We start from the raw sequence: 72,089 nt of genomic DNA, 5'->3' as shown, positions 1-72,089 counted from the left end.
GACATTCGTAGCGCTAAGTGGGTAATAGTGGAAAAAAGAATATGTTCATATATAAACTACACAGAAGCATTGTATGAAACTTCTTTCTGTTCTGTGCATTCAACTAACAGAGTTGAACCTTACATTTGATTGAGCCGTTCTGAAACACTCTTTCTGTAGAAACTGCAATTGGACATTCTGAGCGCTAAGAGGCCTATATTGGGAAAAGGAATGTCTACAAATAAAAACTACACAAAAGAATTGTGTGAAACTTCTTTCTGTTCTGTTTGTTCAACTAAAAGAGTTGAACCTTAGTTTTGATTGAGCCGTTCTGAAACACTCTTTCTGTAGAAAATGCAAGTGGAGATTCGGAGCGCTAAGAGGGTAATAGTGGAAAAAGGAATGTCTCCAAATATAAACTACACAGAATCATTCTGTGAAACTTCTTTCTGATCTGTGCATTCAGCTAACAGAGTTAAACCATACTTTTGATTGAGCAGATCTGAACACTCTTTCTGTAGAAAATGCAACTGGACATTTGGAGCGCTAAGAGAGTAGTAGTGGAAAAAGGAATATATTCAAATATAAACTACACAGAAGCATTCTGTGAAACTTCTTTCTGATCTGAGCATTCAGCTAACAGAGTTAAACCATACTTTTGATTGAGCAGTTTTGAAACACTCTGTCTGTAGAAAATGCAACTGGACATTCGTAGCGCTAAGTGGCTAATAGTGGAAAAAAGAATATGTTCAAATATAAACTACACAGAAGCATTGTATGAAACTTCTTTATGTTCTGTGCATTCAACTAACAGAGTTGAAGCTTACTTTTGATTGAGCCTTTCTGAAACACACTTTCTGTAGAAACTGCAATTGGACATTCTGAGCGCTAAGAGGCCTATATTGGGAAAAATAATATCTTCAAATAAAAACTACACAGAAGATTTGTGTGAAACTTATTTCTGATATGTTCATTAAGCTAACAGAGTTAAACCATACTTTTGATTGCGCAGTTCTGAACACTCTTTCTGTAGAAAATGCAAGTGGACATTCGGAGCGCTAAGAGGGTAATAGTGGAAAAAGGAATATATTCAAATATAAACTACACAGTAGCATTCTGTGAAACTTCTTTCTGTTCTGTGCATTCAACTAACAGAGTTGAACCTTACTTTTTATTGAGCCGTTCTGAAACACTCTTTCTGTAGAAACTGCAATTGGACATGCTAAGCGCTAAGAGGCCTACATTGGGAAAAAGAATATCTTCAAATAAAAACTACACAGATGCATTCTGTGAAACTTATTTCTGATCTATAATTTCAGTTAACAGAGATAAAACATATTTTTGATTGAGCAGTTATGAAACACTCTTTTTGTAGAAAATGCAAGTGGAGATTCGGAGCGCTAAGAGGGTAATAGTGGAAAAAGGAATGTCTTCAAATATAAACTATACAGAATCATTCGGTGAAACTTCTTTCTGATCTGTGCATTCAGCTAACAGAGTTAAACCATACTTTTGATTGAGCAGATCTGAACACTCTTTCTGTAGAAAATGCAACTGGACATTTGGAGCGCTAAGAGCGTAGTAGTGGAAAAAGGAATATAGTCAAATATAAACTACAAAGAAGCATTCTGTGAAACTTCTTTCTGATCTGAGCATTCAGCTAACAGAGTTAAACCATACTTTTGATTGAGCAGTTTTGAAACACTCTGTCTGTAGAAAATGCAACTGGACATTCGTAGCGCAAAGTGGGTAATAGTGGAAAAAAGAATATGTTCAAATATAAACTACACAGAAGCATTGTATGAAACTTCTTTCTGTTCTGTGCATTCAACTAACAGAGGTGAACCTTATTTTGATTGACCGTTCTGAAACACTCTTTCTGTAGAAACTGCAATTGGACATTCTGAGCGCTAAGAGGCCTATATTGGGAAAAAGAATGTCTACAAATAAAAACTACACAGAAGAATTGTGTGAAAATTCTTTCTGTTCTGTTTGTTCAACTAAAAGAGTTCAACCTTAGTTTTGATTGAGCCGTTCTGTAACACTCTTTCTGTAGAAAATGCAAGTGGAGATTCGGAGCGCTAAGAGGGTAATAGTGGAAAAAGGAATGTCTCCAAATATAAACTACACAGAATCATTCTGTGAAACTTCTTTCTGATCTGTGCATTCAGCTAACAGAGTTAAACCATACTTTTGATTGAGCAGATCTGAACACTCTTTCTGTAGAAAATGCAACTGGACATTTGGAGCGCTAAGAGAGTAGTAGTGGAAAAAGGAATACATTCAAATATAAACTACACAGAAGCATTCTGTGAAACTTCTTTCTGATCTGAGCATTCAGCTAACAGAGTTAAACCATACTTTTGATTGAGCAGTTTTGAAACACTCTGTCTGTAGAAAATGCAACTGGACATTCGTAGCGCTAAGTGGGTAATAGTGGAAAAAAGAATATGTTCAAATATAAACTACACAGAAGCATTGTATGAAACTTCTTTCTGTTCTGTGCATTCAACTAACAGAGTTGAACCTTACTTTTGATTGAGCCTTTCTGAAACACTCTTTCTGTAGAAACTGCAATTGGACATTCTGAGCGCTAAGAGGCCTCTATTGGGAAAAATAATATCTTCAAATAAAAACTACACAGAAGCATTGTGTGAAACTAATTTCTGATATGTTCATTAAGCTAACAGAGTTAAACCATACTTTTGATTGCGCAGTTCTGAACACTCTTTCTGTAGAAAATGCAAGTGGACATTCGGAGCGCTAAGAGGGTAATAGTGGAAAAGGGAATATATTCAAATATAAACTACACAGTAGCATTCTGTGAAAATTCTTTCTGTTCTGTGCATTCAACTAACAGAGTTGAACCTTACTTTTGATTGAGCCGTTCTGAAACACTCTTTCTGTAGGAACTGCAATTGGACATGCTAAGCGCTAAGAGGCCTACATTGGGAAAAAGAATATCTTAAAATAAAAACTACACAGATGCATTCTGTGAAACTTATTTCTGATCTGTAAATTCAGTTAAAAGAGATAAAACATATTTTTGATTGAGCAGTTATGAAACACTCTTTTTGTAGAAAATGCAAGTGGAGATTCGGAGCGCTAAGAGGGTAATAGTGGAAAAAGGAATGTCTTCAAATATAAACTACACAGAATCATTCGGTGAAACTTCTTTCTGATCTGTGCATTCAGCTAACAGAGTTAAACCATACTTTTGATTGAGCAGATCCGAACACTCTTTCTGTAGAAAATGCAACCGGACATTTGGAGCGCTAAGAGCGTAGTAGTGGAAAAAGGAATATATTCAAATATAAACTACACAGAAGCATTCTGTGAAACTTCTTTCTGATCTGAGCATTCAGCTAACAGAGTTAAACCATACTTTTGATTGAGCAGTTTTGAAACACTCTGTCTGTAGAAAATGCAACTGGACATTCGTAGCGCTAAGTGGGTAATAGTGGAAAAAAGAATATGTTCAAATATAAACTACACAGAATCATTGTATGAAACTTCTTTCTGTTCTGTGCATTCAACTAACAGAGTTGAACCTTACTTTTGATTGAGCCTTTCTGAAACACTCTTTCTGTAGAAACTGCAATTTGACATTCTGAGCGCTAAGAGGACTCTATTGGGAAAAATAATATCTTCAAATAAAAACTACACAGAAGCATTGTGTGAAACTAATTTCTGATATGTTCATTAAGCTAACAGAGTTAAACCATACTTTTGATTGCGCAGTTCTGAACACTCTTTCTGTAGAAAATGCAAGTGGACATTCGGAGCGCTAAGAGGGTAATAGTGGAAAAAGGAATGTCTCCAAATATAAACTACACAGAATCATTCTGTGAAACTTCTTTCTGATCTGTGCATTCAGCTAACAGATTTAAACCATACTTTTTATTGAGCAGATCTGAACACTCTTTCTGTAGAAAATGCAACTGGACATTTGGAGCGCTAAGTGGGTAATAGTGGAAAAAAGAATATGTTCAAATATAAACTACACAGAAGCATTGTATGAAACTACTTTCTGTTCTGTGCATTCAATTAACAGAGTTGAACCTTAGTTTTGATTGATCCGTTCTGAAACACTCTTTCTGTAGAAACTGCAATTGGACATGCTAAGCGCTAGGAGGCCTACATTGGGAAAAGGAATATCTTCAAATAAAAACTATACAGATGCATTCTGTGAAACTTATTTCTGATCTATAATTTCAGTTAACAGAGATAAAACATATTTTTGATTGAGCAGTTATGAAACACTCTTTTTGTAGAAAATGCAAATGGAGATTCGGAGCGCTAAGAGGGTAATAGTGGAAAAAGGAATGTCTTCAAATATAAACTACACAGAATCATTCGGTGAAACTTCTTTCTGATCTGTGCATTCAGCTAACAGAGTTAAACCATACTTTTGATTGAGCAGATCTGAACACTCTTTCTGTAGAAAATGCAACTGGACATTTGGAGCGCTAAGAGCGTAGTAGTGGAAAAAGGAATATATTCAAATATAAACTACACAGAAGCATTCTGTGAAACTTCTTTCTGATCTGAGCATTCAGCTAACAGAGTTAAACCATACTTTTGATTGAGCAGTTTTGAAACACTCTGTCTGTAGAAAATGCAACTGGACATTCGTAGCGCTAAGTGGGTAATAGTGGAAAAAAGAATATGTTCAAATATAAACTACACAGAAGCATTGTATGAAACTTCTTTCTGTTCTGTGCATTCAACTAACAGAGTTGAACCTTACATTTGATTGAGCCGTTCTGAAACACTCTTTCTGTAGAAACTGCAATTGGACATTCTGAGCGCTAAGAGGCCTATATTGGGAAAAGGAATGTCTACAAATAAAAACTACACAGAAGAATTGTGTGAAACTTCTTTCTGTTCTGTTTGTTCAACTAAAAGAGTTGAACCTTAGTTTTGATTGAGCCGTTCTGAAACACTCTTTCTGTAGAAAATGCAAGTGGAGATTCGGAGCGCGAAGAGGGTAATAGTGGAAAAAGGAATGTCTCCAAATATAAACTACACAGAATCATTCTGTGAAACTTCTTTCTGATCTGTGCATTCAGCTAACAGAGTTAAACCATACTTTTGATTGAGCAGATCTGAACACTCTTTCTGTAGAAAATGCAACTGGACATTTGGAGCGCTAAGAGAGTAGTAGTGGAAAAAGGAACATATTCAAATATAAACTACACAGAAGCATTCTGTGAAACTTCTTTCTGATCTGAGCATTCAGCTAACAGAGTTAAACCATACTTTTGATTGAGCAGTTTTGAAACACTCTGTCTGTAGAAAATGCAAGTGGACATTCGTAGCGCTAAGTGGCTAATAGTGGAAAAAAGAATATGTTCAAATATAAACTACACAGAAGCATTGTATGAAACTTCTTTATGTTCTGTGCATTCAACTAACAGAGTTGAACCTTACTTTTGATTGAGCCTTTCTGAAACACACTTTCTGTAGAAACTGCAATTGGACATTCTGAGCGCTAAGAGGCCTATATTGGGAAAAATAATATCTTCAAATAAAAACTACACAGAAGCATTGTGTGAAACTAATTTCTGATATGTTCATTAAGCTAACAGAGTTAAACCATACTTTTGATTGCGCAGTTCTGAACACTCTTTCTGTAGAAAATGCAAGTGGACATTCGGAGCGCTAAGAGGGTAATAGTGGAAAAAGGAATATATTCAAATATAAACTACACAGTAGCATTCTGTGAAAATTCTTTCTGTTCTGTGCATTCAACTAACAGAGTTGAACCTTACTTTTTATTGAGCCGTTCTGAAACACTCTTTCTGTAGGAACTGCAATTGGACATGCTAAGCGCTAAGAGGCCTACATTGGGAAAAAGAATATCTTCAAATAAAAACTACTCAGATGCATTCTGTGAAACTTATTTCTGATCTGTAAATTCAGTTAACAGAGATAAAACATATTTTTGATTGAGCAGTTATGAAACACTCTTTTTGTAGAAAATGCAAGTGGAGATTCGGAGCGCTAAGAGGGTAATAGTGGAAAAAGGAATGTCTTCAAATATAAACTATACAGAATCATTCGGTGAAACTTCTTTCTGATCTGTGCATTCAGCTAACAGAGTTAAACCATACTTTTGATTGAGCAGATCCGAACACTCTTTCTGTAGAAAATGCAACCGGACATTTGGAGCGCTAAGAGCGTAGTAGTGGAAAAAGGAATATATTCAAATATAAACTACACAGAAGCATTCTGTGAAACTTCTTTCTGATCTGAGCATTCAGCTAACAGAGTTAAACCATACTTTTTATTGAGCAGTTTTGAAACACTCTGTCTGTAGAAAATGCAACTGGACATTCGTAGCGCTAAGTGGGTAATAGTGGAAAAAAGAATATGTTCAAATATAAACTACACAGAAGCATTGTATGAAACTTCTTTCTGTTCTGTGCATTCAACTAACAGAGTTGAACCTTACATTTGATTGAGCCGTTCTGAAACACTCTTTCTGTAGAAACTGCAATTGGACATTCTGAGCGCTAAGAGGCCAATATTGGGAAAAAGAATGTCTACAAATAAAAACTACACAGAAGAATTGTGTGAAACTTCTTTCTGTTCTGTTTGTTCAACTAAAAGAGTTCAACCTTAGTTTTGATTGAGCCGTTCTGAAACACTCTTTCTGTAGAAAATGCAAGTGGAGATTCGGAGCGCTAAGAGGGTAATAGTGGAAAAAGGAATGTCTCCAAATATAAACTACACAGAATCATTCTGTGAAACTTCTTTCTGATCTGTGCATTCAGCTAACAGAGTTAAACCATACTTTTGGTTGAGCAGATCTGAACACTCTTTCTGTAGAAAATGCAACTGGACATTTGGAGCGCTAAGAGATTAGTAGTGGAAAAAGAAATATATTCAAATATAAACTACACAGAAGCATTCTGTGAAACTTCTTTCTGATCTGAGCATTGAGCTAACAGAGTTAAGCCATACTTTTGATTGAGCAGTTTTGAAACACTCTCTCTGTAGAAAATGCAACCGGACATTCGTAGCGCTAAGTGGCTAATAGTGGAAAAAAGAATATGTTCAAATATAAACTACACAGAAGCATTGTATGAAACTTCTTTCTGTTCTGTGCATTCAACTAACAGAGTTGAACCTTACTTTTGATTGAGCCTTTCTGAAACACTCTTTCTGTAGAAACTGCAATTGGACATTCTGAGCGCTAAGAGGCCTCTATTGGGAAAAATAATATCTTCAAATAAAAACTACACAGAAGCATTGTGTGAAACTTATTTCTGATATGTTCATTAAGCTAACAGAGTTAAACCATACTTTTGATTGCGCAGTTCTGAACACTCTTTCTGTAGAAAATGCAAGTGGACATTCGGAGCGCTAAGAGGGTAATAGTGGAAAAAGGAATATATTCAAATATAAACTACACAGTAGCATTCTGTGAAAATTCTTTCTGTTCTGTGCATTCAACTAACAGAGTTGAACCTTACTTTTGATTGAGCCGTTCTGAAACACTCTTTCTGTAGAAACTGCAATTGGACATGCTAAGCGCTAAGAGGCCTACATTGGGAAAAAGAATATCTTCAAATAAAAACTACACAGATGCATTCTGTGAAACTTATTTCTGATCTGTAAATTCAGTTAAAAGAGATAAAACATATTTTTGATTGAGCAGTTATGAAACACTCTTTTTGTAGAAAATGCAAGTGGAGATTTGGAGCGCTAAGAGGGTAATAGTGGAAAAAGGAATGTCTTCAAATATAAACTACACAGAATCATTCGGTGAAACTTCTTTCTGATCTGAGCATTCAGCTAACAGAGTTAAACCATACTTTTGATTGAGCAGTTTTGAAACACTCTTTCTGTAGAAACTGCAATTGGACATGCTAAGCGCTAAGAGGCCTACATTGGGAAAAAGAATATCTTCAAATAAAAACTACACAGATGCATTCTGTGAAACTTATTTCTGATCTGTGCATTCAGCTAACAGAGTTAAACCATACTTTTGATTGAGCAGATCTGAACACTCTTTCTGTAGACAATGCAACTGGACATTTGGAGCGCTAAGAGCGTAGTAGTGGAAAAAGGAATATATTCAAATATAAACTACACAGAAGCATTCTGTGAAACTTCTTTCTGATCTGAGCATTCAGCTAACAGAGTTAAACCATACTTTTGATTGAGCAGTTTTGAAACACTCTGTCTGTAGAAAATGCAACTGGACATTCGTAGCGCTAAGTGGGTAATAGTGGAAAAAAGAATATGTTCAAATATAAACTACACAGAAGCATTGTATGAAACTTCTTTCTGTTCTGTGCATTCAACTAACAGAGTTGAACCTTACTTTTGATTGAGCCGTTCTGAAACACTCTTTCTGTAGAAACTGCAATTGGACATTCTGAGCGATAAGAGGCCTATATTGGGAAAAGGAATGTCTACAAATAAAAACTACACAGAAGAATTGTGTGAAACTTCTTTCTGTTCTGTTTGTTCAACTAAAAGGGTTGAACCTTACTTTTGATTGAGCCGTTCTGAAACACTCTTTCTGTAGATAACGCAAGTGGAGATTCGGAGCGCTAAGAGGGTAATAGTGGAAAAAGGAATGTCTCCAAATATAAACTACACAGAATCATTCTGTGAAACTTCTTTCTGATCTGTGCATTCAGCTAACAGAGTTAAACCATACTTTTGATTGAGCAGATCTGAACACTCTTTCTGTAGAAAATGCAACGGGACATTTTGAGCGCTAAGAGCGTAGTAGTGGAAAAAGGAATATATTCAAATATAAACTACACAGAAGCATTCTGTGAAACTTCTTTCTGATCTGAGCATTCAGCTAACAGAGTTAAACCATACTTTTGATTGAGCAGTTTTGAAACACTCTGTCTGTAGAAAATGCAACTGGACATTCGTAGCGCTAAGTGGGTAATAGTGGGAAAAAGAATATGTTCAAATATAAACTACACAGAAGCATTGTATGAAACTTCTTTCTGTTCTGTGCATTCAACTAACAGAGTTGAACCTTCCTTTTGATTGAGCCTTTCTGAAACACTCTTTCTGTAGAAACTGCAATTGGACGTTCTGAGTGCTAAGAGGCCTCTATTGGGAAAAATAATATCTTCAAATAAAAACTACACAGAAGCATTGTGTGAAACTTATTTCTGATATGCTCATTAAGCTAACAGAGTTAAACCATACTTTTGATTGCGCAGTTCTGAACACTCTTTCTGTAGAAAATGCAAGTGGACATTCGGAGCGCTAAGAGGGTAATAGTGGAAAAAGGAATATATTGAAATATAAACTACACAGTAGCATTCTGTGAAAATTCTTTCTTTTCTGTGCATTCAACTAACAGAGTTGAACCTTACTTTTGATTGAGCCGTTCTGAAACACTCTTTCTGTAGAAACTGCAATTGGACATGCTAAGCGCTAAGAGGCCTACATTGGGAAAATAATATCTTCAAATAAAAACTACACAGATGCATTCTGTGAAACTTATTTCTGATCTGTAAATTCAGTTAACAGAGATAAAACATATTTTTTATTGAGCAGTTATGAAACACTCTTTTTGTAGAAAATGCAAGTGGAGATTCGGAGCGCTAAGAGGGTAATAGTGGAAAAAGGAATGTCTTCAAATATAAACTACACAGAATCATTCGGTGAAACTTCTTTCTGATCTGTGCATTCAGCTAACAGAGTTAAACCATACTTTTGATTGAGCAGATCTGAACACTCTTTCTGTAGAAAATGCAACTGGACATTTGGAGCGCTAAGAGCGTAGTAGTGGAAAAAGGAATATATTCAAATATAAACTACACAGAAGCATTCTGTGAAACTACTTTCTGATCTGAGCATTCAGCTAACAGAGTTAAACCATACTTTTGATTGAGCAGTTTTGAAACACTCTGTCTGTAGAAAATGCAACTGGACATTCGTAGCGCTAAGTGGGTAATAGTGGAAAAAAGAATATGTTCAAATATAAACTACACAGAAGCATTGTATGAAACTTCTTTCTGTTCTGTGCATTCAACTAACAGAGTTGAACCTTACTTTTGATTGAGCCGTTCTGAAACACTCTTTCTGTAGAAACTGCAATTGGACATTCTGAGCGCTAAGAGGCCTATATTGGGAAAAAGAATGTCTACAAATAAAAACTACACAGAAGAATTGTGTGAAACTTCTTTCTGTTCTGTTTGTTCAACTGAAAGAGTTGAACCTTAGTTTTGATTGAGCCGTTCTGAAACACTCTTTCTGTAGAAAATGCAAGTGGAGATTCGGAGCGCTAAGGGGGTAATAGTGGAAAAAGGAATGTCTCCAAATATAAACTACACAGAATCATTCTGTGATACTTCTTTCTGATCTGTGCATTCAGCTAACAGAGTTAAACCATACTTTTGGTTGAGCAGATCTGAACACTATTTCTGTAGAAAATGCAACTGGACATTTGGAGCGCTAAGAGAGTAGTAGTGGAAAAAGGAATATATTCAAATATAAACTACACAGAAGCATTCTGTGAAACTTTTTTCTGATCTGAGCATTCAGCTAACAGAGTTAAACCATACTTTTGATTGAGCAGTTTTGAAACACTCTGTCTGTAGAAAATGCAACTGGACATTCGTAGCGCTAAGTGGGTAATAGTGGAAAAAAGAATATGTTCAAATATAAACTACACAGAAACATTGTATGAAACTTCTTTCTGTTCTGTGCATTCAACTAACAGAGTTGAACCTTACTTTTGATTGAGCCTTTCTGAAACACTCTTTCTGTAGAAACTACAATTGGACATTCTGAGCGCTAAGAGGCCTCTATTGGGAAAAATAATATCTTCAAATAAAAACTACACAGAAGCATTGTGAGAAACTTATTTCTGATGTGTTCATTAAGCTAACAGAGTTAAACCATACTTTTGATTGCGCAGTTCTGAACACTCTTTCTGTAGAAAATGCAAGTGGACATTCGGAGCGCTAAGAGGGTAATAGTGTAAAAAGGAATATATTCAAATATAAACTACACAGTAACATTCTGTGAAAATTCTTTCTGTTCTGTGCATTCAACTAACAGAGTTGAACCTTACTTTTGATTGAGCCGTTCTGAAACACTCTTTCTGTAGAAATTGCAATTGGAAATGCTAAGCGCTAAGAGGCCTACATTGGGAAAAAGAATATCTTCAAATAAAAACTACACAGATGCATTCTGTGAAACTTATTTCTGATCTGTAAATTCAGTTAACAGAGATAAAACATATTTTTGATTGAGCAGTTATGAAACACTCTTGTTGTAGAAAATGCAAGTGGAGATTCGGAGCGCTAAGAGGGTAATAGTGGAAAAAGGAATGTCTTCAAATATAAACTACACAGAATCATTCGGTGAAACATCTTTCTGATCTGTGCATTCAGCTAACAGAGTTAAACCATACTTTTGATTGAGCAGATCTGAACACTCTTTCTGTAGAAAATGCAACTGGACATTTGGAGCGCTAAGAGCGTAGTAGTGGAAAAAGGAATATATTCAAATATAAACTACACAGAAGCATTCTGTGAAACTTTTTTCTGATCTGAGCATTCAGCTAACAGAGTTAAACCATACTTTTGATTGAGCAGGTTTGAAACACTCTGTCTGTAGAAAATGCAACTGGACATTCGTAGCGCTAAGTGGGTTATAGTGGAAAAAAGAATATGTTCAAATAAAACTACACAGAAGCATTGTATGAAACTTCTTTCTGTTCTGTGCATTCAACTAACAGAGGTGAACCTTACTTTTGATTGAGCCGTTCTGAAACACTCTTTCTGTAGAAACTGCAATTGGACATTCTGAGCGCTAAGAGGCCTATATTGGGAAAAAGAATGTCTACAAATAAAAACTACACAGAAGAATTGTGTGAAACTTCTTTCTGTTCTGTTTGTTCAACTAAAAGAGTTCAACCTTAGTTTTGATTGAGCCGTTCTGAAACACTCTTTCTGTAGATAACGCAAGTGGAGATTCGGAGCGCTAAGAGGGTAATAGTGGAAAAAGGAATGTCTCCAAATATAAACTACACAGAATCATTCTGTGAAACTTCTTTCTGATCTGTGCATTCAGCTAACAGAGTTAAACCATACTTTTGATTGAGCAGATCTGAACACTCTTTCTGTAGAAAATGCAACTGGACATTTGGAGCGCTAAGAGCGTAGTAGTGGAAAAAGGAATATATTCAAATATAAACTACACAGAAGCATTCTGTGAAACTTCTTTCTGATCTGAGCATTCAGCTAACAGAGTTAAACCATACTTTTGATTGAGCAGTTTTGAAACACTCTGTCTGTAGAAAATGCAACTGGACATTCGTAGCGCTAAGTGGGTAATAGTGGAAAAAAGAATATGTTCAAATATAAACTACACAGAAGCATTGTATGAAACTTCTTTCTGTTCTGTGCATTCAACTAACAGAGTTGAACCTTCCTTTTGATTGAGCCTTTCTGAAACACTCCTTCTGTAGAAACTGCAATTGGACATTCTGAGTGCTAAGAGGCCTCTATTGGGAAAAATAATATCTTCAAATAAAAACTACACAGAAGCATTGTGTGAAACTTATTTCTGATATATTCATTAAGCTAACAGAGTTAAACCATACTTTGATTGCGCAGTTCTGAACACTCTTTCTGTAGAAAATGCAAGTGGACATTCGGAGCGCTAAGAGGGTAATAGTGGAAAAAGGAATATATTCAAATATAAACTACACAGTAGCATTCTGTGAAAATTCTTTCTGTTCTGTGCATTCAACTAACAGAGTTGAACCTTACTTTTGATTGAGCCGTTCTGAAACACTCTTTCTGTAGAAACTGCAATTGGACATGCTAAGCGCTAAGAGGCCTACATTGGGAAAAAGAATATCTTCAAATAAAAACTACACAGATGCATTCTGTGAAACTTATTTCTGATCTATAAATTCAGTTAACAGAGATAAAACATATTTTTTATTGAGCAGTTATGAAACACTCTTTTTGTAGAAAATGCAAGTGGAGATTCGGAGCGCTAAGAGGGTAATAGTGGAAAAAGGAATGTCTTCAAATATAAACTACACAGAATCATTCGGTGAAACTTCTTTCTGATCTGTGCATTCAGCTAACAGAGTTAAACCATACTTTTGATTGAGCAGATCTGAACACTCTTTCTGTAGAAAATGCAACTGGACATTTGGAGCGCTAAGAGCGTAGTAGTGGAAAAAGGAATATATTCAAATATAAACTACACAGAAGCATTCTGTGAAACTTCTTTCTGATCTGAGCATTCAGCTAACAGAGTTAAACCATACTTTTGATTGAGCAGTTTTGAAACACTCTGTCTGTAGAAAATGCAACTGGACATTCGTAGCGCTAAGTGGGTAATAGTGGAAAAAAGAATATGTTCAAATATAAACTACACAGAAGCATTGTATGAAACTCCTTTCTGTTCTGTGCATTCAACTAACAGAGTTGAACCTTACTTTTGATTGAGCCGTTCTGAAACACTCTTTCTGTAGAAACTGCAATTGGACATTCTGAGCGCTAAGAGGCCTATATTGGGAAAAAGAATGTCTACAAATAAAAACTACACAGAAGAATTGTGTGAAACTTCTTTCTGTTCTGTTTGTTCAACTAAAAGAGTTGAACCTTAGTTTTGATTGAGCCGTTCTGAAACACTCTTTCTGTAGAAAATGCAAGTGGAGATTCGGAGCGCTAAGGGGGTAATAGTGGAAAAAGGAATGTCTCCAAATATAAACTACACAGAATCATTCTGTGATACTTCTTTCTGATCTGTGCATTCAGCTAACAGAGCTAAACCATACTTTTGGTTGAGCAGATCTGAACACTATTTCTGTAGAAAATGCAACTGGACATTTGGAGCGCTAAGAGCGTAGTAGTGGAAAAAGGAATATATTCAAATATAAACTACACAGAAGCATTCTGTGAAACTTTTTTCTGATCTGAGCATTCAGCTAACAGAGTTAAACCATACTTTTGATTGAGCAGTTTTGAAACACTCTGTCTGTAGAAAATGCAACTGGACATTCGTAGCGCTAAGTGGGTAATAGTGGAAAAAAGAATATGTTCAAATATAAACTACACAGAAACATTGTATGAAACTTCTTTCTGTTCTGTGCATTCAACTAACAGAGTTGAACCTTACTTTTGATTGAGCCTTTCTGAAACACTCTTTCTGTAGAAACTACAATTGGACATTCTGAGCGCTAAGAGGCCTCTATTGGGAAAAATAATATCTTCAAATAAAAACTACACAGAAGCATTGTGAGAAACTTATTTCTGATGTGTTCATTAAGCTAACAGAGTTAAACCATACTTTTGATTGCGCAGTTCTGAACACTCTTTCTGTAGAAAATGCAAGTGGACATTCGGAGCGCTAAGAGGGTAATAGTGGAAAAAGGAATATATTCAAATATAAACTACACAGTAACATTCTGTGAAAATTCTTTCTGTTCTGTGCATTCAACTAAGAGAGTTGAACCTTACTTTTGATTGAGCCGTTCTGAAACACTCTTTCTGTAGAAACTGCAATTGGAAATGCTAAGCGCTAAGAGGCCTACATTGGGAAAAAGAATATCTTCAAATAAAAACTACACAGATGCATTCTGTGAAAATTATTTCTGATCTGTAAATTCAGTTAACAGAGATAAAACATATTTTTGATTGAGCAGTTATGAAACACTCTTGTTGTAGAAAATGCAAGTGGAGATTCGGAGCGCTAAGAGGGTAATAGTGGAAAAAGGAATGTCTTCAAATATAAACTACACAGAATCATTCGGTGAAACATCTTTCTGATCTGTGCATTCAGCTAACAGAGTTAAACCATACTTTTGATTGAGCAGATCTGAACACTCTTTCTGTAGAAAATGCAACTGGACATTTGGAGCGCTAAGAGCGTAGTAGTGGAAAAAGGAATATATTCAAATATAAACTACACAGAAGCATTCTGTGAAACTTTTTTCTGATCTGAGCATTCAGCTAACAGAGTTAAACCATACTTTTGATTGAGCAGGTTTGAAACACTCTGTCTGTAGAAAATGCAACTGGACATTCGTAGCGCTAAGTGGGTTATAGTGGAAAAAAGAATATGTTCAAATAAAACTACACAGAAGCATTGTATGAAACTTCTTTCTGTTCTGTGCATTCAACTAACAGAGGTGAACCTTACTTTTGATTGAGCCGTTCTGAAACACTCTTTCTGTAGAAACTGCAATTGGACATTCTGAGCGCTAAGGGGCCTATATTGGGAAAAAGAATGTCTACAAATAAAAACTACACAGAAGAATTGTGTGAAACTTCTTTCTGTTCTGTTTGTTCAACTAAAAGAGTTCAACCTTAGTTTTGATTGAGCCGTTCTGAAACACTCTTTCTGTAGATAACGCAAGTGGAGATTCGGAGCGCTAAGAGGGTAATAGTGGAAAAAGGAATGTCTCCAAATATAAACTACACAGAATCATTCTGTGAAACTTCTTTCTGATCTGTGCATTCAGCTAACAGAGTTAAACCATACTTTTGATTGAGCAGATCTGAACACTCTTTCTGTAGAAAATGCAACTGGACATTTGGAGCGCTAAGAGCGTAGTAGTGGAAAAAGGAATATATTCAAATATAAACTACACAGAAGCATTCTGTGAAACTTCTTTCTGATCTGAGCATTCAGCTAACAGAGTTAAACCATACTTTTGATTGAGCAGTTTTGAAACACTCTGTCTGTAGAAAATGCAACTGGACATTCGTAGCGCTAAGTGGGTAATAGTGGAAAAAAGAATATGTTCAAATATAAACTACACAGAAGCATTGTATGAAACTTCTTTCTGTTCTGTGCATTCAACTAACAGAGTTGAACCTTCCTTTTGATTGAGCCTTTCTGAAACACTCCTTCTGTAGAAACTGCAATTGGACATTCTGAGTGCTAAGAGGCCTCTATTGGGAAAAATAATATCTTCAAATAAAAACTACACAGAAGCATTGTGTGAAACTTATTTCTGATATGTTCATTAAGCTAACAGAGTTAAACCATACTTTTGATTGCGCAGTTCTGAACACTCTTTCTGTAGAAAATGCAAGTGGACATTCGGAGCGCTAAGAGGGTAATAGTGGAAAAAGGAATATATTCAAATATAAACTACACAGTAGCATTCTGTGAAAATTCTTTCTGTTCTGTGCATTCAACTAACAGAGTTGAACCTTACTTTTGATTGAGCCGTTCTGAAACACTCTTTCTGTAGAAACTGCAATTGGACATGCTAAGCGCTAAGAGGCCTACATTGGGAAAAAGAATATCTTCAAATAAAAACTACACAGATGCATTCTGTGAAACTTATTTCTGATCTATAAATTCAGTTAACAGAGATAAAACATATTTTTTATTGAGCAGTTATGAAACACTCTTTTTGTAGAAAATGCAAGTGGAGATTCGGAGCGCTAAGAGGGTAATAGTGGAAAAAGGAATGTCTTCAAATATAAACTACACAGAATCATTCGGTGAAACTTCTTTCTGATCTGTGCATTCAGCTAACAGAGTTAAACCATACTTTTGATTGAGCAGATCTGAACACTCTTTCTGTAGAAAATGCAACTGGACATTTGGAGCGCTAAGAGCGTAGTAGTGGAAAAAGGAATATATTCAAATATAAACTACACAGAAGCATTCTGTGAAACTTCTTTCTGATCTGAGCATTCAGCTAACAGAGTTAAACCATACTTTTGATTGAGCAGTTTTGAAACACTCTGTCTGTAGAAAATGCAACTGGACATTCGTAGCGCTAAGTGGGTAATAGTGGAAAAAAGAATATGTTCAAATATAAACTACACAGAAGCATTGTATGAAACTTCTTTCTGTTCTGTGCATTCAACTAACAGAGTTGAACCTTACTTTTGATTGAGCCGTTCTGAAGCACTCTTTCTGTAGAAACTGCAATTGGACATTCTGAGCGCTAAGAGGCCTATATTGGGAAAAAGAATGTCTACAAATAAAAACTACACAGAAGAATTGTGTGAAACTTCTTTCTGTTCTGTTTGTTCAACTAAAAGAGTTGAACCTTAGTTTTGATTGAGCCGTTCTGAAACACTCTTTCTGTAGAAAATGCAAGTGGAGATTCGGAGCGCTAAGGGGGTAATAGTGGAAAAAGGAATGTCTCCAAATATAAACTACACAGAATCATTCTGTGAAACTTCTTTCTGATCTGTGCATTCAGCTAACAGAGTTAAACCATACTTTTGGTTGAGCAGATCTGAACACTATTTCTGTAGAAAATGCAACTGGACATTTGGAGCGCTAAGAGAGTTGTAGTGGAAAAAGGAATATATTCAAATATAAACTACACAGAAGCATTCTGTGAAACTTCTTTCTGATCTGAGCATTCAGCTAACAGAGTTAAACCATACTTTTGATTGAGCAGTTTTGAAACACTCTGTCTGTAGAAAATGCAACTGGACATTCGTAGCGCTAAGTGGCTAATAGTGGAAAAAAGAATATGTTCAAATATAAACTACACAGAAGCATTGTATGAAACTTCTTTCTGTTCTGTGCATTCAACTAACAGAGTTGAACCTTACTTTTGATTGAGCCTTTCTGAAACACTCTTTCTGTAGAAACTGCAATTGGACATTCTGAGCGCTAAGAGGCCTATATTGGGAAAAATAATATCTTCAAATAAAAACTACACAGAAGCTTTGGGTGAAACTTATTTCTGATATGTTCATTAAGCTAACAGAGTTAAACCATACTTTTGATTGCGCAGTTCTGAACACTCTTTCTGTAGAAAATGCAAGTGGACATTCGGAGCGCTAAGAGGGTAATAGTGGAAAAAGGAATATATACAAATATAAACTACACAGTAGCATTCTGTGAAACTTCTTTCTGTTCTGTGCATTCAACTAACAGAGTTGAACGTTACTTTTGATTGAGCCGTTCTGAAACACTCTTTCTGAAGGAACTGCAATTGGACATGCTAAGCGCTAAGAGGCCTACATTGGGAAAAAGAATATCTTCAAATAAAAACTACACAGATGCATTCTGTGAAACTTATTTCTGATCTGTAAATTCAGTTAACAGAGATAAAACATATTTTTGATTGAGCAGTTATGAAACACTCTTTTTGTAGAAAATGCAAGTGGAGATTCGGAGCGCTAAGAGGGTAATAGTGGAAAAAGGAATGTCTTCAAATATAAACTACACAGAATCATTCGGTGAAACTTATTTCTGATCTGTGCATTCAGCTAACAGAGTTAAACCATAATTTTGATTGAGCAGATCCGAACACTCTTTCTGTAGAAAATGCAACTGGACATTTGGAGCGCTAAGAGCGTAGTAGTGGAAAAAGGAATATATTCAAATATAAAATACACAGAAGCATTCTGTGAAACTTCTTTCTGATCTGAGCATTCAGCTAACAGAATTAAACCATACTTTTGATTGAGCAGTTTTGAAACACTCTGTCTGTAGCAAATGCAACTGGACATTCGTAGCGCTAAGTGGGTTATAGTGGAAAAAAGAATATGTTCAAATAGAAACTACACAGAAGCATTGTATGAAACTTCTTTCTGTTCTGTGCATTCAACTAACAGAGGTGAACCTTACTTTTGATTGAGCCGTTCTGAAACACTCTTTCTGTAGAAACTGCAATTGGACATTCTGAGCGCTAAGAGGCCTATATTGGGAAAAGGAATGTCTACAAATAAAAACTACACAGAAGAATTGTGTGAAACTTCTTTCTGTTCTGTTTGTTCAACTAAAAGAGTTGAACCTTAGTTTTGATTGAGCCGTTCTGAAACACTCTTTCTGTAGAAAATGCAAGTGGAGATTCGGAGCGCTAAGAGGGTAATAGTGGAAAAAGGAATGTCTCCAAATATAAACTACACAGAATCATTCTGTGAAACTTCTTTCTGATCTGTGCATTCAGCTAACAGAGTTAAACTTTACTTTTGATTGAGCAGATCTGAACACTCTTTCTGTAGAAAATGCGACTGGACATTTGGAGCGCTAAGAGAGTAGTAGTGGAAAAAGGAATATATTCAAATATAAACTACACAGAAGCATTCTGTGAAACTTCTTTCTGATCTGAGCATTCAGCTAACAGAGTTAAACCATACTTTTGATTGAGCAGTTTTGAAACACTCTGTCTGTAGAAAATGCAACTGGACATTCGTAGCGCTAAGTGGCTAATAGTGGAAAAAAAATATGTTCAAATATAAACTACACAGAAGCATTGTATTAAACTTCTTTCTGTTCTGTGCATTCAACTAACAGAGTTGAACCTTACTTTTGATTGAGCCTTTCTGAAACACTCTTTCTGTAGAAACTGCAATTGGACATTCTGAGCGCTAAGAGGCCTATATTGGGAAAAATAATATCTTCAAATAAAAACTACACAGAAGCTTTGTGTGAAACTTATTTCTGATATGTTCATTAAGCTAACAGAGTTAAACCATACTTTTGATTGCGCAGTTCTGAACACTCTTTCTGTAGAAAATGCAAGTGGACATTCGGAGCGCTAAGAGGGTAATAGTGGAAAAAGGAATATATTCAAATATAAACTACACAGTAGCATTCTGTGAAACTTCTTTCTGTTCTGTGCATTCAACTAACAGAGTTGAACCTTACTTTTGATTGAGCCGTTCTGAAACACTCTGTCTGAAGGAACTGCAATTGGACATGCTAAGCGCTAAGAGGCCTACATTGGGAAAAAGAATATCTTCAAATAAAAACTACACAGATGCATTCTGTGAAACTTATTTCTGATCTGTAAATTCAGTTAACAGAGATAAAACATATTTTTGATTGAGCAGTTATGAAACACTCTTTTTGTAGAAAATGCAAGTGGACATTCGGAGCGCTAAGAGGGTAATAGTGGAAAAAGGAATGTCTTCAAATATAAACTACACAGAATCATTCGGTGAAACTTATTTCTGATCTGTGCATTCAGCTAACAGAGTTAAACCATACTTTTGATTGAGCAGATCCGAACACTCTTTCTGTAGAAAATGCAACTGGACATTTGGAGCGCTAAGAGCGTAGTAGTGGAAAAAGGAATATATTCAAATATAAACTACACAGAAGCATTCTGTGAAACTTCTTTCTGATCTGAGCATTCAGCTAACAGAGTTAAACCATACTTTTGATTGAGCAGTTTTGAAACACTCTGTCTGTAGAAAATGCAACTGGACATTCGTAGCGCTAAGTGGGTTATAGTGGAAAAAAGAATATGTTCAAATAGAAACTACACAGAGGCATTGTATGAAACTTCTTTCTGTTCTGTGCATTCAACTAACAGAGGTGAACCTTACTTTTGATTGAGCCGTTCTGAAACACTCTTTCTGTAGAAACTGCAATTGGACATTCTGAGCGCTAAGAGGCCTATATTGGGAAAAAGAATGTCTACAAATAAAAACTACACAGAAGAATTGTGTGAAACTTCTTTCTGTTCTGTTTGTTCAACTAAAAGAGTTCAACCTTAGTTTTGATTGAGCCGTTCTGAAACACTCTTTCTGTAGATAACGCAAGTGGAGATTCGGAGCGCTAAGAGGGTAATAGTGGAAAAAGGAATGTCTCCAAATATAAACTACACAGAATCATTCTGTGAAACTTCTTTCTGATCTGTGCATTCAGCTAACAGAGTTAAACCATACTTTTGATTGAGCAGATCTGAACACTCTTTCTGTAGAAAATGCAACGGGACATTTTGAGCGCTAACAGCGTAGTAGTGGAAAAAGGAATATATTCAAATATAAACTACACAGAAGCATTCTGTGAAACTTCTTTCTGATCTGAGCATTCAGCTAACAGAGTTAAACCATACTTTTGATTGAGCAGTTTTGAAACACTCTGTCTGTAGAAAATGCAACTGGACATTCGTAGCGCTAAGTGGGTAATAGTGGAAAAAATAATATGTTCAAATATAAACTACACAGAAGCATTGTATGAAACTTCTTTCTGTTCTGTGCATTCAACTAACAGAGTTGAACCTTCCTTTTGATTGAGCCTTTCTGAAACACTCTTTCTGTAGAAACTGCAATTGGACATTCTGAGTGCTAAGAGGCCTCTATTGGGAAAAATAATATCTTCAAATAAAAACTACACAGAAGCATTGTGTGAAACTTATTTCTGATATGTTCATTAAGCTAACAGAGTTAAACCATACTTTTGATTGCGCAGTTCTGAACACTCATTCTGTAGAAAATGCAAGTGGACATTCGGAGCGCTAAGAGGGTAATAGTGGAAAAAGGAATATATTCAAATATAAACTACACAGTAGCATTCTGTGAAAATTCTTTCTGTTCTGTGCATTCAACTAACAGAGTTGAACCTTACTTTTGATTGAGCCGTTCTGAAACACTCTTTCTGTAGAAACTGCAATTGGACATGCTAAGCGCTAAGAGGCCTACATTGGGAAAAAGAATATCTTCAAATAAAAACTACACAGATGCATTCTGTGAAACTTATTTCTGATCTATAAATTCAGTTAACAGAGATAAAACATATTTTTTACTGAGCAGTTATGAAACACTCTTTTTGTAGAAAATGCAAGTGGAGATTCGGAGCGCTAAGAGGGTAATAGTGGAAAAAGGAATGTCTTCAAATATAAACTACACAGAATCATTCGGTGAAACTTCTTTCTGATCTGTGCATTCAGCTAACAGAGTTAAACCATACTTTTGATTGAGCAGATCTGAACACTCTTTCTGTAGAAAATGCAACTGGACATTTGGAGCGCTAAGAGCGTAGTAGTGGAAAAAGGAATATATTCAAATATAAACTACACAGAAGCATTCTGTGAAACTTCTTTCTGATCTGAGCATTCAGCTAACAGAGTTAAACCATACTTTTGATTGAGCAGTTTTGAAACACTCTGTCTGTAGAAAATGCAACTGGACATTCGTAGCGCTAAGTGGGTAATAGTGGAAAAAAGAATATGTTCAAATATAAACTACACAGAAGCATTGTATGAAACTTCTTTCTGTTCTGTGCATTCAACTAACAGAGTTGAACCTTACTTTTGATTGAGCCGTTCTGAAACACTCTTTCTGTAGAAACTGCAATTGGACATTCTGAGCGCTAAGAGGCCTATATTGGGAAAAAGAATGTCTACAAATAAAAACTACACAGAAGAATTGTGTGAAACTTCTTTCTGTTCTGTTTGTTCAACTAAAAGAGTTGAACCTTAGTTTTGATTGAGCCGTTCTGAAACACTCTTTCTGTAGAAAATGCAAGTGGAGATTCGGAGCGCTAAGGGGGTAATAGTGGAAAAAGGAATGTCTCCAAATATAAACTACACAGAATCATTCTGTGAAACTTCTTTCTGATCTGTGCATTCAGCTAACAGAGTTAAACCATACTTTTGGTTGAGCAGATCTGAACACTATTTCTGTAGAAAATGCAACTGGACATTTGGAGCGCTAACAGAGTTGTAGTGGAAAAAGGAATATATTCAAATATAAACTACACAGAAGCATTCTGTGAAACTTCTTTCTGATCTGAGCATTCAGCTAACAGAGTTAAACCATACTTTTGATTGAGCAGTTTTGAAACACTCTGTCTGTAGAAAATGCAACTGGACATTCGTAGCGCTAAGTGGCTAATAGTGGAAAAAAGAATATGTTCAAATATAAACTACACAGAAGCATTGTATGAAACTTCTTTCTGTTCTGTGCATTCAACTAACAGAGTTGAACCTTACTTTTGATTGAGCCTTTCTGAAACACTCTTTCTGTAGAAACTGCAATTGGACATTCTGAGCGCTAAGAGGCCTATATTGGGAAAAATAATATCTTCAAATAAAAACTACACAGAAGCTTTGGGTGAAACTTATTTCTGATATGTTCATTAAGCTAACAGAGTTAAACCATACTTTTGATTGCGCAGTTCTGAACACTCTTTCTGTAGAAAATGCAAGTGGACATTCGGAGCGCTAAGAGGGTAATAGTGGAAAAAGGAATATATTCAAATATAAACTACACAGTAGCATTCTGTGAAACTTCTTTCTGTTCTGTGCATTCAACTAACAGAGTTGAACGTTACTTTTGATTGAGCCGTTCTGAAACACTCTTTCTGAAGGAACTGCAATTGGACATGCTAAGCGCTAAGAGGCCTACATTGGGAAAAAGAATATCTTCAAATAAAAACTACACAGATGCATTCTGTGAAACTTATTTCTGATCTGTAAATTCAGTTAACAGAGATAAAACATATTTTTGATTGAGCAGTTATGAAACACTCTTTTTGTAGAAAATGCAAGTGGAGATTCGGAGCGCTAAGAGGGTAATAGTGGAAAAAGGAATGTCTTCAAATATAAACTACACAGAATCATTCGGTGAAACTTATTTCTGATCTGTGCATTCAGCTAACAGAGTTAAACCATACTTTTGATTGAGCAGATCCGAACACTCTTTCTGTAGAAAATGCAACTGGACATTTGGAGCGCTAAGAGCGTAGTAGTGGAAAAAGGAATATATTCAAATATAAAATACACAGAAGCATTCTGTGAAACTTCTTTCTGATCTGAGCATTCAGCTAACAGAGTTAAACCATACTTTTGATTGAGCAGTTTTGAAACACTCTGTCTGTAGCAAATGCAACTGGACATTCGTAGCGCTAAGTGGGTTATAGTGGAAAAAAGAATATGTTCAAATAGAAACTACACAGAAGCATTGTATGAAACTTCTTTCTGTTCTGTGCATTCAACTAACAGAGGTGAACCTTACTTTTGATTGAGCCGTTCTGAAACACTCTTTCTGTAGAAACTGCAATTGGACATTCTGAGCGCTAAGAGGCCTATATTGGGAAAAGGAATGTCTACAAATAAAAACTACACAGAAGAATTGTGTGAAACTTCTTTCTGTTCTGTTTGTTCAACTAAAAGAGTTGAACCTTTGTTTTGATTGAGCCGTTCTGAAACACTCTTTCTGTAGAAAATGCAAGTGGAGATTCGGAGCGCTAAGAGGGTAATAGTGGAAAAAGGAATGTCTCCAAATATAAACTACACAGAATCATTCTGTGAAACTTCTTTCTGATCTGTGCATTCAGGTAACAGAGTTAAACTTTACTTTTGATTGAGCAGATCTGAACACTCTTTCTGTAGAAAATGCGACTGGACATTTGGAGCGTTAAGAGAGTAGTAGTGGAAAAAGGAATATATTCAAATATAAACTACACAGAAGCATTCTGTGAAACTTCTTTCTGATCTGAGCATTCAGCTAACAGAGTTAAACCATACTTTTGATTGAGCAGTTTTGAAACACTCTGTCTGTAGAAAATGCAACTGGACATTCGTAGCGCTAAGTGGCTAATAGTGGAAAAAAAATATGTTCAAATATAAACTACACAGAAGCATTGTATGAAACTTCTTTCTGTTCTGTGCATTCAACTAACAGAGTTGAACCTTACTTTTGATTGAGCCTTTCTGAAACACTCTTTCTGTAGAAACTGCAATTGGACATTCTGAGCGCTAAGAGGCCTCTATTGGGAAAAATAATATCTTCAAATAAAAACTACACAGAAGCATTGTGTGAAACTTATTTCTGATGTGTTCATTAAGCTAACAGAGTTAAACCATACTTTTGATTGCGCAGTTCTGAACACTCTTTCTGTAGAAAATGCAAGTGGACATTCGGAGCGCTAAGAGGGTAATAGTGGAAAAAGGAATATATTCAAATATAAACTACACAGTAACATTCTGTGAAAATTCTTTCTGTTCTGTGCATTCAACTAACAGAGTTGAACCTTACTTTTGATTGAGCCGTTCTGAAACACTCTTTCTGAAGGAACTGCAATTGGACATGCTAAGCGCTAAGAGGCCAACATTGGGAAAAAGAATATCTTCAAATAAAAACTACACAGATGCATTCTGTGAAACTTATTTCTGATCTGTAAATTCAGTTAACAGAGATAAAACATATTTTTGATTGAGCAGTTATGAAACACTCTTTTTGTAGAAAATGCAAGTGGAGATTCGGAGCGCTAAGAGGGTAATAGTGGAAAAAGGAATGTCTTCAAATATAAACTACACAGAATCATTCGGTGAAACTTATTTCTGATCTGTGCATTCAGCTAACAGAGTTAAACCATACTTTTGATTGAGCAGATCCGAACACTCTTTCTGTAGAAAATGCAACTGGACATTTGGAGCGCTAAGAGCGTAGTAGTGGAAAAAGGAATATATTCAAATATAAAATACACAGAAGCATTCTGTGAAACTTCTTTCTGATCTGAGCATTCAGCTAACAGAGTTAAACCATACTTTTGATTGAGCAGTTTTGAAACACTCTGTCTGTAGAAAATGCAACTGGACATTCGTAGCGCTAAGTGGGTTATAGTGGAAAAAAGAATATGTTCAAATAGAAACTACACAGAAGCATTGTATGAAACTTCTTTCTGTTCTGTGCATTCAACTAACAGAGGTGAACCTTACTTTTGATTGAGCCGTTCTGAAACACTCTTTCTGTAGAAACTGCAATTGGACATTCTGAGCGCTAAGAGGTCTATATTGGGAAAAGGAATGTCTACAAATAAAAACTACACAGAAGAATTGTGTGAAACTTCTTTCTGTTCTGTTTGTTCAACTAAAAGAGTTGAACCTTAGTTTTGATTGAGCCGTTCTGAAACACTCTTTCTGTAGATAACGCAAGTGGAGATTCGGAGCGCTAAGAGGGTAATAGTGGAAAAAGGAATGTCTCCAAATATAAACTACACAGAATCATTCTGTGAAACTTCTTTCTGATCTGTGCATTCAGCTAACAGAGTTAAACCATACTTTTGATTGAGCAGATCTGAACACTCTTTCTGTAGAAAATGCAACGGGACATTTTGAGCGCTAAGAGCGTAGTAGTGGAAAAAGGAATATATTCAAATATAAACTACACAGAAGCATTCTGTGAAACTTCTTTCTGATCTGAGCATTCAGCTAACAGAGTTAAACCATACTTTTGATTGAGCAGTTTTGAAACACTCTGTCTGTAGAAAATGCAACTGGACATTCGTAGCGCTAAGTGGGTAATAGTGGAAAAAAGAATATGTTCAAATATAAACTACACAGAAGCATTGTATGAAACTTCTTTCTGTTCTGTGCATTCAACTAACAGAGTTGAACCTTCCTTTTGATTGAGCCTTTCTGAAACACTCTTTCTGTAGAAAGTGCAATTGGACATTCTGAGTGCTAAGAGGCCTCTATTGGGAAAAATAATATCTTCAAATAAAAACTACACAGAAGCATTGTGTGAAACTTATTTCTGATATGTTCATTAAGCTAACAGAGTTAAACCATACTTTTGATTGCGCAGTTCTGAACACTCTTTCTGTAGAAAATGCAAGTGGACATTCGGAGCGCTAAGAGGGTAATAGTTGAAAAAGGAATATATTCAAATATAAACTACACAGTAGCATTCTGTGAAAATTCTTTCTGTTCTGTGCATTCAACTAACAGAGTTGAACCTTACTTTTGATTGAGCCGTTCTGAAACACTCTTTCTGTAGAAACTGCAATTGGACATGCTAAGCGCTAAGAGGCCTACATTGGGAAAATAATATCTTCAAATAAAAACTACACAGATGCATTCTGTTAAACTTATTTCTGATCTGTAAATTCAGTTAACAGAGATAAAACATATTTTTTATTGAGCAGTTATGAAAAACTCTTTTTGTAGAAAATGCAAGTGGAGATTCGGAGCGCTAAGAGGGTAATAGTGGAAAAAGGAATGTCTTCAAATATAAACTACACAGAATCATTCGGTGAAACTTCTTTCTGATCTGTGCATTCAGCTAACAGAGTTAAACCATACTTTTGATTGAGCAGATCTGAACACTCTTTCTGTAGAAAATGCAACTGGACATTTGGAGCGCTAAGAGCGTAGTAGTGGAAAAAGGAATATATTCAAATATAAACTACACAGAAGCATTCTGTGAAACTTCTTTCTGATCTGAGCATTCAGCTAACAGAGTTAAACCATACTTTTGATTGAGCAGTTTTGAAACACTCTCTCTGTAGAAAATGCAACTGGACATTCGTAGCGCTAAGTGGGTAATAGTGGAAAAAAGAATATGTTCAAATATAAACTACACAGAAGCATTGTATGAAACTTCTTTCTGTTCTGTGCATTCAACTAACAGAGTTGAACCTTACTTTTGATTGAGCCGTTCTGAAACACTCTTTCTGTAGAAACTGCAATTGGACATTCTGAGCGCTAAGAGGCCTATATTGGGAAAAAGAATGTCTACAAATAAAAACTACACAGAAGAATTGTGTGAAACTTCTTTCTGTTCTGTTTGTTCAACTAAAAGAGTTGAACCTTAGTTTTGATTGAGCCGTTCTGAAACACTCTTTCTGTAGAAAATGCAAGTGGAGATTCGGAGCGCTAAGGGGGTAATAGTGGAAAAAGGAATGTCTCCAAATATAAACTACACAGAATCATCCTGTGAAACTTCTTTCTGATCTGTGCATTCAGCTAACAGAGTTAAACCATACTTTTGATTGAGCAGATCTGAACACTCTTTCTGTAGAAAATGCAACTGGACATTTGGAGCGCTAAGAGAGTAGCAGTGGAAAAAGGAATATATTCAAATATAAACTACACAGAAGCATTCTGTGAAACTTCTTTCTGATCTTAGCATTCAGCTTACAGAGTTAAACCATACTTTTGATTGAGCAGTTTTGAAACACTCTGTCTGTAGAAAATGCAACTGGACATTCGTAGCGCTAAGTGGGTAATAGTGGAAAAAAGAATATGTTCAAATATAAACTACACAGAAGCATTGTATGAAACTTCTTTCTGTTCTGTGCATTCAACTAACAGAGTTGAACCTTACTTTTGATTGAGCCTTTCTGAAACACTCTTTCTGTAGAAACTGCAATTGGACATTCTGAGCGCTAAGAGGCCTCTATTGGGAAAAATAATATCTTCAAATAAAAACTACACAGAAGCATTGTGTGAAACTTATTTCTGATGTGTTCATTAAGCTAACAGAGTTAAACCATACTTTTGATTGCGCAGTTCTGAACACTCTTTCTGTAGAAAATGCAAGTGGACATTCGGAGCGCTAAGAGGGTAATAGTGGAAAAAGGAATATATTCAAATATAAACTACACAGTAACATTCTGTGAAAATTCTTTCTGTTCTGTGCATTCAACTAACAGAGTTGAACCTTACTTTTGATTGAGCCGTTCTGAAACACTCTTTCTGTAGAAACTGCAATTGGACATGCTAAGCGCTAAGAGGCCTACATTGGGAAAAAGAATATCTTCAAATAAAAACTACACAGATGCATTCTGTGAAACTTATTTCTGATCTGTAAATTCAGTTAACAGAGATAAAACATATTTTTGATTGAGCAGTTATGAAACACTCTTGTTGTAGAAAATGCAAGTGGAGATTCGGAGCGCTAAGAGGGTAATAGTGGAAAAAGGAATGTCTTCAAATATAAACTACACAGAATCATTCGGTGAAACATCTTTCTGATCTGTGCATTCAGCTAACAGAGTTAAACCATACTTTTGATTGAGCAGATCTGAACACTCTTTCTGTAGAAAATGCAACTGGACATTTGGAGCGCTAAGAGCGTAGTAGTGGAAAAAGGAATATATTCAAATATAAACTACACAGAAGCATTCTGTGAAACTTTTTTCTGATCTGAGCATTTAGCTAACAGAGTTAAACCATACTTTTGATTGAGCAGTTTTGAAACACTCTGTCTGTAGTAAATGCAACTGGACATTCGTAGCGCTAAGTGGGTTATAGTGGAAAAAAGAATATGTTCAAATAAAACTACACAGAAGCATTGTATGAAACTTCTTTCTGTTCTGTGCATTCAACTAACAGAGGTGAACCTTACTTTTGATTGAGCCGTTCTGAAACACTCTTTCTGTAGAAACTGCAATTGGACAATCTGAGCGCTAAGAGGCCTATATTGGGAAAAAGAATGTCTACAAATAAAAACTACACAGAAGAATTGTGTGAAACTTCTTTCTGTTCTGTTTGTTCAACTAAAAGAGTTCAACCTTAGTTTTGATTGAGCCGTTCTGAAACACTCTTTCTGTAGATAACGCAAGTGGAGATTCGGAGCGCTAAGAGGGTAATAGTGGAAAAAGGAATGTCTCCAAATATAAACTACACAGAATCATTCTGTGAAACTTCTTTCTGATCTGTGCATTCAGCTAACAGAGTTAAACCATACTTTTGATTGAGCAGATCTGAACACTCTTTCTGTAGAAAATGCAACTGGACATTTGGAGCGCTAAGAGCGTAGTAGTGGAAAAAGGAATATATTCAAATATAAACTACACAGAAGCATTCTGTGAAACTTCTTTCTGATCTGAGCATTCAGCTAACAGATTTAAACCATACTTTTGATTGAGCAGTTTTGAAACACTCTGTCTGTAGAAAATGCAACTGGACATTCGTAGCGCTAAGTGGGTAATAGTGGAAAAAAGAATATGTTCAAATATAAACTACACAGAAGCATTGTATGAAACTTCTTTCTGTTCTGTGCATTCAACTAACAGAGTTGAACCTTACTTTTGATTGAGCCTTTCTGAAACACTCTTTCTGTAGAAACTGCAATTGGACATTCTGAGCGCTAAGAGGCCTCTATTGGGAAAAATAATATCTTCAAATAAAAACTACACAGAAGCATTGTGTGAAACTTATTTCTGATATGTTCATTAAACTAACAGAGTTAAACCATAATTTTGATTGCGCAGTTCTGAACACTCTTTCTGTAGAAAATGCAAGTGGACATTCGGAGCGCTAAGAGGGTAATAGTGGAAAAAGGAATATATTCAAATATAAACTACACAGTAGCATTCTGTGAAAATTCTTTCTGTTCTGTGCATTCAACTAACAGAGTAGAACCTTACTTTGATTGAGCCGTTCTGAAACACTCTTTCTGTAGAAACTGCAATTGGACATGCTAAGCGCTAAGAGGCCTACATTGGGAAAAAGAATATCTTCAAATAAAAACTACACAGATGCATTCTGTGAAACTTATTTCTGATCTGTAAATTCAGTTAACAGAGATAAAACATATTTTTGATTGAGCAGTTATGAAACACTCTTTTTGTAGAAAATGCAAGTGGAGATTCGGAGCGCTAAGAGGGTAATAGTGGAAAAAGGAATGTCTTCAAATATAAACTACACAGAATCATTCGGTGAAACTTCTTTCTGATCTGTGCATTCTGCTAACAGAGTTAAACCACACTTTTGATTGAGCAGATCTGAACACTCTTTCTGTAGAAAATGCAACTGGACATTTGGAGCGCTAAGAGCGTAGTAGTGGAAAAAGGAATATATTCAAAGATAAACTACACAGAAGCATTCTGTGAAACTTCTTTCTGATCTGAGCATTCAGCTAACAGAGTTAAACCATACTTTTGATTGAGCAGTTTTGAAACACTCTGTCTGTAGAAAATGCAACTGGACATTCGCAGCGCTAAGTGGGTAATAGTGGAAAAAAGAATATGTTCAAATATAAACTACACAGAAGCATTGTATGAAACTTCTTTCTGTTCTGTGCATTCAACTAACAGAGTTGAACCTTACTTTTGATTGAGCCGTTCTGAAACACTCTTTCTGTAGAAACTGCAATTGGACATTCTGAGTGCTAAGAGGCCTATATTGGGAAAAAGAATGTCTACAAATAAAAACTACACAGAAGAATTGTGTGAAACTTCTTTCTGTTCTGTTTGTTCAACTAAAAGAGTTGAACCTTAGTTTTGATTGAGCCGTTCTGAAACACTCTTTCTGTAGAAAATGCAAGTGGAGATTCGGAGCGCTAAGAGGGTAATAGTGGAAAAAGGAATGTCTCCAAATATAAACTACACAGAATCATTCTGTGAAACTTCTTTCTGATCTGTGCATTCAGCTAACAGAGTTAAAACATACTTTTGGTTGAGCAGCTCTGAACACTCTGTCTGTAGAAAATGCAACTGGACATTCGTAGCGCTAAGTGGGTAATAGTGGAAAAAGGAATATATTCAAATATAAACTACAAAGAGGCATTGAATGAAACTTCTTTCTGTTCTGTGCATTCAACTAACAGAGTTGAACCTTACATTTGATTGAGCCTTTCTGAAACACTCTTTCTGTAGAAACTGCAATTGGACATTCTGAGTGCTAAGAGGCCTCTATTGGGAAAAATAATATCTTCAAATAAAAACTACACAGAAGCATTGTGTGAAACTTATTTCTGATATGTTCATTAAGCTAACAGAGTTAAACCATACTTTTGATTGCGCAGTTCTGGACACTCTTTCTGTAGAAAATGCAAGTGGACATTCGGAGCGCTAAGAGGGTAATAGTGGAAAAAGGAATATATTCAAATATAAACTACACAGTAGCATTCTGTGAAAATACTTTCTGTTCTGTGCATTCAACTAACAGAGTTGAACCTTACTTTTGATTGAGCCGTTCTGAAACACTCTTTCTGTAGAAACTGCAATTGGACATGCTAAGCGCTAAGAGGCCTACATTGGGAAAAAAATATCTTCAAATAAAAACTACACAGATGCATTCTGTGAAACTTATTTCTGATCTGTAAATTCAGTTAACAGAGATAAAACATATTTTTGATTGAGCAGTTATGAAACACTCTTGTTGTAGAAAATGCAAGTGGAGATTCGGAGCGCTAAGAGGGTAATAGTGGAAAAAGGAATGTCTTCAAATATAAACTACACAGAATCATTCGGTGAAACATCTTTCTGATCTGTGCATTCAGCTAACAGAGTTAAACCATACTTTTGATTGAGCAGATCTGAACACTCTTTCTGTAGAAAATGCAACTGGACATTTGGAGCGCTAAGAGCGTAGTAGTGGAAAAAGGAATATATTCAAATATAAACTACACAGAAGCATTCTGTGAAACTTTTTTCTGATCTGAGCATTCAGCTAACAGAGTTAAACCATACTTTTGATTGAGCAGTTTTGAAACACTCTGTCTGTAGAAAATGCAACTGGACATTCGTAGCGCTAAGTGGGTAATAGTGGAAAAAAGAATATGTTCAAATATAAACTACACAGAAGCATTGTATGAAACTTCTTTCTGATCTGTGCATTCAACTAACAGAGTTGAACCTTACTTTTGATTGAGCCGTTCTGAAACACTCTTTCTGTAGAAACTGCAATTGGACATTCTGAGCGCTAAGAGGCCTATATTGGGAAAAAGAATGTCTACAAATAAAAACTACACAGAAGAATTGTGTGAACCTTCTTTCTGTTCTGTTTGTTCAACTAAAAGAGTTGAACCTTAGTTTTGATTGAGCCGTTCTGAAACACTCTTTCTGTAGAAAATGCAAGTGGAGATTCGGAGCGCTAAGAGGGTAATAGTGGAAAAAGGAATGTCTCCAAATATAAACTACACAGAATCATTCTGTGAAACTTCTTTCTGATCTGTGCATTCAGCTAACAGAGTTAAACCATACTTTTGGTTGAGCAGATCTGAACACTCTTTCTGTAGAAAATGCAACTGGACATTTGGAGCGCTAAGAGAGTAGTAGTGGAAAAAGGAATATATTCAAATATAAACTACACAGAAGCATTCTGTGAAACTTCTTTCTGATCTGAGCATTCAGCTAACAGAGTTAAACCATACTTTTGATTGAGCAGTTTTGAAACACTCTGTCTGTAGAAAATGCAACTGGACATTCGTAGCGCTAAGTGGGTAATAGTGGAAAAAAGAATATGTTCAAATATAAACTACACAGAAGCATTGTATGAAACTTCTTTCTGTTCTGTGCATTCAACTAACAGAGTTGAACCTTACTTTTGATTGAGCCTTTCTGAAACACTCTTTCTGTAGAAACTGCAATTGGACATTCTGAGCGCTAAGAGGCCTCTATTGGGAAAAATAATATCTTCAAATAAAAACTACACAGAAGCATTGTGTGAAACTTATTTCTGATATGTTCATTAATCTAACAGAGTTAAACCATAATTTTGATTGCACAGTTCTGAACACTCTTTCTGTAGAAAATGCAAGTGGACATTCGGAGCGCTAAGAGGGTAATAGTGGAAAAAGGAATATATTCAAATATAAACTACACAGTAGCATTCTGTGAAAATTCTTTCTGTTCTGTGCATTCAACTAACAGAGTTGAACCTTACTTTGATTGAGCCGTTCTGAAACACTCTTTCTGTAGAAACTGCAATTGGACATGCTAAGCGCTAAGAGGCCTACATTGGGAAAAAGAATATCTTCAAATAAAAACTACACAGATGCATTCTGTGAAACTTATTTCTGATCTGTAAATTCAGTTAACAGAGATAAAACATATTTTTGATTGAGCAGTTATGAAACACTCTTTTTGTAGAAAATGCAAGTGGAGATTCGGAGCGCTAAGTGGGTAATAGTGGAAAAAGGAATGTCTTCAAATATAAACTACACAGAATCATTCGGTGAAACTTCTTTCTGATCTGTGCATTCTGCCTACAGAGTTAAACCATACTTTTGATTGAGCAGATCTGAACACTCTTTCTGTAGAAAATGCAACTGGACATTTGGAGCGCTAAGAGCGTAGTAGTGGAAAAAGGAATATATTCAAATATAAACTACACAGAAGCATTCTGTGAAACTTCTTTCTGATCTGAGCATTCAGCAAACAGAGTTAAACCATACTTTTGATTGAGCAGTTTTGAAACACTCTGTCTGTAGAAAATGCAACTGGACATTCGCAGCGCTAAGTGGGTAATAGTGGAAAAAAGAATATGTTCAAATATAAACTACACAGAAGCATTGTATGAAACTTCTTTCTGTTCTGTGCATTCAACTAACAGAGTTGAACCTTACTTTTGATTGAGCCTTTCTGAAACACTCTTTCTGTAGAAACTGCAATTGGACATTCTGAGCGCTAAGAGGCCTATATTGGGAAAAAGAATGTCTACAAATAAAAACTACACAGAAGAATTGTGTGAAACTTCTTTCTGTTCTGTTTGTTCAACTAAAAGAGTTGAACCTTAGTTTTGATTGAGCCGTTCTGAAACACTCTTTCTGTAGAAAATGCAACTGGACATTCGTAGCGCTAAGTGGGTAATAGTGGAAAAAAGAATATGTTCAAATATAAACTACAGAGAAGCATTGTATGAAACTTCTTTCTGTTCTGTGCATTCAACTAACAGAGTTGAACCTTACTTTTGATTGAGCCTTTCTGAAACACTCTTTCTGTAGAAACTGCAATTGGACATTCTGAGCGCTAAGAGGCCTCTATTGGGAAAAATAATATCTTCAAATAAAAACTACACAGAAGCATTGTGTGAAACTTATTTCTGATGTGTTCATTAAGCTAACAGAGTTAAACCATACTTTTGATTGCGCAGTTCTGAACACTCTTTCTGTAGAAAATGCAAGTGGACATTCGGAGCGCTAAGAGGTTAATAGTGGAAAAAGGAATATATTCAAATATAAACTACACAGTAACATTCTGTGAAAATTCTTTCTGTTCTGTGCATTCAACTAACAGAGTTGAACCTTACTTTTGATTGAGCCGTTCTGAAACACTCTTTCTGTAGAAACTGCAATTGGACATGCTAAGCGCTAAGAGGCCTACATTGGGAAAAAGAATATCTTCAAATAAAAACTACACAGATGCATTCTGTGAAACTTATTTCTGATCTGTAAATTCAGTTAACAGAGATAAAACATATTTTTGATTGAGCAGTTATGAAACACTCTTGTTGTAGAAAATGCAAGTGGAGATTCGGAGCGCTAAGAGGGTAATAGTGGAAAAAGGAATGTCTTCAAATATAAACTACACAGAATCATTCGGTGAAACATCTTTCTGATCTGTGCATTCAGCTAACAGAGTTAAACCATACTTTTGATTGAGCAGATCTGAACACTCTTTCTGTAGAAAATGCAACTGGACATTTGGAGCGCTAAGAGCGTAGTAGTGGAAAAAGGAATATATTCAAATATAAACTACACAGAAGCATTCTGTGAAACTTTTTTCTGATCTGAGCATTTAGCTAACAGAGTTAAACCATACTTTTGATTGAGCAGTTTTGAAACACTCTGTCTGTAGTAAATGCAACTGGACATTCGTAGCGCTAAGTGGGTTATAGTGGAAAAAAGAATATGTTCAAATAAAACTACACAGAAGCATTGTATGAAACTTCTTTCTGTTCTGTGCATTCAACTAACAGAGGTGAACCTTACTTTTGATTGAGCCGTTCTGAAACACTCTTTCTGTAGAAACTGCAATTGGACAATCTGAGCGCTAAGAGGCCTATATTGGGAAAAAGAATGTCTACAAATAAAAACTACACAGAAGAATTGTGTGAAACTTTTTTCTGTTCTGTTTGTTCAACTAAAAGAGTTCAACCTTAGTTTTGATTGAGCCGTTCTGAAACACTCTTTCTGTAGATAACGCAAGTGGAGATTCGGAGCGCTAAGAGGGTAATAGTGGAAAAAGGAATGTCTCCAAATATAAACTACACAGAATCATTCTGTGAAACTTCTTTCTGATCTGTGCATTCAGCTAACAGAGTTAAACCATACTTTTGATTGAGCAGATCTGAACACTCTTTCTGTAGAAAATGCAACTGGACATTTGGAGCGCTAAGAGCGTAGTAGTGGAAAAAGGAATATATTCAAATATAAACTACACAGAAGCATTCTGTGAAACTTCTTTCTGATCTGAGCATTCAGCTAACAGATTTAAACCATACTTTTGATTGAGCAGTTTTGAAACACTCTGTCTGTAGAAAATGCAACTGGACATTCGTAGCGCTAAGTGGGTAATAGTGGAAAAAAGAATATGTTCAAATATAAACTACACAGAAGCATTGTATGAAACTTCTTTCTGTTCTGTGCATTCAACTAACAGAGTTGAACCTTACTTTTGATTGAGCCTTTCTGAAACACTCTTTCTGTAGAAACTGCAATTGGACATTCTGAGCGCTAAGAGGCCTCTATTGGGAAAAATAATATCTTCAAATAAAAACTACACAGAAGCATTGTGTGAAACTTATTTCTGATATGTTCATTAAACTAACAGAGTTAAACCATAATTTTGATTGCGCAGTTCTGAACACTCTTTCTGTAGAAAATGCAAGTGGACATTCGGAGCGCTAAGAGGGTAATAGTGGAAAAAGGAATATATTCAAATATAAACTACACAGTAGCATTCTGTGAAAATTCTTTCTGTTCTGTGCATTCAACTAACAGAGTAGAACCTTACTTTGATTGAGCCGTTCTGAAACACTCTTTCTGTAGAAACTGCAATTGGACATGCTAAGCGCTAAGAGGCCTACATTGGGAAAAAGAATATCTTCAAATAAAAACTACACAGATGCATTCTGTGAAACTTATTTCTGATCTGTAAATTCAGTTAACAGAGATAAAACATATTTTTGATTGAGCAGTTATGAAACACTCTTTTTGTAGAAAATGCAAGTGGAGATTCGGAGCGCTAAGAGGGTAATAGTGGAAAAAGGAATGTCTTCAAATATAAACTACACAGAATCATTCGGTGAAACTTCTTTCTGATCTGTGCATTCTGCTAACAGAGTTAAACCACACTTTTGATTGAGCAGATCTGAACACTCTTTCTGTAGAAAATGCAACTGGACATTTGGAGCGCTAAGAGCGTAGTAGTGGAAAAAGGAATATATTCAAAGATAAACTACACAGAAGCATTCTGTGAAACTTCTTTCTGATCTGAGCATTCAGCTAACAGAGTTAAACCATACTTTTGATTGAGCAGTTTTGAAACACTCTGTCTGTAGAAAATGCAACTGGACATTCGCAGCGCTAAGTGGGTAATAGTGGAAAAAAGAATATGTTCAAATATAAACTACACAGAAGCATTGTATGAAACTTCTTTCTGTTCTGTGCATTCAACTAACAGAGTTGAACCTTACTTTTGATTGAGCCGTTCTGAAACACTCTTTCTGTAGAAACTGCAATTGGACATTCTGAGTGCTAAGAGGCCTATATTGGGAAAAAGAATGTCTACAAATAAAAACTACACAGAAGAATTGTGTGAAACTTCTTTCTGTTCTGTTTGTTCAACTAAAAGAGTTGAACCTTAGTTTTGATTGAGCCGTTCTGAAACACTCTTTCTGTAGAAAATGCAAGTGGAGATTCGGAGCGCTAAGAGGGTAATAGTGGAAAAAGGAATGTCTCCAAATATAAACTACACAGAATCATTCTGTGAAACTTCTTTCTGATCTGTGCATTCAGCTAACAGAGTTAAAACATACTTTTGGTTGAGCAGCTCTGAACACTCTGTCTGTAGAAAATGCAACTGGACATTCGTAGCGCTAAGTGGGTAATAGTGGAAAAAGGAATATATTCAAATATAAACTACAAAGAGGCATTGAATGAAACTTCTTTCTGTTCTGTGCATTCAACTAACAGAGTTGAACCTTACATTTGATTGAGCCTTTCTGAAACACTCTTTCTGTAGAAACTGCAATTGGACATTCTGAGTGCTAAGAGGCCTCTATTGGGAAAAATAATATCTTCAAATAAAAACTACACAGAAGCATTGTGTGAAACTTATTTCTGATATGTTCATTAAGCTAACAGAGTTAAACCATACTTTTGATTGCGCAGTTCTGGACACTCTTTCTGTAGAAAATGCAAGTGGACATTCGGAGCGCTAAGAGGGTAATAGTGGAAAAAGGAATATATTCAAATATAAACTACACAGTAGCATTCTGTGAAAATACTTTCTGTTCTGTGCATTCAACTAACAGAGTTGAACCTTACTTTTGATTGAGCCGTTCTGAAACACTCTTTCTGTAGAAACTGCAATTGGACATGCTAAGCGCTAAGAGGCCTACATTGGGAAAAAAATATCTTCAAATAAAAACTACACAGATGCATTCTGTGAAACTTATTTCTGATCTGTAAATTCAGTTAACAGAGATAAAACATATTTTTGATTGAGCAGTTATGAAACACTCTTGTTGTAGAAAATGCAAGTGGAGATTCGGAGCGCTAAGAGGGTAATAGTGGAAAAAGGAATGTCTTCAAATATAAACTACACAGAATCATTCGGTGAAACATCTTTCTGATCTGTGCATTCAGCTAACAGAGTTAAACCATACTTTTGATTGAGCAGATCTGAACACTCTTTCTGTAGAAAATGCAACTGGACATTTGGAGCGCTAAGAGCGTAGTAGTGGAAAAAGGAATATATTCAAATATAAACTACACAGAAGCATTCTGTGAAACTTTTTTCTGATCTGAGCATTCAGCTAACAGAGTTAAACCATACTTTTGATTGAGCAGTTTTGAAACACTCTGTCTGTAGAAAATGCAACTGGACATTCGTAGCGCTAAGTGGGTAATAGTGGAAAAAAGAATATGTTCAAATATAAACTACACAGAAGCATTGTATGAAACTTCTTTCTGATCTGTGCATTCAACTAACAGAGTTGAACCTTACTTTTGATTGAGCCGTTCTGAAACACTCTTTCTGTAGAAACTGCAATTGGACATTCTGAGCGCTAAGAGGCCTATATTGGGAAAAAGAATGTCTACAAATAAAAACTACACAGAAGAATTGTGTGAACCTTCTTTCTGTTCTGTTTGTTCAACTAAAAGAGTTGAACCTTAGTTTTGATTGAGCCGTTCTGAAACACTCTTTCTGTAGAAAATGCAAGTGGAGATTCGGAGCGCTAAGAGGGTAATAGTGGAAAAAGGAATGTCTCCAAATATAAACTACACAGAATCATTCTGTGAAACTTCTTTCTGATCTGTGCATTCAGCTAACAGAGTTAAACCATACTTTTGGTTGAGCAGATCTGAACACTCTTTCTGTAGAAAATGCAACTGGACATTTGGAGCGCTAAGAGAGTAGTAGTGGAAAAAGGAATATATTCAAATATAAACTACACAGAAGCATTCTGTGAAACTTCTTTCTGATCTGAGCATTCAGCTAACAGAGTTAAACCATACTTTTGATTGAGCAGTTTTGAAACACTCTGTCTGTAGAAAATGCAACTGGACATTCGTAGCGCTAAGTGGGTAATAGTGGAAAAAGGAATATATTCAAATATAAACTACAAAGAGGCATTGTATGAAACTTCTTTCTGTTCTGTGCATTCAACTAACAGAGTTGAACCTTACTTTTGATTGAGCCTTTCTGAAACACTCTTTCTGTAGAAACTGCAATTGGACATTCTGAGTGCTAAGAGGCCTCTATTGGGAAAAATAATATCTTCAAATAAAAACTACACAGAAGCATTGTGTGAAACTTATTTCTGATATGTTCATTAAGCTAACAGAGTTAAACCATACTTTTGATTGCGCAGTTCTGAACACTCTTTCTGTAGAAAATGCAAGTGGACATTCGGAGCGCTAAGAGGGTAATACTGGAAAAAGGAATATATTCAAATATAAACTACACAGTAGCAATCTGTGAAAATTCTTTCTGTTCTGTGCATTCAACTAACAGAGTTGAACCTTACTTTTGATTGAGCCGTTCTGAAACACTCTTTCTGTAGAAACTGCAATTGGACATGCTAAGCGCTAAGAGGCCTACATTGGGAAAAAGAATATCTTCAAATAAAAACTACACAGATGCATTCTGTGAAACTTATTTCTGATCTGTAAATTCAGTTAACAGAGATAAAACATATTTTTGATTGAGCAGTTATGAAACACTTTTTTTGTAGGAAATGCAAGTGGAGATTCAGAGCGCTAAGAAGGTAATAGTGGAAAAAGGAATGTCTTCAAATATAAACTACGCAGAATCATTCGGTGAAACTTCTTTCTGATCTGTGCATTCAGCTAACAGAGTTAAACCATACTTTTGATTGAGAAGATCTGAACACTCTTTCTGTAGAAAATGCAACTGGACATTTGGAGCGCTAAGAGCGTAGTAGTGGAAAAAGGAATATATTCAAATATAAACTACACAGAAGCATTCTGTGAAACTTCTTTCTGATCTGAGCATTCAGCTAACAGAGTTAAACCATACTTTTGATTGAGCAGTTTTGAAACACTCTGTCTGTAGAAAATGCAACTGGACATTCGTAGCGCTAAGTGGGTAATAGTGGAAAAAAGAATATGTTAAAATATAAACTACACAGAAGCATTGTATGAAACTTCTTTCTGTTCTGTGCATTCAACTAACAGAGTTGAACCTTACTTTTGATTGAGCCGTTCTGAAACACTCTTTCTGTAGAAACTGCAATTGGACATTCTGAGCGCTAAGAGGCCTATATTGGGAAAAAGAATGTCTACAAATAAAAACTACACAGAAGAATTGTGTGAAACTTCTTTCTGTTCTGTTTGTTCAACTAAAAGAGTTGAACCTTAGTTTTGATTGAGTCGTTCTGAAACACTCTTTCTGTAGAAAATGCAAGTGGAGATTCGGAGCGCTAAGAGGGTAATAGTGGAAAAAGGAATGTCTCCAAATATAAACTACACAGAATCATTCTGTGAAACTTCTTTCTGATCTGTGCATTCAGCTAACAGAGTTAAACCATACTTTTGGTTGAGCAGATCTGAACACTATTTCTGTAGAAAATGCAACTGGACATTTGGAGCGCTAAGAGAGTAGTAGTGGAAAAAGGAATATATTCAAATATAAACTACACAGAAACATTCTGTGAAACTTCTTTCTGATCTGAGCATTCAGCTAACAGAGTTAAACCATACTTTTGATTGAGCAGTTTTGAAACACTCTGTCTGTAGAAAATGCAACTGGACATTCGTAGCGCTAAGTGGGTAATAGTGGAAAAAAGAATATGTTCAAATATAAACTACACAGAAGCATTGTATGAAACTTCTTTCTGTTCTGTGCATTCAACTAACAGAGTTGAACCTTACTTTTGATTGAGCCTTTCTGAAACACTCTTTCTGTAGAAACTGCAATTGGACATTCTGAGCGCTAAGAGGCCTCTATTGGGAAAAATAATATCTTCAAATAAAAACTACACAGAAGCATTGTGTGAAACTTATTTCTGATATGTTCATTAAGCTAACAGAGTTAAACCATACCTTTGATTGCGCAGTTCTGAACACTCTTTCTGTAGAAAATGCAAGTGGACATTCGGAGCGCTAAGAGGGTAATAGTGGAAAAAGGAATATATTCAAATATAAACTACACAGTAGCATTCTGTGAAAATTCTTTCTGTTCTGTGCATTCAACTAACAGAGTTGAACCTTACTTTTGATTGAGCCGTTCTGAAACACTCTTTCTGTAGAAACTGCAATTGGACATGCTAAGCGCTAAGAGGCCTACATTGGGAAAAAGAATATCTTCAAATAAAAACTACACAGATGCATTCTGTGAAACATATTTCTGATCTGTAAATTCAGTTAACAGAGATAAAACATATTTTTGATTGAGCAGTTATGAAACACTCTTGTTGTAGAAAATGCAAGTGGAGATTCGGAGCGCTAAGAGGGTAATAGTGGAAAAAGGAATGTCTTCAAATATAAACTACACAGAATCATTCGGTGAAACTTCTTTCTGATCTGTGCATTCAGCTAACAGAGTTAAACCATACTTTTGATTGAGCAGATCTGAACACTCTTTCTGTAGAAAATGCAACTGGACATTTGGAGCGCTAAGAGCGTAGTAGTGGAAAAAGTAATATATTCAAATATAAACTACACAGAAGCATTCTGTGAAACTTCTTTCTGATCGGAGCATTCAGCTAACAGAGTTAAACCATACTTTTGATTGAGCAGTTTTGAAACACTCTGTCTGTAGAAAATGCAACTGGACATTCGTAGCGCTAAGTGGGTAATAGTGGAAAAAAGAATATGTTCAAATATAAACTACACAGAAGCATTGTATGAAACTGCTTTCTGATCTGTGCATTCAACTAACAGAGTTGAACCTTACTTTTGATTGAGCCGTTCTGAAACACTCTTTCTGTAGAAACTGCAATTGGACATTCTGAGCGCTAAGAGGCCTATATTGGGAAAAAGAATGTCTACAAATAAAAACTACACAGAAGAATTGTGTGAACCTTCTTTCTGTTCTGTTTGTTCAACTAAAAGAGTTGAACCTTAGTTTTGATTGAGCCCTTCTGAAACACTCTTTCTGTAGAAAATGCAAGTGGAGATTCGGAGCGCTAAGAGGGTAATAGTGGAAAAAGGAATGTCTCCAAATATAAACTACACAGAATCATTCTGTGAAACTTCTTTCTGATCTGTGCATTCAGCAAACAGAGTTAAACCATACTTTTGGTTGAGCAGATCTGAACACTCTTTCTGTAGAAAATGCAACTGGACATTTGGAGCGCTAAGAGAGTAGTAGTGGAAAAAGGAATATATTCAAATATAAACTACACAGAAGCATTCTGTGAAACTTCTTTCTGATCTGAGCATTCAGCTAACAGAGTTAAACCATACTTTTGATTGAGCAGTTTTGAAACACTCTGTCTGTAGAAAATGCAACTGGACATTCGTAGCGCTAAGTGGGTAATAGTGGAAAAAAGAATATGTTCAAATATAAACTACACAGAAGCATTGTATGAAACTTCTTTCTGTTCTGTGCATTCAACTAACAGAGTTGAACCTTACTTTTGATTGAGCCTTTCTGAAACACTCTTTCTGTAGAAACTGCAATTGGACATTCTGAGCGCTAAGAGGCCTCTATTGGGAAAAATAATATCTTCAAATAAAAACTACACAGAAGCATTGTGTGAAACTTATTTCTGATATGTTCATTAATCTAACAGAGTTAAACCATAATTTTGATTGCGCAGTTCTGAACACTCTTTCTGTAGAAAATGCAAGTGGACATTCGGAGCGCTAAGAGGGTAATAGTGGAAAAAGGAATATGTTCAAATATAAACTACACAGTAGCATTGTGTGAAAATTCTTTCTGTTCTGTGCATTCAACTAACAGAGTTGAACCTTACTTTGATTGAGCCGTTCTGAAACACTCTTTCTGTAGAAACTGCAATTGGACATGCTAAGCGCTAAGAGGCCTACATTGGGAAAAAGAATATCTTCAAATAAAAACTACACAGATGCATTCTGTGAAACTTATTTCTGATCTGTAAATTCAGTTAACAGAGATAAAACATATTTTTGATTGAGCAGTTATGAAACCCTCTTTTTGTAGAAAATGCAAGTGGAGATTCGGAGCGCTAAGTGGGTAATAGTGGAAAAAGGAATGTCTTCAAATATAAACTACACAGAATCATTCGGTGAAACTTCTTTCTGATCTGTGCATTCTGCTAACAGAGTTAAACCATGCTTTTGATTGAGCAGATCTGAACACTCTTTCTGTAGAAAATGCAACTGGACATTTGGAGCGCTAAGAGCGTAGTAGTGGAAAAAGGAATATATTCAAATATAAACTACACAGAAGCATTCTGTGAAACTTCTTTCTGATCTGAGCATTCAGCTAACAGAGTTAAACCATACTTTTGATTGAGCAGTTTTGAAACACTCTGTCTGTAGAAAATGCAACTGGACATTCGCAGCGCTAAGTGGGTAATAGTGGAAAAAAGAATATGTTCAAATATAAACTACACAGAAGCATTGTATGAAACTTCTTTCTGTTCTGTGCATTCAACTAACAGAGTTGAACCTTACTTTTGATTGAGCCGTTCTGAAACACTCTTTCTGTAGAAACTGCAATTGGACATTCTGAGCGCTAAGAGGCCTATATTGGGAAAAAGAATGTCTACAAATAAAAACTACACAGAAGAATTGTGTGAAACTTCTTTCTGTTCTGTTTGTTCAACTAAAAGAGTTGAACCTTAGTTTTGATTGAGCCGTTCTGAAACACTCTTTCTGTAGAAAATGCAAGTGGAGATTCGGAGCGCTAAGAGGGTAATAGTGGAAAAAGGAATGTCTCCAAATATAAACTACACAGAATCATTCTGTGAAACTTCTTTCTGATCTGTGCATTCAGCTAACAGAGTTAAAACATACTTTTGGTTGAGCAGCCCTGAACACTCTGTCTGTAGAAAATGCAACTGGACATTCGTTGCGCTAAGTGGGTAATAGTGGAAAAAGGAATATATTCAAATATAAACTACAAAGAGGCATTGTATGAAACTTCTTTCTGTTCTGTGCATTCAACTAACAGAGTTGAACCTTACTTTTGATTGAGCCTTTCTGAAACACTCTTTCTGTAGAAACTGCAATTGGACATTCTGAGCGCTAAGAGGCCTCTATTGGGAAAAATAATATCTTCAAATAAAAACTACACAGAAGCATTGTGTGAAAATTATTTCTGATATGTTCATTAAGCTAACAGAGTTAAACCATACTTTTGATTGCGCAGTTCTGAACACTCTTTCTGTAGAAAATGCAAGTGGACATTCGGAGAGCTAAGAGGGTAATACTGGAAAAAGGAATATATTCAAATATAAACTACACAGTAGCATTCTGTGAAAATTCTTTCTGTTCTGTGCATTCAACTAACAGAGTTGAACCTTACTTTTGATTGAGCCGTTCTGAAACACTCTTTCTGTAGAAACTGCAATTGGACATGCTAAGCGCTAAGAGGCCTACATTGGGAAAAAGAATATCTTCAAATAAAAACTACACAGATGCATTCTGTGAAACTTATTTCTGATCTGTAAATTCAGTTAACAGAGATAAAACATATTTTTGATTGAGCAGTTATGAAACACTCTTTTTGTAGGAAATGCAAGTGGAGATTCAGAGCGCTAAGAAGGTAATAGTGGAAAAAGGAATGTCTTCAAATATAAACTACGCAGAATCATTCGGTGAAACTTCTTTCTGATCTGTGCATTCAGCTAACAGAGTTAAACCATACTTTTGATTGAGCAGATCTGAACACTCTTTCTGTAGAAAATGCAACTGGACATTTGGAGCGCTAAGAGCGTAGTAGTGGAAAAAGGAATATATTCAAATATAAACTACACAGAAGCATTCTGTGAAACTTCTTTCTGATCTGAGCATTCAGCTAACAGAGTTAAACCATACTTTTGATTGAGCAGTTTTGAAACACTCTGTCTGTAGAAAATGCAACTGGACATTCGTAGCGCTAAGTGGGTAATAGTGGAAAAAAGAATATGTTAAAATATAAACTACACAGAAGCATTGTATGAAACTTCTTTCTGTTCTGTGCATTCAACGAACAGAGTTGAACCTTACTTTTGATTGAGCCGTTCTGAAACACTCTTTCTGTAGAAACTGCAATTGGACATTCTGAGCGCTAAGAGGCCTATATTGGGAAAAAGAATGTCTACAAATAAAAACTACACAGAAGAATTGTGTGAAACTTCTTTCTGTTCTGTTTGTTCAACTAAAAGAGTTGAACCTTAGTTTTGATTGAGCCGTTCTGAAACACTCTTTCTGTAGAAAATGCAAGTGGAGATTCGGAGCGCTAAGAGGCCTCTATTGGGGAAAATAATATCTTCAAATAAAAACTACACAGAAGCATTGTGAGAAACTTATTTCTGATGTGTTCATTAAGCTAACAGAGTTAAACCATACTTTTGATTGCGCAGTTCTGAACACTCTTTCTGTAGAAAATGCAAGTGGACATTCGGAGCGCTAAGAGGGTAATAGTGGAAAAAGGAATATATTCAAATATAAACTACACAGTAACATTCTGTGAAAATTCTTTCTGTTCTGTGCATTCAACTAACAGAGTTGAACCTTACTTTTGATTGAGCCGTTCTGAAACACTCTTTCTGTAGAAACTGCAATTGGAAATGCTAAGCGCTAAGAGGCCTACATTGGGAAAAAGAATATCTTCAAATAAAAACTACACAGATGCATTCTGTGAAACTTATTTCTGATCTGTAAATTCAGTTAACAGAGATAAAACATATTTTTGATTGAGCAGTTATGAAACACTCTTGTTGTAGAAAATGCAAGTGGAGATTCGGAGCGCTAAGAGGGTAATAGTGGAAAAAGGAATGTCTTCAAATATAAACTACACAGAATCATTCGGTGAAACATCTTTCTGATCTGTGCATTCAGCTAACAGAGTTAAACCATACTTTTGATTGAGCAGATCTGAACACTCTTTCTGTAGAAAATGCAACTGGACATTTGGAGCGCTAAGAGCGTAGTAGTGGAAAAAGGAATATATTCAAATATAAACTACACAGAAGCATTCTGTGAAACTTTTTTCTGATCTGAGCATTCAGCTAACAGAGTTAAACCATACTTTTGATTGAGCAGTTTTGAAACACTCTGTCTGTAGAAAATGCAACTGGACATTCGTAGCGCTAAGTGGGTTATAGTGGAAAAAAGAATATGTTCAAATAAAACTACACAGAAGCATTGTATGAAACTTCTTTCTGTTCTGTGCATTCAACTAACAGAGGTGAACCTTACTTTTGATTGAGCCGTTCTGAAACACTCTTTCTGTAGAAACTGCAATTGGACATTCTGAGCGCTAAGAGGCCTATATTGGGAAAAAGAATGTCTACAAATAAAAACTACACAGAAGAATTGTGTGAAACTTCTTTCTGTTCTGTTTGTTCAACTAAAAGAGTTCAACCTTAGTTTTGATTGAGCCGTTCTGAAACACTCTTTCTGTAGATAACGCAAGTGGAGATTCGGAGCGCTAAGAGGGTAATAGTGGAAAAAGGAATGTCTCCAAATATAAACTACACAGAATCATTCTGTGAAACTTCTTTCTGATCTGTGCATTCAGCTAACAGAGTTAAACCATACTTTTGATTGAGCAGATCTGAACACTCTTTCTGTAGAAAATGCAACTGGACATTTGGAGCGCTAAGAGCGTAGTAGTGGAAAAAGGAATATATTCAAATATAAACTACACAGAAGCATTCTGTGAAACTTCTTTCTGATCTGAGCATTCAGCTAACAGAGTTAAACCATACTTTTGATTGAGCAGTTTTGAAACACTCTGTCTGTAGAAAATGCAACTGGACATTCGTAGCGCTAAGTGGGTAATAGTGGAAAAAAGAATATGTTCAAATATAAACTACACAGAAGCATTGTATGAAACTTCTTTCTGTTCTGTGCATTCAACTAACAGAGTTGAACCTTCCTTTTGATTGAGCCTTTCTGAAACACTCCTTCTGTAGAAACTGCAATTGGACATTCTGAGTGCTAAGAGACCTCTATTGGGAAAAATAATATCTTCAAATAAAAACTACACAGAAGCATTGTGTGAAACTTATTTCTGATATGTTCATTAAGCTAACAGAGTTAAACCATACTTTTGATTGCGCAGTTCTGAACACTCTTTCTGTAGAAAATGCAAGTGGACATTCGGAGCGCTAAGAGGGTAATAGTGGAAAAAGGAATATATTCAAATATAAACTACACAGTAGCATTCTGTGAAAATTCTTTCTGTTCTGTGCATTCAACTAACAGAGTTGAACCTTACTTTTGATTGAGCCGTTCTGAAACACTCTTTCTGTAGAAACTGCAATTGGACATGCTAAGCGCTAAGAGGCCTACATTGGGAAAAAGAATATCTTCAAATAAAAACTACACAGATGCATTCTGTGAAACTTATTTCTGATCTATAAATTCAGTTAACAGAGATAAAACATATTTTTTATTGAGCAGTTATGAAACACTCTTTTTGTAGAAAATGCAAGTGGAGATTCGGAGCGCTAAGAGGGTAATAGTGGAAAAAGGAATGTCTTCAAATATAAACTACACAGAATCATTCTGTGAAACTTCTTTCTGATCTGTGCATTCAGCTAACAGAGTTAAACCATACTTTTGATTGAGCAGATCTGAACACTCTTTCTGTAGACAATGCAACTGGACATTTGGAGCGCTAAGAGCGTAGTAGAGGAAAAAGGAATATATTCAAATATAAACTACACAGAAGCATTCTGTGAAACTTCTTTCTGATCTGAGCATTCAGCTAACAGAGTTAAACCATACTTTTGATTGAGCCGTTTTGAAACACTCTGTCTGTAGAAAATGCAACTGGACATTCGTAGCGCTAAGTGGGTAATAGTGGAAAAAAGAATATGTTCAAATATAAACTACACAGAAGCATTGTATGAAACTTCTTTCTGTTCTGTGCATTCAACTAACAGAGTTGAACCTTACTTTTGATTGAGCCGTTCTGAAACACTCTTTCTGTAGAAACTGCAATTGGACATTCTGAGCGCTAAGAGGCCTATATTGGGAAAAAGAATGTCTACAAATAAAAACTACACAGAAGAATTGTGTGAAACTTCTTTCTGTTCTGTTTGTTCAACTAAAAGAGTTGAACCTTAGTTTTGATTGAGCCGTTCTGAAACACTCTTTCTGTAGAAAATGCAAGTGGAGATTCGGAGCGCTAAGGGGGTAATAGTGGAAAAAGGAATGTCTTCAAATATAAACTACACAGAATCATTCTGTGAAACTTCTTTCTGATCTGTGCATTCAGCTAACAGAGTTAAACCATACTTTTGGTTGAGCAGATCTGAACACTATTTCTGTAGAAAATGCAACTGGACATTTGGAGCGCTAAGAGAGTTGTAGTGGAAAAAGGAATATATTCAAATATAAACTACACAGAAGCATTCTGTGAAACTTCTTTCTGATCTGAGCATTCAGCTAACAGAGTTAAACCATACTTTTGATTGAGCAGTTTTGAAACACTCTGTCTGTAGAAAATGCAACTGGACATTCGTAGCGCTAAGTGGCTAATAGTGGAAAAAAGAATATGTTCAAATATAAACTACACAGAAGCATTGTATGAAACTTCTTTCTGTTCTGTGCATTCAACTAACAGAGTTGAACCTTACTTTTGATTGAGCCTTTCTGAAACACTCTTTCTGTAGAAACTGCAATTGGACATTCTGAGCGCTAAGAGGCCTATATTGGGAAAAATAATATCTTCAAATAAAAACTACACAGAAGCTTTGTGTGAAACTTATTTCTCATATGTTCATTAAGCTAACAGAGTTAAACCATACTTTTGATTGCGCAGTTCTGAACACTCTTTCTGTAGAAAATGCAAGTGGACATTCGGAGCGCTAAGAGGGTAATAGTGGAAAAAGGAATATATTCAAATATAAACTACACAGTAGCATTCTGTGAAACTTCTTTCTGTTCTGTGCATTCAACTAAGAGAGTTGAACCTTACTTTTGATTGAGCCGTTCTGAAACACTCTTTCTGAAGGAACTGCAATTGGACATGCTAAGCGCTAAGAGGCCTACATTGGGAAAAAGAATATCTTCAAATAAAAACTACACAGATGCATTCTGTGAAACTTATTTCTGATCTGTAAATTCAGTTAACAGAGATAAAACATATTTTTGATTGAGCAGTTATGAAACACTCTTTTTGTAGAAAATGCAAGTGGAGATTCGGAGCGCTAAGAGGGTAATAGTGGAAAAAGGAATGTCTTCAAATATAAACTACACAGAATCATTCGGTGAAACTTATTTCTGATCTGTGCATTCAGCTAACAGAGTTAAACCATACTTTTGATTGAGCAGATCCGAACACTCTTTCTGTAGAAAATGCAACTGGACATTTGGAGCGCTAAGAGCGTAGTAGTGGAAAAAGGAATATATTCAAATATAAAATACACAGAAGCATTCTGTGAAACTTCTTTCTGATCTGAGCATTCAGCTAACAGAGTTAAACCATACTTTTGATTGAGCAGTTTTGAAACACTCTGTCTGTAGAAAATGCAACTGGACATTCGTAGCGCTAAGTGGGTTATAGTGGAAAAAAGAATATGTTCAAATAGAAACTACACAGAAGCATTGTATGAAACTTCTTTCTGTTCTGTGCATTCAACTAACAGAGGTGAACCTTACTTTTGATTGAGCCGTTCTGAAACACTCTTTCTGTAGAAACTGCAATTGGACATTCTGAGCGCTAAGAGGCCTATATTGGGAAAAGGAATGTCTACAAATAAAAACTACACAGAAGAATTGTGTGAAACTTCTTTCTGTTCTGTTTGTTCAACTAAAAGAGTTGAACCTTAGTTTTGATTGAGCCGTTCTGAAACACTCTTTCCGTAGAAAATGCAAGTGGAGATTCGGAGCGCTAAGAGGGTAATAGTGGAAAAAGGAATGTCTCCAAATATAAACTACACAGAATCATTCTGTGAAACTTCTTTCTGATCTGTGCATTCAGCTAACAGAGTTAAACTTTACTTTTGATTGAGCAGATCTGAACACTCTTTCTGTAGAAAATGCGACTGGACATTTGGAGCGCTAAGAGAGTAGTAGTGGAAAAAGGAATATATTCAAATATAAACTACACAGAAGCATTCTGTGAAACTTCTTTCTGATCTGAGCATTCAGCTAACAGAGTTAAACCATACTTTTGATTGAGCAGTTTTGAAACACTCTGTCTGTAGAAAATGCAACTGGACATTCGTAGCGCTAAGTGGCTAATAGTGGAAAAAAAATATGTTCAAATATAAACTACACAGAAGCATTGTATTAAACTTCTTTCTGTTCTGTGCATTCAACTAACAGAGTTGAACCTTACTTTTGATTGAGCCTTTCTGAAACACTCTTTCTGTAGAAACTGCAATTGGACATTCTGAGCGCTAAGAGGCCTATATTGGGAAAAATAATATCTTCAAATAAAAACTACACAGAAGCTTTGTGTGAAACTTATTTCTGATATGTTCATTAAGCTAACAGAGTTAAACCATACTTTTGATTGCGCAGTTCTGAACACTCTTTCTGTAGAAAATGCAAGTGGACATTCGGAGCGCTAAGAGGGTAATAGTGGAAAAAGGAATATATTCAAATATAAACTACACAGTAGCATTCTGTGAAACTTCTTTCTGTTCTGTGCATTCAACTAACAGAGTTGAACCTTACTTTTGATTGAGCCGTTCTGAAACACTCTGTCTGAAGGAACTGCAATTGGACATGCTAAGCGCTAAGAGGCCTACATTGGGAAAAAGAATATCTTCAAATAAAAACTACACAGATGCATTCTGTGAAACTTATTTCTGATCTGTAAATTCAGTTAACAGAGATAAAACATATTTTTGATTGAGCAGTTATGAAACACTCTTTTTGTAGAAAATGCAAGTGGAGATTCGGAGCGCTAAGAGGGTAATAGTGGAAAAAGGAATGTCTTCAAATATAAACTACACAGAATCATTCGGTGAAACTTATTTCTGATCTGTGCATTCAGCTAACAGAGTTAAACCATACTTTTGATTGAGCAGATCCGAACACTCTTTCTGTAGAAAATGCAACTGGACATTTGGAGCGCTAAGAGCGTAGTAGTGGAAAAAGGAATATATTCAAATATAAAATACACAGAAGCATTCTGTGAAACTTCTTTCTGATCTGAGCATTCAGCTAACAGAGTTAAACCATACTTTTGATTGAGCAGTTTTGAAACACTCTGTCTGTAGAAAATGCAACTGGACATTCGTAGCGCTAAGTGGGTTATAGTGGAAAAAAGAATATGTTCAAATAGAAACTACACAGAGGCATTGTATGAAACTTCTTTCTGTTCTGTGCATTCAACTAACAGAGGTGAACCTTACTTTTGATTGAGCCGTTCTGAAACACTCTTTCTGTAGAAACTGCAATTGGACATTCTGAGCGCTAAGAGGCCTATATTGGGAAAAAGAATGTCTACAAATAAAAACTACACAGAAGAATTGTGTGAAACTTCTTTCTGTTCTGTTTGTTCAACTAAAAGAGTTCAACCTTAGTTTTGATTGAGCCGTTCTGAAACACTCTTTCTGTAGATAACGCAAGTGGAGATTCGGAGCGCTAAGAGGGTAATAGTGGAAAAAGGAATGTCTCCAAATATAAACTACACAGAATCATTCTGTGAAACTTCTTTCTGATCTGTGCATTCAGCTAACAGAGTTAAACCATACTTTTGATTGAGCAGATCTGAACACTCTTTCTGTAGAAAATGCAACGGGACATTTTGAGCGCTAACAGCGTAGTAGTGGAAAAAGGAATATATTCAAATATAAACTACACAGAAGCATTCTGTGAAACTTCTTTCTGATCTGAGCATTCAGCTAACAGAGTTAAACCATACTTTTGATTGAGCAGTTTTGAAACACTCTGTCTGTAGAAAATGCAACTGGACATTCGTAGCGCTAAGTGGGTAATAGTGGAAAAAATAATATGTTCAAATATAAACTACACAGAAGCATTGTATGAAACTTCTTTCTGTTCTGTGCATTCAACTAACAGAGTTGAACCTTCCTTTTGATTGAGCCTTTCTGAAACACTCTTTCTGTAGAAACTGCAATTGGACATTCTGAGTGCTAAGAGGCCTCTATTGGGAAAAATAATATCTTCAAATAAAAACTACACAGAAGCATTGTGTGAAACTTATTTCTGATATGTTCATTAAGCTAACAGAGTTAAACCATACTTTTGATTGCGCAGTTCTGAACACTCTTTCTGTAGAAAATGCAAGTGGACATTCGGAGCGCTAAGAGGGTAATAGTGGAAAAAGGAATATATTCAAATATAAACTACACAGTAGCATTCTGTGAAACTTCTTTCTGTTCTGTGCATTCAACTAACAGAGTTGAACCTTACCTTTGTTTGAGCCGTTCTGAAACACTCTTTCTGAAGGAACTGCAATTGGACATGCTAAGCGCTAAGAGGCCTACATTGGGAAAAAGAATATCTTCAAATAAAAACTACACAGATGCATTCTGTGAAACTTATTTCTGATCTGTAAATTCAGTTAACAGAGATAAAACATATTTTTGATTGAGCAGTTATGAAACACTCTTTTTGTAGAAAATGCAAGTGGAGATTCGGAGCGCTAAGTGGGTAATAGTGGAAAGAGGAATGTCTTCAAATATAAACTACACAGAATCATTCGGTGAAACTTATTTCTGATCTGTGCATTCAGCTAACAGAGTTAAACCATACTTTTGATTGAGCAGATCCGAACACTCTTTCTGTAGAAAATGCAACTGGACATTTGGAGCGCTAAGAGCGTAGTAGTGGAAAAAGGAATATATTCAAATATAAAATACACAGAAGCATTCTGTGAAACTTCTTTCTGATCTGAGCATTCAGCTAACAGAGTTAAACCATACTTTTGATTGAGCAGTTTTGAAACACTCTGTCTGTAGAAAATGCAACTGGACATTCGTAGCGCTAAGTGGGTTATAGTGGAAAAAAGAATATGTTCAAATAGAAACTACACAGAAGCATTGTATGAAACTTCTTTCTGTTCTGTGCATTCAACTAACAGAGGTGAACCTTACTTTTGATTGAGCCGTTCTGAAACACTCTTTCTGTAGAAACTGCAATTGGATATTCTGAGCGCTAAGAGGTCTATATTGGGAAAAGGAATGTCTACAAATAAAAACTACACAGAAGAATTGTGTGAAACTTCTTTCTGTTCTGTTTGTTCAACTAAAAGAGTTGAACCTTAGTTTTGATTGAGCCGTTCTGAAACACTCTTTCTGTAGATAACGCAAGTGGAGATTCGGAGCGCTAAGAGGGTAATAGTGGAAAAAGGAATGTCTCCAAATATAAACTACACAGAATCATTCTGTGAAACTTCTTTCTTATCTGTGCATTCAGCTAACAGAGTTAAACCATACTTTTGATTGAGCAGATCTGAACACTCTTTCTGTAGAAAATGCAACGGGACATTTTGAGCGCTAAGAGCGTAGTAGTGGAAAAAGGAATATATTCAAATATAAACTACACAGAAGCATTCTGTGAAACTTCTTTCTGATCTGAGCATTCAGCTAACAGAGTTAAACCATACTTTTGATTGAGCAGTTTTGAAACACTCTGTCTGTAGAAAATGCAACTGGACATTCGTAGCGCTAAGTGGGTAATAGTGGAAAAAAGAATATGTTCAAATATAAACTACACAGAAGCATTGTATGAAACTTCTTTCTGTTCTGTGCATTCAACTAACAGAGTTGAACCTTCCTTTTGATTGAGCCTTTCTGAAACACTCTTTCTGTAGAAACTGCAATTGGACATTCTGAGTGCTAAGAGGCCTCTATTGGGAAAAATAATATCTTCAAATAAAAACTACACAGAAGCATTGTGTGAAACTTATTTCTGATATGTTCATTAAGCTAACAGAGTTAAACCATACTTTTGATTGCGCAGTTCTGAACACTCTTTCTGTAGAAAATGCAAGTGGACATTCGGAGCGCTAAGAGGGTAATAGTGGAAAAAGGAATATATTCAAATATAAACTACACAGTAGCATTCTGTGAAAATTCTTTCTGTTCTGTGCATTCAACTAACAGAGTTGAACCTTACTTTTGATTGAGCCGTTCTGAAACACTCTTTCTGTAGAAACTGCAATTGGACATGCTAAGCGCTAAGAGGCCTACATTGGGAAAATAATATCTTCAAATAAAAACTACACAGATGCATTCTGTGAAACTTATTTCTGATCTGTAAATTCAGTTAACAGAGATAAAACATATTTTTTATTGAGCAGTTATGAAACACTCTTTTTGTAGAAAATGCAAGTGGAGATTCGGAGCGCTAAGAGGGTAATAGTGGAAAAAGGAATGTCTTCAAATATAAACTACACAGAATCATTCGGTGAAACTTCTTTCTGATCTGTGCATTCAGCTAACAGAGTTAAACCATACTTTTGATTGAGCAGATCTGAACACTCTTTCTGTAGAAAATGCAACTGGACATTTGGAGCGCTAAGAGCGTAGTAGTGGAAAAAGGAATATATTCAAATATAAACTACACAGAAGCATTCTGTGAAACTTCTTTCTGATCTGAGCATTCAGCTAACAGAGTTAAACCATACTTTTGATTGAGCAGTTTTGAAACACTCTGTCTGTAGAAAATGCAACTGGACATTCGTAGCGCTAAGTGGGTAATAGTGGAAAAAAGAATATGTTCAAATATAAACTACACAGAAGCATTGTATGAAACTTCTTTCTGTTCTGTGCATTCAACTAACAGAGTTGAACCTTACTTTTGATTGAGCCGTTCTGAAACACTCTTTCTGTAGAAACTGCAATTGGACATTCTGAGCGCTAAGAGGCCTATATTGGGAAAAAGAATGTCTACAAATAAAAACTACACAGAAGAATTGTGTGAAACTTCTTTCTGTTCTGTTTGTTCAACTAAAAGAGTTGAACCTTAGTTTTGATTGAGCCGTTCTGAAACACACTTTCTGTAGAAAATGCAAGTGGAGATTCGGAGCGCTAAGGGGGTAATAGTGGAAAAAGGAATGTCTCCAAATATAAACTACACAGAATCATTCTGTGATACTTCTTTCTGATCTGTGCATTCAGCTAACAGAGTTAAACCATACTTTTGGTTGAGCAGATCTGAACACTATTTCTGTAGAAAATGCAACTGGACATTTGGAGCGCTAAGAGAGTAGTAGTGGAAAAAGGAATATATTCAAATATAAACTACACAGAAGCATTCTGTGAAACTTCTTTCTGATCTGAGCATTCAGCTAACAGAGTTAAACCATACTTTTGATTGAGCAGTTTTGAAACACTCTGTCTGTAGAAAATGCAACTGGACATTCGTAGCGCTAAGTGGGTAATAGTGGAAAAAAGAATATGTTCAAATATAAACTACACAGAAGCATTGTATGAAACTTCTTTCTGTTCTGTGCATTCAACTAACAGAGTTGAACCTTACTTTTGATTGAGCCTTTCTGAAACACTCTTTCTGTAGAAACTGCAATTGGACATTCTGAGCGCTAAGAGGCCTCTATTGGGAAAAATAATATCTTCAAATAAAAACTACACAGAAGCATTGTGTGAAACTTATTTCTGATGTGTTCATTAAGCTAACAGAGTTAAACCATACTTTTGATTGCGCAGTTCTGAACACTCTTTCTGTAGAAAATGCAAGTGGACATTCGGAGCGCTAAGAGGGTAATAGTGGAAAAAGGAATATATTCAAATATAAACTACACAGTAACATTCTGTGAAAATTCTTTCTGTTCTGTGCATTCAACTAACAGAGTTGAACCTTACTTTTGATTGAGCCGTTCTGAAACACTCTTTCTGTAGAAACTGCAATTGGACATGCTAAGCGCTAAGAGGCCTACATTGGGAAAAAGAATATCTTCAAATAAAAACTACACAGATGCATTCTGTGAAACTTATTTCTGATCTGTAAATTCAGTTAACAGAGATAAAACATATTTTTGATTGAGCAGTTATGAAACACTCTTTTTGTAGAAAATGCAAGTGGAGATTCGGAGCGCTAAGTGGGTAATAGTGGAAAAAGGAATGTCTTCAAATATAAACTACACAGAATCATTCGGTGAAACTTATTTCTGATCTGTGCATTCAGCTAACAGAGTTAAACCATACTTTTGATTGAGCAGATCCGAACACTCTTTCTGTAGAAAATGCAACTGGACATTTGGAGCGCTAAGAGCGTAGTAGTGGAAAAAGGAATATATTCAAATATAAAATACACAGAAGCATTCTGTGAAACTTCTTTCTGATCTGAGCATTCAGCTAACATAGTTAAACCATACTTTTGATTGAGCAGTTTTGAAACACTCTGTCTGTAGAAAATGCAACTGGACATTCGTAGCGCTAAGTGGGTTATAGTGGAAAAAAGAATATGTTCAAATAGAAACTACACAGAAGCATTGTATGAAACTTCTTTCTGTTCTGTGCATTCAACTAACAGAGGTGAACCTTACTTTTGATTGAGCCGTTCTGAAACACTCTTTCTGTAGAAACTGCAATTGGACATTCTGAGCGCTAAGAGGTCTATATTGGGAAAAGGAATGTCTACAAATAAAAACTACACAGAAGAATTGTGTGAAACTTCTTTCTGTTCTGTTTGTTCAACTAAAAGAGTTGAACCTTAGTTTTGATTGAGCCGTTCTGAAACACTCTTTCTGTAGATAACGCAAGTGGAGATTCGGAGCGCTAAGAGGGTAATAGTGGAAAAAGGAATGTCTCCAAATATAAACTACACAGAATCATTCTGTGAAACTTCTTTCTGATCTGTGCATTCAGCTAACAGAGTTAAACCATACTTTTGATTGAGCAGATCTGAACACTCTTTCTGTAGATAATGCAACTGGACATTTGGAGCGCTAAGAGAGTAGTAGTGGAAAAAGGAATATATTCAAATATAAACTACACAGAAGCATTCTGTGAAACTTCTTTCTGATCTGAGCATTCAGCTAACAGAGTTAAACCATACTTTTGATTGAGCAGTTTTGAAACACTCTGTCTGTAGAAAATGCAACTGGACATTCGTAGCGCTAAGTGGGTAATAGTGGAAAAAAGAATATGTTCAAATATAAACTACACAGAAGCATTGTATGAAACTTCTTTCTGTTCTGTGCATTCAACTAACAGAGTTGAACCTTACTTTTGATTGAGCCTTTCTGAAACACTCTTTCTGTAGAAACTGCAATTGGACATTCTGAGCTCTAAGAGGCCTCTATTGGGAAAAATAATATCTTCAAATAAAAACTACACAGAAGCATTGTGTGAAACTTATTTCTGATATGTTCATTAAGCTAACAGAGTTAAACCATACTTTTGATTGCACAATTCTGAACACTCTTTCTGTAGAAAATGCAAGTGGACATTCGGAGCGCTAAGAGGGTAATAGTGGAAAAAGGAATATATTCAAATATAAACTACACAGTAGCATTCTGTGAAAATTCTTTCTGTTCTGTGCATTCAACTAACAGAGTTGAACCTTACTTTTGATTGAGCCGTTCTGAAACACTCTTTCTGTAGAAACTGCAATTGGACATGCTAAGCGCTAAGAGGCCTACATTGGGAAAAAGAATATCTTCAAATAAAAACTACACAGATGCATTCTGTGAAAATTATTTCTGATCTGTAAATTCAGTTAACAGAGATAAAACATATTTTTGATTGAGCAGTTATGAAACACTCTTTTTGTAGAAAATGCAAGTGGAGATTCGGAGCGCTAAGAGGGTAATAGTGGAAAAAGGAATGTCTTCAAATATAAACTACACAGAATCATTCGGTGAAACTTCTTTCTGATCTGTGCATTCAGCTAACAGAGTTAAACCATACTTTTGATTGAGCAGATCTGAACACTCTTTCTGTAGAAAATGCAACTGGACATTTGGAGCGCTAAGAGCATAGTAGTGGAAAAAGGAATATATTCAAATATAAACTACACAGAAGCATTCTGTGAAACTTCTTTCTGATCTGAGCATTCAGCTAACAGAGTTAAACCATACATTTGATTGAGCAGTTTTGAAACACTCTGTCTGTAGAAAATGCAACTGGACATTCGTAGCGCTAAGTGGGTAATAGTGGAAAAAAGAATATGTTCAAATATAAACTACACAGAAGCATTGTATGAAACTTCTTTCTGTTCTGTGCATTCAACTAACAGAGTTGAACCTTACTTTTGATTGAGCCGTTCTGAAACACTCTTTCTGTAGAAACTGCAATTGGACATTCTGAGCGCTAAGAAGCCTCTATTGGGAAAAATAATATCTTCAAATAAAAACTACACAGAAGCATTGTGTGAAACTTATTTCTGATATGTTCATTAAGCTAACAGAGTTAAACCATACTTTTGATTGCGCAGTTCTGAACACTCTTTCTGTAGAAAATGCAAGTGGACATTCGGAGCGCTAAGAGGGTAATAGTGGAAAAAGGAATGTCTCCATATATAAACTACACAGAATCATTCGGTGAAACTTCTTTCTTATCTGTGCATTCAGCTAACAGAGTTTAACCATACTTTTGATTGAGCAGATCTGAACACTCTTTCTGTTGAAAATGCAACTGGACATTTGGAGCGCTAAGAGCGTAGTAGTGGAAAAAGGAATATATTCAAATATAAACTACACAGAAGCATTCTGTGAAACTTCTTTCTGATCTGAGCATACAGCTAACAGAGTTAAACCATACTTTTGATTGAGCAGTTTTGAAACACTCTGTCTGTAGAAAATGCAACTGGACATTCGTAGCGCTAAGTGGGTAATAGTGGAAAAGAGAATATGTTCAAATATAAACTACACAGAAGAATTGTATGAAACTTCTTTCTGTTCTGTGCATTCAACTAACAGAGTTGAACCTTACTTTTGATTGAGCCGTTCTGAAACACTCTTTCTGTAGAAACTGCAATTGGACATTCTGAGCGCTAAGAGGCCTATATTGGGAAAAAGAATGTCTACAAATAAAAACTACACAGAAGAATTGTGTGAAACTTCTTTCTGTTCTGTTTGTTCAACTAAAAGAATTGAAACTTAATTTTGATTGAGCCGGTCTGAAACACTCTTTCTGTAGAAAATGCAAGTGGAGATTCGGAGCGCTAACAGGGTAATAGTGGAAAAAGGAATGTCTCCATATATAAACTACACAGAATCATTCTGTGAAACTTCTTTCTGATCTGTGGGTTCAGCTAACAGAGTTAAACCATACTTTTGATTGAGCAGATCTGAACACTCTTTCTGTAGAAAATGCAACTGGACATTTGGAGCGCTAAGAGAGTAGTAGTGGAAAAAGGAATATATTCAAATATAAACTACACAGAAGCATTCTGTGAAACTTCTTTCTGATCTGAGCATTCAGCTAACAGAGTTAAACCATACTTTTGATTGCGCAGTTCTGAACACTCTTTCTGTAGAAAATGCAAGTGGACATTCGGAGCGCTAAGAGGGTAATAGTGGAAAAAGGAATATATTCAAATATAAACTACACAGTAGCATTCTGTGAAAATTCTTTCTGTTCTGTGCATTCAACTAACAGAGTTGAACCTTACTTTTGATGGAGCCGTTCTGAAACACTCTTTCTGTAGAAACTGCAATTGGACAGGCTAAGCGCTAAGAGGCCTACATTGGGAAAAAGAATATCTTCAAATAAAAACTACACAGATGCATTCTGTGAAACTTATTTCTGATCTGTAAATTCAGTTAACAGAGATAAAACATATTTTTGATTGAGCAGTTATGAAACACTCTTTTTGTAGAAAATGCAAGTGGAGATTCGGAGCGCTAAGAGGGTAATAGTGGAAAAAGGAATGTCTTCAAATATAAACTACACAGAATCATTCGGTGAAACTTCTTTCTGATCTGTGCATTCAGCTAACAGTGTTAAACCATACTTTTGATTGAGCAGATCTGAACACTCTTTCTGTTGAAAATGCAACTGGACATTTGGAGCGCTAAGAGCGTAGTAGTGTAAAAAGGAATATATTCAAATATAAACTACACAGAAGCATTCTGTGAAACTTCTTTCTGATCTGAGCATTCAGCTAACAGAGTTAAACCATACTTTTGATTGAGCAGTTTTGAAACACTCTGTCTGTAGAAAATGCAACTGGACATTCGTAGCGCTAAGTGGGTAACAGTGGAAAAAAGAATATGTTCAAATATAAACTACACAGAAGCATTGTATGAAACTTCTTTCTGTTCTGTGCATTCAACTAAGAGAGTTGAACCTTACTTTTGATTGAGCCTTTCTGAAACACTCTTTCTGTAGAAACAGCAATTGGACATTCTGAGCGCTAAGAGGCCTATATTGGGAAAAATAATATCTTCAAATAAAAACTACACAGAAGCATTGTGTGAAACTTATTTCTGATATGTTCATTAAGCTAACAGAGTTAAACCATACTTTTGATTGCGCAGTTCTGAACCCTCTTTCTGTAGAAAATGCAAGTGGACATTCGGAGCGCTAAGAGGGTAATAGTGGAAAAAGGAATATATTCAAATATAAACTACACAGTAGCATTCTGTGAAAATTCTTTCTGTTCTGTGCATTCAACTAACAGAGTTGAACCTTACTTTTGATTGAGCCGTTCTGAAACACTCTTTCTGTAGAAACTGCAATTGGACATGCTAAGCGCTAAGAGGCCTACATTGGGAAAAAGGATATCTTCAAATAAAAACTACACAGATGCATTCTGTGAAACTTATTTCTGATCTGTAAATTCAGTTAACAGAGATAAAACATATTTTTGATTGAGCAGTTATGAAACACTCTTTTTGTAGAAAATGCAAGTGGAGATTCGGAGCGCTAAGAGGGTAATAGTGGAAAAAGGAATGTCTTCAAATATAAACTACACAGAATCATTCGGTGAAACTTCTTTCTGATCTGTGCATTCAGCTAACAGAGTTAAACCATACTTTTGATTGAGCAGATCTGAACACTCTTTCTGTAGAAAATGCAACTGGACATTTGGAGCGCTAAGAGCATAGTAGTGGAAAAAGGAATATATTCAAATATAAACTACACAGAAGCATTCTGTGAAACTACTTTCTGATCTGAGCATTCAGCTAACAGAGTTAAACCATACTTTTGATTGAGCAGTTTTGAAACACTCTGTCTGTAGAAAATGCAACTGGACATTCGTAGCGCTAAGTGGGTAATAGTGGAAAAAAGAATATGTTCAAATATAAACTACACAGAAGCATTGTATGAAACTTCTTTCTGTTCTGTGCATTCAACTAACAGAGTTGAACCTTACTTTTGATTGAGCCGTTCTGAAACACTCTTTCTGTAGAAACTGCAATTGGACATTCTGAGCGCTAAGAAGCCTCTATTGGGAAAAATAATATCTTCAAATAAAAACTACACAGAAGCATTGTGTGAAACTTATTTCTGATATGTTCATTAAGCTAACAGAGTTAAACCGTACTTTTGATTGCGCAGTTCTGAACACTCTTTCTGTAGAAAATGCAAGTGGACATTCGGAGCGCTAAGAGGGTAATAGTGGAAAAAGGAATGTCTCCATATATAAACTACACAGAATCATTCGGTGAAACTTCTTTCTTATCTGTGCATTCAGCTAACAGAGTTAAACCATACTTTTGATTTAGCAGATCTGAACACTCTTTCTGTTGAATATGCAACTGGACATTTGGAGCGCTAAGAGCGTAGTAGTGGAAAAAGGAATATATTCAAATATAAACTACACAGAAGCATTCTGTGAAACTTCTTTCTGATCTGAGCATACAGCTAACAGAGTTAAACCATACTTTTGATTGAGCAGTTTTGAAACACTCTGTCTGTAGAAAATGCAACTGGACATTCGTAGCGCTAAGTGGGTAATAGTGGAAAAGAGAATATGTTCAAATATAAACTACACAGAAGAATTGTATGAAACTTCTTTCTGTTCTGTGCATTCAACTAACAGAGTTGAACCTTACTTTTGATTGAGCCGTTCTGAAACACTCTTTCTGTAGAAACTGCAATTGGACATTCTGAGCGCTAAGAGGCCTATATTGGGAAAAAGAATGTCTACAAATAAAAACTACACAGAAGAATTGTGTGAAACTTCTTTCTGTTCTGTTTGTTCAACTAAAAGAGTTGAACCTTAATTTTGATTGAGCCGTTCTGAAACAATCTTTCTGTAGAAACTGCAATTGGACATTCTGAGCGCTAAGAGGCCTATATTGGGAAAAATATTATCTTCAAATAAAAACTACACAGAAGCATTGTGTGAAACTTATTTCTGATATGTTCATTAAGCTAACAGAGTTAAACCATACTTTTGATTGCGCAGTTCTGAACACTCTTTCTGTAGAAAATGCAAGTGGACATTCGGAGCGCTAAGAGGGTAATAGTGGAAAAAGGAATATATTCAAATATAAACTACACAGTAGCATTCTGTGAAAATTCTTTCTGTTCTGTGCATTCAACTAACAGAGTTGAACCTTACTTTTGATTGAGCCGTTCTGAAACACTCTTTCTGTAGAAACTGCAATTGGACATTCTGAGCGCTAAGAGGCCTATATTGGGAAAAAGAATGTCTACAAATAAAAACTACACAGAAGAATTGTGTGAAACTTCTTTCTGTTCTGTTTGTTCATCTAAAAGAGTTGAACCTTAGTTTTGATTGAGCCGTTCTGAAACACACTTTCTGTAGAAAATGCAAGTGGAGATTCGGAGCGCTAAGAGGGTAATAGTGGAAGAAGGAATGTCTACAAATATAAACTACACAGAATCATTCTGTGAAACTTCTTTCTGATCTGTGCATTCAGCTAACAGAGTTAAACCATACTTTTGATTGAGCAGATCTGAACACTCTTTCTGTAGAAAATGCAACTGGACATTTGGAGCGCTAAGAGAGTAGTAGTGGAAAAAGGAATATATTCAAATATAAACTACACAGAAGCATTCTGTGAAACTTCTTTCTGATCTGAGCATTCAGCTAAAAGATTTAAACCATACTTTTGATTGAGCAGTTTTGAAACACTCTGTCTGTAGAAAATGCAACTGGACATTCGTAGCGCTAAGTGGGTAATAGTGGAAAAAAGAATATGTTCAAATATAAACTACACAGAAGCATTGTATGAAACTTCTTTCTGTTCTGTGCATTCAACTAACAGAGTTGAACCTTACTTTTGATTGAGCCTTTCTGAAACACTCTTTCTGTAGAAACTGCAATTGGACATTCTGAGCGCTAAGAGGCCTCTATTGGGAAAAATAATATCTTCAAATAAAAATTACACAGAAGCATTGTGTGAAACTTATTTCTGATATGTTCATTAATCTAACAGACTTAAACCATAGTTTTGATTGCGCAGTTCTGAACACTCTTTCTGTAGAAAATGCAAGTGGACATTCGGAGCGCTAAGAGGGTAATAGTGGAAAAAGGAATATATTCAAATATAAACTACACAGTAGCATTCTGTTAAAATTTTTTCTGTTCTGTGCATTCAACTAACAGAGTTGAACCTTACTTTTGATTGAGCCGTTCTGAAACACTCTTCCTGTAGTAACTGCAATTGGACATGCTAAGCGCTAAGAGGCCTACATTGGGAAAAAGAATATCTTCAAATAAAAACTACACAGATGCATTCTGTGAAACTTATTTCTGATCTGTAAATTCAGTTAACAGATATAAAACATATTTTTGATTGAGCAGTTATGAAACACTCTTTTTGTAGAAAATGCAAGTGGAGATTCGGAGCGCTAAGTGGGTAACAGTGGAAAAAGGAATGTCTTCAAATATAAACTACACAGAATCATTCGGTGAAACTTCTTTCTGATCTGTGCATTCAGCTAACAGAGTTAAACCATACTTTTGATTGAGCAGATCTGAACACTCTTTCTGTAGAAAATGCAACTGGACATTTGGAGTGCTAAGAGCGTAGTAGTGGAAAAAGGAATATATTCAAATATAAATTACACAGAAGCATTCTGTGAAACTTCTTTCTGATCTGAGCATTCAGCTAACAGAATTAAACCATACTTTTGATTGAGCAGTTTTGAAACACTCTGTCTGTAGAAAATGCAACTGGACATTCGTAGCGCTAAGTGGGTAATAGTGGAAAAAAGAATATGTTCAAATATAAACTACACAGAAGCATTGTATGAAACTTCTTTCTGTTCTGTGCATTCAACTAACAGAGTTGAACCTTACTTTTGATTGAGCCGTTCTGAAACACTCTTTCTGTAGAAACTGCAATTGGACATTCTGAGCGCTAAGAGGCCTATATTGGGAAAAAGAATGTCTACAAATAAAAACTACACAGAAGAATTGTGTGAAACTTCTTTCTGTTCTGTTTGTTCAACTAAAAGAGTTGAACCTTAGTTTTGATTGAGCCGTTCTGAAACACTCTTTCTGTAGAAAATGCAAGTGGAGATTCGGAGCGCTAAGAGGGTAATAGTGGAAAAAGGAATGTATCCAAATATAAACTACACAGAATCATTCTGTGAAACTTCTTTCTGATCTGTGCATTCAGCTAACAGAGTTAAACCATACTTTTGATTGAGCAGATCTGAACACTCTTTCTGTAGATAATGCAACTGGACATTTGGAGCGCTAAGAGAGTAGTAGTGGAAAAAGGAATATATTCAAATATAAACTACACAGAAGCATTCTGTGAAACTTCTTTCTGATCTGAGCATTCAGCTAACAGAGTTAAACCATACTTTTGATTGAGCAGTTTTGAAACACTCTGTCTGTAGAAAATGCAACTGGACATTCGTAGCGCTAAGTGGGTAATAGTGGAAAAAAGAATATGTTCAAATATAAACTACACAGAAGCATTGTATGAAACTTCTTTCTGTTCTGTGCATTCAACTAACAGAGTTGAACCTTACTTTTGATTGAGCCTTTCTGAAACACTCTTTCTGTAGAAACTGCAATTGGACATTCTGAGTGCTAAGAGGCCTCTATTGGGAAAAATAATATCTTCAAATAAAAACTACACAGAAGCATTGTGTGAAACTTATTTCTGATATGTTCATTAAGCTAACAGAGTTAAACCATACTTTTGATTGCACAATTCTGAACACTCTTTCTGTAGAAAATGCAAGTGGACATTCGGAGCGCTAAGAGGGTAATAGTGGAAAAAGGAATATATTCAAATATAAACTACACAGTAGCATTCTGTGAAAATTCTTTCTGTTCTGTGCATTCAACTAACAGAGTTGAACCTTACTTTTGATTGAGCCGTTCTGAAACACTCTTTCTGTAGAAACTGCAATTGGACATGCTAAGCGCTAAGAGGCCTACATTGGGAAAAAGAATATCTTCAAATAAAAACTACACAGATGCATTCTGTGAAACTTATTTCTGATCTGTAAATTCAGTTAACAGAGATAAAACATATTTTTGATTGAGCAGTTATGAAACACTCTTTTTGTAGAAAATGCAAGTGGAGATTCGGAGCGCTAAGAGGGTAATAGTGGAAAAAGGAATGTCTTCAAATATAAACTACACAGAATCATTCGGTGAAACTTCTTTCTGATCTGTGCATTCAGCTAACAGAGTTAAACCATACTTTTGATTGAGCAGATCTGAACACTCTTTCTGTAGAAAATGCAACTGGACATTTGGAGCGCTAAGAGCATAGTAGTGGAAAAAGGAATATATTCAAATATAAACTACACAGAAGCATTCTGTGAAACTTCTTTCTGATCTGAGCATTCAGCTAACACAGTTAAACCATACTTTTGATTGAGCAGTTTTGAAACACTCTGTCTGTAGAAAATGCAACTGGACATTCGTAGCGCTAAGTGGGTAATAGTGGAAAAAAGAATATGTTCAAATATAAACTACACAGAAGCATTGTATGAAACTTCTTTCTGTTCTGTGCATTCAACTAACAGAGTTGAACCTTACTTTTGATTGAGCCGTTCTGAAACACTCTTTCTGTAGAAACTGCAATTGGACATTCTGAGCGCTAAGAAGCCTCTATTGGGAAAAATAATATCTTCAAATAAAAACTACACAGAAGCATTTTGTGAAACTTATTTCTGATATGTTCATTAAGCTAACAGAGTTAAACCATACTTTTGATTGCGCAGTTCTGAACACTCTTTCTGTAGAAAATGCAAGTGGACATTCGGAGCGCTAAGAGGGTAATAGTGGAAAAAGGAATGTCTCCATATATAAACTACACAGAATCATTCGGTGAAACTTCTTTCTTATCTGTGCATTCAGCTAACAGAGTTTAACCATACTTTTGATTGAGCAGATCTGAACACTCTTTCTGTTGAAAATGCAACTGGACATTTGGAGCGCTAAGAGCGTAGTAGTGGAAAAAGGAATATATTCAAATATAAACTACACAGAAGCATTCTGTGAAACTTCTTTCTGATCTGAGCATACAGCTAACAGAGTTAAACCATACTTTTGATTGAGCAGTTTTGAAACACTCTGTCTGTAGAAAATGCAACTGGACATTCGTAGCGCTAAGTGGGTAATAGTGGAAAAGAGAATATGTTCAAATATAAACTACACAGAAGAATTGTATGAAACTTCTTTCTGTTCTGTGCATTCAACTAACAGAGTTGAACCTTACTTTTGATTGAGCCGTTCTGAAACACTCTTTCTGTAGAAACTGCAATTGGACATTCTGAGCGCTAAGAGGCCTATATTGGGAAAAAGAATGTCTACAAATAAAAACTACACAGAAGAATTGTGTGAAACTTCTTTCTGTTCTGTTTGTTCAACTAAAAGAATTGAACCTTAATTTTGATTGAGCCGTTCTGAAACACTCTTTCTGTAGAAAATGCAAGTGGAGATTCGGAGCGCTAAGAGGGTAATAGTGGAAAAAGGAATGTCTCCATATATAAACTACACAGAATCATTCTGTGAAACTTCTTTCTGATCTGTGGGTTCAGCTAACAGAGTTAAACCATACTTTTGATTGAGCAGATCTGAACACTCTTTCTGTAGAAAATGCAACTGGACATTTGGAGCGCTAAGAGAGTAGTAGTGGAAAAAGGAATATATTCAAATATAAACTACACAGAAGCATTCTGTGAAACTTCTTTCTGATCTGAGCATTCAGCTAACAGAGTTAAACCATACTTTTGATTGCGCAGTTCTGAACACTCTTTCTGTAGAAAATGCAAGTGGACATTCGGAGCGCTAAGAGGGTAATAGTGGAAAAAGGAATATATTCAAATATAAACTACACAGTAGCATTCTGTGAAAATTCTTTCTGTTCTGTGCATTCAACTAACAGAGTTGAACCTTACTTTTGATTGAGCCGTTCTGAAACACTCTTTCTGTAGAAACTGCAATTGGACAGGCTAAGCGCTAAGAGGCCTACATTGGGAAAAAGAATATCTTCAAATAAAAACTACACAGATGCATTCTGTGAAACTTATTTCTGATCTGTAAATTCAGTTAACAGAGATAAAACATATTTTTGATTGAGCAGTTATGAAACACTCTTTTTGTAGAAAATGCAAGTGGAGATTCGGAGCGCTAAGAGGGTAATAGTGGAAAAAGGAATGTCTTCAAATATAAACTACACAGAATCATTCGGTGAAACTTCTTTCTGATCTGTGCATTCAGCTAACAGTGTTAAACCATACTTTTGATTGAGCAGATCTGAACACTCTTTCTGTTGAAAATGCAACTGGACATTTGGAGCGCTAAGAGCGTAGTAGTGTAAAAAGGAATATATTCAAATATAAACTACACAGAAGCATTCTGTGAAACTCCTTTCTGATCTGAGCATTCAGCTAACAGAGTTAAACCATACTTTTGATTGAGCAGTTTTGAAACACTCTGTCTGTAGAAAATGCAACTGGACATTCGTAGCGCTAAGTGGGTAATAGTGGAAAAAAGAATATGTTCAAATATAAACTACACAGAAACATTGTATGAAACTTCTTTCTGTTCTGTGCATTCAACTAACAGAGTTGAACCTTACTTTTGATTGAGCCTTTCTGAAACACTCTTTCTGTAGAAACAGCAATTGGACATTCTGAGCGCTAAGAGGCCTATATTGGGAAAAATAATATCTTCAAATAAAAACTACACAGAAGCATTGTGTGAAACTTATTTCTGATATGTTCATTAAGCTAACAGAGTTAAACCATACTTCTGATTGCGCAGTTCTGAACCCTCTTTCTGTAGAAAATGCAAGTGGACATTCGGAGCGCTAAGAGGGTAATAGTGGAAAAAGGAATATATTCAAATATAAACTACACAGTAGCATTCTGTGAAAATTCTTTCTGTTCTGTGCATTCAACTAACAGAGTTGAACCTTACTTTTGATTGAGCCGTTCTGAAACACTCTTTCTGTAGAAACTGCAATTGGACATGCTAAGCGCTAAGAGGCCTACATTGGGAAAAAGAATATCTTCAAATAAAAACTACACAGATGCATTCTGTGAAACTTATTTCTGATCTGTAAATTCAGTTAACAGAGATAAAACATATTTTTGATTGAGCAGTTATGAAACACTCTTTTTGTAGAAAATGCAAGTGGAGATTCGGAGCGCTAAGAGGGTAATAGTGGAAAAAGGAATGTCTTCAAATATAAACTACACAGAATCATTCGGTGAAACTTCTTTCTGATCTGTGCATTCAGCTAACAGAGTTAAACCATACTTTTGATTGAGCAGATCTGAACACTCTTTCTGTAGAAAATGCAACTGGACATTTGGAGCGCTAAGAGCATAGTAGTGGAAAAAGGAATATATTCAAATATAAACTACACAGAAGCATTCTGTGAAACTACTTTCTGATCTGAGCATTCAGCTAACAGAGTTAAACCATACTTTTGATTGAGCAGTTTTGAAACACTCTGTCTGTAGAAAATGCAACTGGACATTCGTAGCGCTAAGTGGGTAATAGTGGAAAAAAGAATATGTTCAAATATAAACTACACAGAAGCATTGTATGAAACTTCTTTCTGTTCTGTGCATTCAACTAACAGAGTTGAACCTTACTTTTGATTGAGCCGTTCTGAAACACTCTTTCTGTAGAAACTGCAATTGGACATTCTGAGCGCTAAGAAGCCTCTATTGGGAAAAATAATATCTTCAAATAAAAACTACACAGAAGCATTGTGTGAAACTTATTTCTGATATGTTCATTAAGCTAACAGAGTTAAACGGTACTTTTGATTGCGCAGTTCTGAACACTCTTTCTGTAGAAAATGCAAGTGGACATTCGGAGCGCTAAGAGGGTAATAGTGGAAAAAGGAATGTCTCCATATATAAACTACACAGAATCATACGGTGAAACTTCTTTCTTATCTGTGCATTCAGCTAACAGAGTTAAACCATACTTTTGATTGAGCAGATCTGAACACTCTTTCTGTTGAATATGCAACTGGACATTTGGAGCGCTAAGAGCGTAGTAGTGGAAAAAGGAATATATTCAAATATAAACTACACAGAAGCATTCTGTGAAACTTCTTTCTGATCTGAGCATACAGCTAACAGAGTTAAACAATACTTTTGATTGAGCAGTTTTGAAACACTCTGTCTGTAGAAAATGCAACTGGACATTCGTAGCGCTAAGTGGGTAATAGTGGAAAAGAGAATATGTTCAAATATAAACTACACAGAAGAATTGTATGAAACTTCTTTCTGTTCTGTGCATTCAACTAACAGAGTTGAACCTTACTTTTGATTGAGCCGTTCTGAAACACTCTTTCTGTAGAAACTGCAATTGGACATTCTGAGCGCTAAGAGGCCTATATTGGGAAAAAGAATGTCTACAAATAAAAACTACACAGAAAAATTGTGTGAAACTTCTTTCTGTTCTGTTTGTTCAACTAAAAGAGTTGAACCTTAATTTTGATTGAGCCGTTCTGAAACACTCTTTCTGTAGAAACTGCAATTGGACATTCTGAGCGCTAAGAGGCCTATATTGGGAAAAATATTATCTTCAAATAAAAACTACACAGAAGCATTGTGTGAAACTTATTTCTGATATGTTCATTAAGCTAACAGAGTTAAACCATACTTTTGATTGCGCAGTTCTGAACACTCTTTCTGTAGAAAATGCAAGTGGACATTCGGAGCGCTAAGAGGGTAATAGTGGAAAAAGGAATATATTCAAATATAAACTACACAGTAGCATTCTGTGAAAATTCTTTCTGTTCTGTGCATTCAACTAACAGAGTTGAACCTTACTTTTGATTGAGCCGTTCTGAAACACTCTTTCTGTAGAAACTGCAATTGGACATGCTAAGCGCTAAGAGGCCTACATTGGGAAAAAGAATATCTTCAAATAAAAACTACACAGATGCATTCTGTGAAACTTATTTCTGATCTGTAAATTCAGTTAAAAGAGATAAAACATATTTTTGATTGAGCAGTTATGAAACACTCTTTTTGTAGAAAATGCAAGTGGAGATTCGGATCGCTAAGAGGGTAATAGTGGAAAAAGGAATGTCTTCAAATATAAACTACACAGAATCATTCGGTGAAACTTCTTTCCGATCTGTGCATTCAGCTAACAGAGTTAAACCATACTTTTGATTGAGCAGATCTGAACACTCTTTCTGTTGAAAATGCAACTGGACATTTGGAGCGCTAAGAGCGTAGTAGTGGAAAAAGGAATATATTCAAATATAAACTACACAGAAGCATTCTGTGAAACTTCTTTCTGATCTGAGCATACAGCTAACAGAGTTAAACCATACTTTTGATTGAGCAGTTTTGAAACACTCTGTCTGTAGAAAATGCAACTGGACATTCGTAGCGCTAAGTGGGTAATAGTGGAAAAGAGAATATGTTCAAATATAAACTACACAGAAGCATTGTATGAAACTTCTTTCTGTTCTGTGCATTCAACTAACAGAGTTGAACCTTACTTTTGATTGAGCCGTTCTGAAACACTCTTTCTGTAGAAACTGCAATTGGACATTCTGAGCGCTAAGTGGCCTATATTGGGAAAAGAATGTCTACAAATAAAAACTACACAGAAGAATTGTGTGAAACTTCTTTCTGTTCTGTTTGTTCAACTAAAATAGTTGAACCTTAATGTTGATTGAGCCGTTCTGAAACACTCTTTCTGTAGAAAATGCAAGTGGAGATTCGGAGCGCTAAGAGGGTAATAGTGGAAAAAGGAATGTCTCCATATATAAACTACACTGAATCATTCTGTGAAACTTCTTTCTGATCTGTGCATTCAGCTAACAGAGTTAAACCATACTTTTGATTGAGCAGATCTGAACACTCTTTCTGTAGAAAATGCAACTGGACATTTGGAGCGCTAAGAGAGTAGTAGTGGAAAAAGGAGTATATTCAAATATAAACTACACAGAAGCATTCTGTGAAACTTCTTTCTGATCTGAGCATTCAGCTAACAGAGTTAAACCATACTTTTGATTGAGCAGATTTGAAACACTCTGTCTGTAGAAAATGCAACTGGACATTCGTAGCGCTAAGTGGGTAATAGTGGAAAAAAGAATATATTCAAATATAAACTACACAGAAGCATTGTATGAAACTTCTTGCTGTTCTGTGCATTCAACTAACAGAGTTGAACCTTACATTTGATTGAGCCTTTCTGAAACACTCTTTCTGTAGAAACTGCAATTGGACATTCTGAGCGCTAAGAGGCCTATATTGGGAAAAATAATATCTTCAAATAAAAACTACACAGAAGCATTGTGTGAAACTTATTTCTGATATGTTCATTAAGCTAACAGAGTTAAACCATACTTTTGATTGCGCAGTTCTCAACACTCTTTCTGTAGAAAATGCAAGTGGACATTCGGAGCGCTAAGAGGGTAATAGTGGAAAAAGGAATATATTCAAATATAAACTACACAGTAGCATTCTGTGAAAATTCTTTCTGTTCTGTGCATTCAACTAACAGAGTTGAACCTTACTTTTGATTGAGCCATTCTGAAACACTCTTTCTGTAGAAACTGCAATTGGACATGCTAAGCGCTAAGAGGCCTACATTGGGAAAAAGAATATCTTCAAATAAAAACTACACAGATGCATTCTGTGAAACTTATTTCTGATCTGTAAATTCAGTTAACAGAGATAAAACATATTTTTGATTGAGCAGTTATGAAACACTCTTTTTGTAGAAAATGCAAGTGGAGATTCGGAGCGCTAAGAGGGTAATAGTGGAAAAAGGAATGTCTTCAAATATAAACTACACAGAATCATTCGGTGAAAC

Source organism: Symphalangus syndactylus, chromosome 3 (assembly GCF_028878055.3).
Source record: "Symphalangus syndactylus isolate Jambi chromosome 3, NHGRI_mSymSyn1-v2.1_pri, whole genome shotgun sequence".
In the NCBI taxonomy this organism is placed as follows: Eukaryota; Metazoa; Chordata; class Mammalia; order Primates; family Hylobatidae; genus Symphalangus; species Symphalangus syndactylus.
The sequence above is the reverse complement of the archived record's forward strand: the minus strand, read 5'-3'. Positions refer to the sequence as shown.